Source organism: Arctopsyche grandis, chromosome 8 (assembly GCF_051622035.1).
Source record: "Arctopsyche grandis isolate Sample6627 chromosome 8, ASM5162203v2, whole genome shotgun sequence".
NCBI lineage: Eukaryota > Metazoa > Arthropoda > Insecta > Trichoptera > Hydropsychidae > Arctopsyche > Arctopsyche grandis.
In genome coordinates, this window is record NC_135362.1 from 3889724 (window position 1) to 3961812 (window position 72089).

Below are 72089 nucleotides of genomic sequence, written 5' to 3' on the forward strand. Positions count from 1 at the left end.
TATATGTACACATACTAGGCGAGGTGACATATCGATGGGCTCGAAATGTGTATGTTGTTCGTGTCAATTAACGTGCGAGTAATATTTTTAGAATTAAATTAACATATTCAATGAGTTCAATGCCAATTTTACAGTTGTATCAATTTACTTAAGAATATGTATAAGAGTTGTGAAAGAATTTTTGGAATTGTGATCTTTTTACTAACCTCTTCTTATTTGCCTTTGTGAATGACATTTGAAAGTAAAATTTAATTGAAAATTGAAAAAAGTAATGCGAAAAGGCCAGTTATAAGCCATTTAGATTTTTAAATTAAAAAATTAATCATTTCAAATTAACGAGAACTTTTTTTTCTCTGAAGTTGCTATTTTTTTATTCTTTGATTGGTTTCAAGTATTGTTTTAGTTTAACCGGCCAATAACTACTTTTTGGAAGGGGCTGCAGTGTTTCCTTTACTTTGTTTTATTAAACTTGACAGTGTCGAGTCCATCAGGTTTGTCGCCTTCCCAAGTATTTTATTTTAGCGTACTATACAGATCAAAAAAATATCAATTATAAATACATAATTATTAAATATTTTAACATTAAACACGATATCTATGGTTAAACATTGTACAGAAATATTTTAAGCATTATACAAAGCAAATACGATTAACATCCACATAGATATCAATGAATACGTTTACAGCATTTATACAAATCGGCGAAAAATCGAGATGCTGAATAACTGAACTTTTTATGAGAGCTATGGACAGGGATGCCAATTTTGCAGGAACTGTTTCAATGAAAGTAAGATAAATTGGCAAACTCTGATAGGAAACGATAGAACTGGAGTCATAAACCAAGGTCTGGCCAGCAGCAACCAGTGGGAATCGAACCCGTGACCACTTAGTTTGAAAGCATTATTTATTTATTTAACGTTTTTGACCCTTGTGGCATTACAGGAAGAACCTAATGCGCCACAATGGCCTACATAATAAAATAAGAGGGAGAAAACAAAAAATAAAATAAAAAATTAATAGATAAAACAAAAAGCAAAAGCAAAAAATTACAATTACAATTATATGCAAACCACTAGTCCTCACTGTAGTGTATAAAGTGTTAGTGATAGACCCGATGAAAATTTTAATCGGTGTATAAAATTACTTACATACCTACCTACATATAAACAATAGAATTTTCAGTAGATGGCGCTGAATGCTCGTGACATATGTACAGCTTTTTTCTTGATTCTACCACCCAACCTTTACATACACATACATATGTCAATCAGTGGTTAATTAAATAAAATCAAATTAATGGTAAATTCAATATTAATTAAATCAATGGTCGATAAATATGTGAATATATACTCGTACATACATATACGCGTACATGTTTGATATGAATAGCAGAACCCATGAAGTCGGGTTTGCGAATCTTGGTCTAGAAACCGTTCACACGTAAGATTTGTTGCCGTCTATCCCGGTATTTTTAAGCCCGCTTTAAAGGATTTTGACTGGATTTGGATTTTGAAAGGAATTTGACCCTTAAAGCCTTCAACATGAGGCCACCCCCCCCCCCCCCCCCCCAACGAATACAGTCCAAGAGACCCTTTCGTCGGAGAACGAGACGGTTGTTCATGAATATTTTCAAAATTGAATGAATTTTCCATCTTTGAAAACGCATTAAAAACTTTTTGAAAAAATGGGAAAAAGCTGTGCGAAAGAGATACCATCAATTTCAACGAACGTTCCACAAACATGCTGGATTACTACCTGAGCTTGAAGCCGAGGATGCGTTCTATTCTATTAGATTGGTTAAATGAGGTTTGTTCTTGTGATTTTGCGCTGAATTGTCGTCTGCTGAGTTCTTGGGGTGCCATTTGGTTACTGTCACCGCATCGAAAAATGGAAAATGTTCGTTTACCATGAATACAGATGAAAAGCGGGTAGTATATTTATCAGTGGCGTGTAGTAAAATTCTCTCTCCCCCCATCGTACAGCCTCACTTAATTTGCGCGAGCAGGATACAAGAGGAACAGGCTTTTCCTTCCATATTTGATAAAGTTCAACTTAAATTTATTAAATCCTTACGCTACCTTTTTCCTACCTATACCCATTCTACTGTTTCCGACATTTTAAAAATCCTATCTTTTAACAATCTTTCTGTTCTTTTAACGACATACTGATGCTATATTCTTCTTTAAGCTTGTAGGCGGGGTACGATGTGTTGACCGTATCCCGGCCTAACGAAACACTGTTGTGTGGTTCAAAGATGGGGTCACCAATGTAGGCGGGGTAGCGATGTGTTGACAGCGCTGTTGGATGATCAGAAGGTTGCGTAGATCACGTCGGATTAGTACCAATGTAGGCGGGTTACATGTGTGTTGACCGTATCCCGGCCTAACGAAACACTGTTGTGCTAGTTTTATAAAGTTTTATTGTTTGCCTATGGTTGTACAAAGGTATGGTATTTGTGGGCAAAAGTATGTCGTTCAGCGGTCTCTGGATATGGTAGAGTGTCGCTGGCTCAGCATTCAGCTATGTACGGAAGGTCTCTGGATACGGCAGTGTGTTGCTGGCTCGTCCGGCTGGTTGATCTTCCAAGTCCGCGTAGTGTAGTGGTGGCTGGTCAGGAGCTGTATGTTGACTGGTCTGCTGCTGTGTGTCGACGCTTGCTGCTGTGGGTCGACTGGCGTTGTTTGGGTTGTACCTCCTTTTATAGTGTTTTTGGAATGCTTGGTGGAAGTGGTTATTGACGCGTACGAGAGGAATTTTGTTTTCGTCGAGGCGTCGAATTTTCTGGAATGCTTGATGGAAGTGGTTATTGACGCGTACGAGAGGAATTTTGTTTTCGTCGAGGCGTCGAATTTTCTGGAATGCTTGATGCTGTTCCGCTCGATGTATTTTAATGGTGGCGGCGTGTTTCGACCGTTTTGGTTCCACTCGACTGGTAGGGGCGTTCCGCCTGAGTTTAATATAACGACTGCAGGTGCATATCGTCTGGGTTTCGGGAATGTAGTTTGTTGTTGCGGAGTATTCTCGAAGGTTTCGATGACGATGACGACGACGAGATTCCTACAAGCTCATAAATGGTTTCCTTGATTGTTCTGATTTACAGAATATGGTTAATTTCAGAATCCCAGTTCGGTACTCTAGACACGTTGCACTCTTTTCACTTGATCCTTTCAATACTAATTCCCAAAAATATTCTTATCTGCAGCGCGTTTATCGTATGTGTTCAGACTATGTCTGATGATCGGCTTTCGTGGCTTTACGACCCACGATTTGGCCGATATATTTTTGTGCTGGCCACCCTGAGACAGCGGTTGGCACACAAACTGACAGTTGTCGATAGCGGTTTGGCGCGTTAACACCCCGGTGTTTACGGGGCCCACCTCGCCACCGAAATCACCAGCTAGAGGCTGGTGAGGGTTGTGACGATACTTGGAGACCAGCTCCAGTATCCGTCCGGTGTGCACCAGAGGAAACTTGGTCTGTCTTCGTCCAGAAGGCAGACAACTGAGCTACGCGTGGCTAACCTCAAAAGGCACGCGTGGTTACTTTGTTATTCCCCCCCCCCCCCCTGCTTATTCTCTGTATTTATATATATATATATATATAAAATACAGTCACCATACAAACAGAATTACAACCTGTTATCATTATTATATAATTTCCCGCCTTTGTCCTGTATCACACTCCCTTACGCACACTGTACGAGAGAGAGAGAGAGAGATAGACATCAGCAGAGACCAGACCACCGACGACGAAGGAAGGCACCGTGAGGAAACCAGTCCCGCCCAAGCTTACCACTAGCTATCTCAAGAAACCGACTTCGGGGGTGCTCTCGAGTTGAACATCCCTGGAGTCTGTACATTTGGTCCTTCGAAAGAGCCGGATTTCTTCAGAGCTGGTCTTCCAACGTCGTCTAATCTAGGTTGGTCGTAATTAGCATTTTTCTGTTGTTGTTGTGATTTATGGTCGCCATTTTGTTTCTTTTCCCGTGTCCATTGTTTATTTTTTGTCGTGTCCAAAATGGAAGCACTTCGGAATACGCGGAAAAGCATTCGCGCTCGGTTAACGAGAAATGCGAACCATTTGGAGGGGGATCTGAGTATTTCCATGCTCAAAATCAGACTCGAGATAATTAAACCTCTGTTGTCTGATTTCGAATCGGTCCAAGCTCAGATTGACGAGCTGGACGAAGCGGAGGCTCGGGCCTCCGAGTCCGTCATTGACGAGTTCGAGACGGAATACTTAATCGCCCTCGAACGATGTATGGAAATGCTCAGGTTGCGGGAGCTGCAACTGAGCGCGTCGCCGGTAGGTGGCGCTGCCGTCACGATTTCCGCTGTATCGCAATCAAATTCGGCAATAAAATTGCCCCGTTTGGAGTTGCCCACCTTCGAAGGCAACGTCCAAAATTGGCCCCTTTTCTCACAACGCTTCTTGGTCGCTATGGCCGGCGAAACTTCTCAACTCGCCCGTTTCCAATACTTGTTGGCAGTCCTAAAAGGAGAACCCAATCGCGTAGTCAGTGGCTTAGAGTTATCTGATGATTCCTTCTCCCGCGCTTGGTCCATTCTGGAGCAGCGCTACAACAATAAAAAAATTGTTGTTCAGTCCCACATTCGCGCAATATTGGACGCGGAACAAATTGCGTCCAATAGTTACGCAAGTTTGCATCGCTGCATAGACGATTTTAACATGCACGTCCGTGCACTGGCCAACTTAGGCGTTCCGGTCGACACTTGGGACGACATTTTGGTCATGTGCATCACTAGGAAGCTCGATCGATACACGGTTCGACAATGGGAGCTTCAAGCGCCAAAACATGAGGAGTGCACATTCCACAAACTCATCGAATTTCTGACGCTTCAGTGCCAATCGATGGCAAATGCCGACTTCGTCTTAAAAGGCGAGTCGAATCCTCGACCAAGAACCATTACGAATCCGAAGGCAGCAGTTCTGCATGTGAGGAGGGAACGCCCCTCCTGCATCAGTTGCAGCGGAAGTCATTCTCTGCTAGCCTGTCCATCATTCCGCCAAATGAGCGGTGATGAGCGTAGGTCGAACGCCATAAAACGTCGACTATGTCTCAACTGCTTGAGACCAGGGCACATAGTTCACGCGTGCCAAACAAAGCAGAGATGCTTCAAATGCGGTCATGCCCATCACACCATGTTGCATGACTCAACTCCATACCAAACTTCGCCTTCAAATAAGGCCAAACATTATCGGAGCCCCAAGAAATCAGAGAACGCCAAACCCGTAAAATCATCGTTGGTTTTACACTCGGTGAGACGCGTATCGCCTTCTCACGCCCGAACTGTCCTGTTATCCACCGTGGAAGTACAAGTTCGCGGCGGAGATGGGCGTTCGCACAAGGTTCGAGCATTGTTAGATAACGGCTCCGAACTCAACCTCATCTCTGAAGACTTAAGAAGGCGACTCGCCTTAAAGTCGAAAAGGATGGACGTCAACCTGGTAGGAATAGGTTCAAATAGGACGTCCATTACTAGTGGCGCGGTAATTCGAATTCTACCGCGCATCCCCAATCAGGGCTCCAGTGTTGATCTCGATTGCGCAATCATGCCCGAGATCGCGAATCAACTTCCATCGCGCAACGTGTCCGAGATTCGGAGCCATTTGCCGCTTCATCTCCCCCTTGCCGATCCGTCATTCGATATTCCCGGTACAGTGGATATGGTGATAGGCAGCGACGCCTATCATGCGATGTTACGCAATGGCAAACGTACCATTTTAGTTCCCTCCAAGTCACGCGGTGACAGAGGAGGACGCATCGCGATGATGAATACAGCTTTCGGCTGGATATTGGGCGGCTCTCTAGAAGCGCCCACAGTTTCAAGCGATTCTCGGAATTGCCATCACACAACGGGTCGTGATCCGTTATCTTGTTTTGGCGCGAGACGTCCAGTCAAGACAGTTACGCGTCCCCTGGACGAATCGCGTATTTCCGCGGTACGAAGATCCCGCTTGCCGAAGCGCAATGTACCCGCGCCCTTTAACCCTCACATCTTTCGACCTTCCCAACCCAGCTCCCATAACTCCTGGCCAGTTCCTAGTTGGCGCACCACTAGTTGCGCAACAGCAGGAGGATCTGGTCGATCAGCCCGGAGCGAGGGTGCTACCACACCAGCACATGCAGCAGCGGCCCCAGGCAGACAGGGGCACAGGAGTAGGTCCTACTACTCATCCATCAGCAACACCAAGCGAGCAGTCCGGCGAGTAGCTCGACTGCCAGTCGAGCAGCACTCAGTGAATTTGTGCAACGGTGTGGCGAACGTTCAAAACGTCCCACATTAAAGTTGGAGTCTTTAATTTGTGTTGTGATTTAGTTAAATGTGTTTCCATTTAGTTTTTTTTTTGGCTCTTGTTTGTTGATTGGTGTTGGTAATGGAGCTATCAATGCATACGGGACATGTAACGGCTTAACAATATTGTTACCTAGCACTGGTGTTGGTTTTTTGTTTGTTTGTTTGGTTGTTTGTTTACCTTGTTAGTTGTTTCTTGCGGGCTTAGTCAGCTGTTAATGTACAGCGGGACGATTGACGGTGGACGAACCTTTGTTTTGATTACTGATTGTGTATTGTTTATGTCTTTTTTGTTGTGTTCTTTTGTTATCTCATTTGTCATGCTTCATTAGTCTCTTGATTAATTCATTTGTTTTGGAATCCGATCCTCTGGATTCCAACGGGGGGAGTATGTTCAGACTATGTCTGATGATCGGCTTTCGTGGCTTTACGACCCACGATTTGGCCGATATATTTTTGTGCTGGCCACCCTGAGACAGCGGTTGGCACACAAACTGACTGTACAGACTCCAGGGATGTTCAACTCGAGAGCACCCCGGAAGTCGGTTTTGTGAGATAGCTAGTGGTAAGCTTGGGCGGGGCTGGTTTCCTCAAGGTGCCTTCCTTCGTCGTCGGTGGTCTGGTCTCTGCTGATGTCGGCTGCTCTGCTATGTCCCTTTCTCCTTCGTAATGTGCGTGGGATGCGTGATGTGGAAAAAGGGGGGAAATTGTATAATAATGAAAACAGGTTGTAATTCTGTTTGTATGGTGACTGTATTTTATATATATATATATATATATATATATACAGAGATCAAGCAGAGGGGACAGGGGGGAGGGAGTAACAAAGTAACCACGCGTGCCTTTTGAGGTTGGCCACGCGTAGCTCAGTTGTCTGCCTTCTGGACGAAGACAGACCAAGCTTCCTCTGGTGCACACCGGACGGATACTGGAGCTGGTCTCCAAGTATCGTCACAACCCTCACCAGCCTCTAGCTGGTGATTTCGGTGGCGAGGTGGGCCCCGTAAAAACGGGGTGTTTACGCGCCAAACCGCTATTGACAACTGTCAGTTTGTGTGCCAACCGCTGTCTCAGGGTGGCCAGCACAAAAATATATCGGCCAAATCGTGGGTCGTAAAGCCACGAAAGCCGATCATCAGACATAGTCTGAACACTGACAGTTGTCGATAGCGGTTTGGCGCGTTAACACCCCGGTGTTTACGGGGCCCACCTCGCCACCGAAATCACCAGCTAGAGGCTGGTGAGGGTTGTGACGATACTTGGAGACCAGCTCCAGTATCCGTCCGGTGTGCACCAGAGGAAACTTGGTCTGTCTTCGTCCAGAAGGCAGACAACTGAGCTACGCGTGGCTAACCTCAAAAGGCACGCGTGGTTACTTTGTTATTCCCCCCCCCCCCTGCTTATTCTCTGTATTTATATATATATAAAATACAGTCACCATACAAACATAATTACAACCTGTTATCATTATTATATAATTTCCCGCCTTTGTCCTGTATCACACTCCCTTACGCACACTGTACGAGAGAGAGAGAGAGAGATAGACATCAGCAGAGACCAGACCACCGACGACGAAGGAAGGCACCGTGAGGAAACCAGTCCCGCCCAAGTTTACCACTAGCTATCTCAAGAAACCGATTTCGGGGGTGCTCTCGAGTTGAACATCCCTGGAGTCTGTACAGTATGTTTAACGGGGAGCTGAATGAGGTTGATCTATTTGGTATTTCCCTACATCAATTCAGGTCTAACATCAAGAGAATCTTGACCGATTGATTCATTTCTACTCCTATTCTATTTTATAACCTTTTTCCAATATTTCCAATATTTTTATACTTTAGTTTAGTTATTTATTTATTTTATTCTAAACAGATTATGTAATGTAATGTAACAGTTATGTAATGTGCTATTTAATCATGTTATAGCTTTCATTCTTTTCCTTTTCCTTTTCATTTGTTTATTTTGTATTTACCTTTTTCATTTGTTTTATATTTGTAAATATCAATTACTTCTTATATTATATTTTATAACCTTTTTCCAATATTTTAATACTATAGTTTAATTATGCAATGTTCTATTTTGTTATGTTATAGCCTTTATTCTTTTCGTTTTCATTTGTTTTCCTTATATTTATCTTTTTCATTTTTTTTATAATCTTTGTAAAAATCTGTTATTGGACTCGGATGTTACACATATTATATATTTACTATTTGTTTTTTATATATATCTACATCCTGTTGTCTGTTGATTTTTCAATAAATAAAATAAAATAAAATATCCTGCCCGTGCACATTAAGCAAGGCTGTACGACAAAAAGAGAGATAATTTCACCGCATGCCACTGATATATATTATATAAACATAGTACCGCTTACCATGCATACATTATTTTCGATCTTTCCACTTAGAATCTTTCGATCTTTGTTTTTTCGATCATTCGACTTCAGATGCCGCGATGTAGACCCCGTTTAAACACATGAACACACGAGTCTTGCACCAAACAATGACGGCTCGAATCGAAGCCATCCACACGGAGTGGAATTTCGATCGAAAGAATGCAGATCGAAATAAAGCATGATTCATGAGGTCGATTTTAGGCCGCGATAATGGCCAGAAGCGGAGGGTCGTTACGGCCGTTGTGCGTCGTGCTTGTGGTTTGCGTCGTCAGTCTCGGGCCGCGCGTCGTCGCGGACGTTGGGCCGTCCGAGCGACGGCTGTCGGCGCTGCGGGGATCGGCCTTGTCGCCATTTGTCATCGCTCATCGCTCATCGGGTCGCTTGTCATTCGCCATTTGCCACTCGTCACTCGCCACTCGCCACTCGCCATGAGCGCTTATTCGGACGACCAGAGCGAAGACGGCGAGCTGGCGCGAAGCCCGCCCCCGCTCCACCAGGACTTTAGGTATCCTCTCGTTCGCTAACATTCGCTCTCTCTTTCTCTCTCACGTGTCGCTCTCCCCCTCACCCACCCACCCACCCCTCCTGTCAACCGCCAGTCGAGGCTTGACCTGATTAATCGGTGACCTCTGCAACCCTGACCGCTGACCGCTGACCGCTGACCGCTGACCGCGCCCTTACAACTGTCATCCCCCTCCTCCCCACTTCCGGTTGTCAAGAGTTGGCTCCTTCGACGTGTGTCATTTTCGATTTCCATTTCCATTTTGTATTCTTCTCCCCTTTTCCTCGTTCGTATAGCGCTGTCTCTTTCCGTCGAACGCGTGCGTTGGAGGGAGACAAAACATACATAACCTACAATTTCGTTTCCATAATACTGGCGACCCGATTCCATCTCCCACCAATTACATCACACGCTCCAAATCTAACGTTCAATCAACGAACGTACTCTATTCATCAGATAGATAAGACGGGGATCTTGTATACTTGTTTAATCAAATGTAATGTGAGGTCGCATCATGCTCGTAGGCTCCCAGTATATAGTCGACGTAGTTAATTTTCAGTTTCATTTGAAGCAGCATGATATGGATTCGTTCTCAGAGATCCAACCGTGAACTATGAAGCATTGTGGAATATGTATATTAGGTTGATGCATAAGGTTGATGCATGACACATTTCCCTATGGTGGTGTTGGTATATTGTACAAAAAAACTTTTACAGTCACCCAAATTGACCTTCATAATCCGAGATTACTTTGCATTAAAATTCAGCAAGGTGATATTGAATTGTTAATTATTAATGTATATATGCCGACGGCAAAACCAGAAAACTTTGAAGATTTTACTACTTGCTTGGGCATTGTTAATGCCGCTATCGAAGATCATAGTCGCTCGAATTTTATTGTCATGGGTGATTTTAATGCTCATCCTGGCTCTTTATTTTGGAACGAACTACTATCCTTCTGTGAAGAAAATCATTTGAGGATTCATGATTATGCGTGTCTTCCATCTGATACATTTACATATGTTAGTGACGCACACGGCTCCTTACGGTGGTTGGATCACTGTATCACATCTGAAGGAATTTTAGGATCCATTCAAGATTTTAAAGTCCACACTGACGTAGTATGGTCAGATCATCGTCCGCTTTTTGTTATAATTGCTTCGAATGGTCTGAATCGTTCGAGACCATATCACAATTATCGTCATCGCGACATTGCAACTTGGATGCCACGCAACCCTTCCGACATAATTGCATATTCACTAGAAGTAATTAACTCTTTGGATCGTATTGTATGTGATAATAATCTTCAAAATTGCAATTTGAGAAAATGCACTGATACTGAGCATAGGACTTCCATTAATTACCTCTATCATTCGATTGTAGATGTGTTGAGAAATGCCGCTTCGACATCATTTTCTTCACCAACGCATCAGTATAATGATAAGAGGTTTAAGGTGGTTCCTGATTGGAACGATCAGGTAGCGGCACGCTACCTAGATTCGAGGAACTCATTTATAGAATGGGTCGCAGCGGGCCGCCCTTCTACAGGAGAAATTGCCGACCGACGTCGTCATGCTAGGCATGTTTTTAAAATTGCACTGAAGGTATGTCAACGCAACGCTAATCAAAGTATTATGGACAAGATAGCCCTATATCATAGAAATAAAGAATTCAAGCAATTTTGGAATGCTACAAATGCTATTTTAGCAGTAAACAGTACTATCCCGGTACATATTAATGGAATCTACAACCATCGGAGTATTGCCAATATGTTTAGCAAGCATTTCAAAGAGTCGGATTTGATGGGCAGGGCTGATATGGTTATGTCTATCTCAGAAGATTCGTTTTTCGTCATAACTGGCGAAGAAGTTGAAACTGCGTTAAGGTCAATGTCTGGAGGGAAAGCAACTGGTTGGGACAGCATTAGTACGGATCATGTTCTGCATAGTGGTAAGAATTTCTTCATCATATTAGCAAGGCTTTTCAATGTGATGATTTTGCATGAACATGTACCTGAAGAGTTTTCAAGGACGACTATTGTTCCTGTCCTCAAGTCATCAAAGCTTGATGCTTCAGTCATTGACAGCTATCGTCCTATTGCTCTAGCCACCATTTTATCTAAAATTCTAGAGAAGATATTGAGTTGCAGATTAAGTGGCTACCTTTTGTCAGCTGATGAGCAGTTTGGATTCAAGAAGCACTCGTCGACGGACATGGCCATCTACACTTTAAAACAGGTAGTGGATTTTTATACATCGCGAAAAACTTCCGTATACGCCTGTTTTCTAGACTTATCCAAGGCCTTCGATCGAGTGGATCATGATCTACTTTGGTCCAAACTTTTAAAAAGGGGAGCTCCAAGTCAAATCGTGAGGTTTTTAGCATCCTGGCACCGGAATCAGTTCAGCCATGTACGCTGGGGGAATTCATACTCTGATCCCGCTTCTTTGAAGTGCGGGGTTAGACAGGGTGGGTCAATGTCTCCTGGCTTATTCAACCTTTACATGGATGAACTTTCACATCGCCTTCGACAGACTGGAGTTGGTTGCCACATAGGAGGAATATGCAGTAACCACATCAGCTATGCGGATGACATGGTGATCTTGGCGCCTTCTCCGTCAGCTCTGAATCGCCTCCTGGAAGTTTGCTCGAGTTATGCTGCAGAACATAATATGCGGTATAATACGAGTAAATCCATGGTATTGATTTTCCGATACGGTCGAGGTCCTCATTTCGTCCCCAACATTATTTTAGATGGGCGTAATCTTGAAACTGTTAGGGAAGTCAAGTATCTGGGACACTTGCTGACGGAGGATCTATCTGATGACCGTGACATCGAAAGACAAAGAAGAGCCATTTGTGTAAGGGCAAATATGCTGGCTAGACGATTTTTCCACTCCAGTGTAGAGGTTAAGAGACAATTATTTATGTCCTTTTGTACTAGCCTCTATACTGGTGAATTATGGACCAGATACAAGCGGGAGACGATGAGGAAGATAAAGGTACAATACAACAACTGTTACCGTGCTCTTTTCGGGTTACCTAGGAGCTGTAGCGCGTCGCAAATGTTTGTAGAAGGGCATGTGCCTCATTTTGAAGCCATTCTCAGGATGAGAGCGGCCTCTCTACGTCTTCGTATATTTTTATCGCCTAATTGTCTTCTTGCTGCTGCATCTTCTCATTTGCATTCTTCATTGTATGTTCGATGGATGGAACTGCTACACCGACCGCCTTGAATAGACATAAAATTATTATTATTTATTATTATTAGACTTATTTATTATTATTTATTTATTATAATTATTATTATTATTATTTATTATTATTATTATTTATTATCAGTAATATTTATATATTTACTTATGTATTTATTTATTTATTTTTTGTTAACTATTTTTCAATACTTTTATTTTATTTTTTTTTTTTTATTATCTATATATTATTTATATGGGCGTTGGGGATTGCACTATTCTCCTCATCGTCTGGAATAAAAAACTATTATTATTATTATTATTATTATTATTATAAGTAACGTAGTATTTTTTATATAGATTATGACATATTTTTTTAGCATCTGTGCTTAATGTTGCCTTTGTATTATGTAGAGGAGGGTCTGTTTCAACATTTTTTTCAGTCTATCGTCAGCCGTCGAGGTATAAAATGTCGCCAATATTCGCCACAATGCAACAGTGGCAACCAAAGACATGTGTGCCGTGTACGGCAGAGGTGCTATCACAAACAGTCAACGGTGGTTTGCTAAATTCTAAATGCTTTGTGTTTGGTGGGATATGAAAGGCGTTATTTATTCCGAGTTGTTGCAGGCTAACCAAACGATCAATGCTGAGAAATATTGTGAACAGCTGCAAAAATTAAACTTGGAACTGGTTAAAAAACGACCCCCATCGACTAATCGCAATCGCAAGGTTGTCGTCTTTCATCATGACAAGAGTGTTTTAACCTTTCCACCGCGTACGACTACTATACATGTCCTAGCGTACATGCCCTCAGCGCGCGAGACACGCATAGATGTCCTGGAAGTTCCAACCTGTATAAGGGCCGTCTATTGTGTTAAAATTTTATAACTTGGTTGAAAATATTACTAAATGTATACTTTACCAAATTCAATAAATGGCAGTAGTCAAAAAAAAATATATATATAGGTTGTAAAATTCAAAAAAATACAACCTATATTTATAGCCGAAAACGCGATAGCAAAAAACAGCCGCATACAAGGCATGTTCGCTAAATTTGGTGACGCGGGCAAAGGGTTAAAGCATCCACCTTGCTCTCCTGACTTCTGCCCCTTCTGATTTTCACTTATTTTTATGTCTACAAAATTATTTAAATGGAAAAAAATTCAATACAACAGCACTAGACACGTTCTTTACATCGAAAGCCGAAAGTTTTTATTCAAATGGGATTAAAAAAAGTTGACGGAAAGATGGGAGGCAGTTATCGGCAATAATGGGAATTATATAATTGATTAATTTAATAAAGTTTTTCTTAAAAAAATACGACGTTACTTATGCATATATATATTGGAGGACTTGACATTAACATTAGCACTAGAGCAGTACTGTGGCTTCTCCGGCGGCTCGATTAAAATTTTTACTTGTATCGGCTGTGTTCATGTAGATATTATCAATTACAAATATTAACACTTTGAATGCTGACCAATCTCGATTGGCGTTTTGCTAACAATTCCATGGGCTTGAAATACGCCAATGGCCGTTTTTTTTTTTGTGTGTAAAAAATAAACAAGAATACTACCCGCTAAGCATAGAAGTAGAATGCATAGAATCTCGCTCTCAGCCTCCAAATATGTTGATACAAAAACTACTTTGTTTGCTCAGTTCTCAGTTTTTTTTCTCACTCTTTTGTCTCTCTTCTGACTTTCCGTCTCTCTCTTCGATGGCTCGCCTTTAGACGATACTTTTGTTAGCAATGACCATTCTATGCATTCTACTTCTATGCCGCTAAGCCTTTCCAGGTAACATTGAAAAAAATGGGTTGAACATGGGTCGTGTAATCCGTGTCAATGTTTATAAAGACTGGTTTACACCAGGATTTCTGTATTTATAACCGTAGCAGAAATTCCCTAATGGAAATCCCTAACTGCAGAGTATTTTAGATTGTGGCTTAGCATTTAGATTGTGAGCATTACATTTGAACAATAATGACGAAGACGGAACTAGTTTTTGAAGAATACATTCATTAATAGACATCTTTGTTTATTTTGTATTGTTGCAAGATATATTAGAGAGTGTAAACACACCTTTGCAAAGCTCGAAATCCTCGGCGGTAGTTATCTACGGTTTGTTTGGATTAGCTACAATTTTTTATACCTGCTTTCTAAATAATTCTGGTTGAAAATGTTGGTGAATAAAAAAGACGCCAACACTCGAAAGGGTTAAAGCTTGAATAAATTGAAGATTTTTTTTGCAGTGATGTTATTGTATGTTTATATCGCAGTGAAATTATATTTCGAGTGAAAATATATTTTCATTGACGTTTCAGTGAAATCATAACCAGTTACATTTTCAGGGTTGGTTTTATTCATTTAAGATTAAATTGTTAAGTTTGGTATTGTTGCGTAAGGGTGGGTGGCGGATCCAAGTAAAAGGCCAACAGTCGTATCACAGCATTAATTGATGATTATGGAGATACACGCACTGGCAGTGCTCAGTCCAGAATGACATGATATCGCCTACGTACCGCCTTATGAAGGGTAGATCTCTGAGGACGTCTAATCTGTTTACCTACTGTATAGTCACGTATTCGGATATGTATTCCCACGGTATGAGAAGTGCAATCATTGTTTCCTGCACTTAGCTTGTCGCTAATCCTTAAAACCACTTACCCCGGTCACACGGTCTAATCCGATCGCAATTACTCGGCGGCTCTGTTTAGTATATGTTACAGTATTATGTAGGGGTTGGCCATATTCATTTAAGATTGGGTTAGGGTTAAATTTATTGAGTTAAACGTTGTAAATTCGTTGTTTGATACATTTTCACTGCTTGAATTATATTATAAAATATATTTTCACTTGACATATGCCTTCACTGTAACTTATATATGTCATCAATTTGATTCTAATATGGAATTTCAATCTTATCCAATGGTACAGTTGGATCTAAATCGATTATATATTTATCGATTGATAAAAAAGTCAATCTCGACAGGGTAATTTATCTTATAATTTTTTTTTTTTTAATGTTTTTAGTTTATCCGAAGACGAGCCGGACACTGGTGATTCTTTAGATATAAAGCCACCTCAGGCGAAGCTACGAGCCGATAGAGTCAAAGATGAACGGCGATCGAGACACTCCAAACCGGAACGTCGCAAAGAGCATACGCGCTCTCATAAAAAGCACCTGTATAGGTTACTTTTAATTGAAATTATTCTAATTGTTGTCTTTTGTGTGTGTTTTATCTATATTGTTGTTTTTTGTTGGTCATTGCAGGGATAGAGAACAGTTAGAGTTGCGTAGTAGACGTGAACCCGAAATTACAAAACATTCTGATCGTGAACTCTTTCACAACAAAGAATACTATAAGGAGCGAGAGAATGTCAGAGAGAAGGAAGTCTACAGAGAGAAAGAACCGTATCGGGGTAGAGATCACTATAGAGATAAAGACTATAAGGAGAAGGAAATATATAGGGAGGGTGATCCGTATAGAGAGAAGGAGGTTTACAGGGAGAAGGAATCGTACAGAATAAAGGAGCCGTATAGGGAAAAAGATCACCATAAAGAAAAAGACAGTTTTAGGGATAAAGAATTTTATAAAGAGTCGTACAGAGAGAAAGATCCGTACAGAGAGAAGGAAATGGTACGCGAGAAAGAATTGTATTTGATGAGGGAAAAGGAGCGCGTTTCGCGACACGGAGAAGGCGATCGTTCCAAGTCGCACCGACACGTCGAGGCCGACAGAAAAGCCATGTCCAGGGAAGATTCGAGGTTGAGACACGGCGACGATAGCAATAGGTTAAAAGATTCGAATTTACGGTACGTCGAGAAGGAGAATAGGGAGAAACAGACCGGCGACAAAGAATTGGAAGATTTGAGATCGCGCCTGCTCAGCAAACGGCAAACTAAAGAGCAGCAACAGGTGTCTAGAAAGCAGCGGGACGACAAGAGCGACGGCAGCCTCGAACGGGAGATGACACACTCCTCGCGACTGCCCGAGTTAGATAAATCTCAATTGGAACGGAGAGAGAAACTGTTAAAAACTGGTAATAAACATAATAACGATTTTTTAGAATATTTTTAACATTATGAAATTTTAAAATTTTGAAGTCGTTCTTGCAGAGAGAGAGATGTCACACCGTAAGAAAACGTCGCGGGCAGCACTGGCAGCTCGGAGAGAGAGACTCAAAGAAGACGGAGCCAAACGGTCGTGCCCTTCGTCGCCCTCGCAACATAAAAAACGCCGTCGCCATTCTCGGCCGGCTTCCCCCTCACCGTTGACGCCGTTAGACGACGTTGTGATGGTTTCCGATGCCAGTGATTTAGAAGTTAAGAGCGATATTTCCCAACATTCTAACAATACGGAAGAAGGTAGCGTTGATTATTTTTTTAGATTGTTATTTATATGTATATCGTTGCAGTCATTTTAAATTTTGTCTAATGTATTTATATATAGGTACTGCTACTTCTTCCGAATCGTCTACGGGAACGAGTGCCGAAGAAACGGAGACGGAGGAAGAGGAAGAGGAAGAGGAAGAGGAGGATAATAATACCGAAAAAAAGGACGATGATAGTCATAAAAGTAAACCAATTACGCTTAGAGACGAGGAAAAGGATGAGGAAGGCCGAAGGTCTACGGATCCTCCTTCGATTCACCGCCTCGAAGCTTCTCCGGCTTCCATTCATTCTGCTACTCCAAAGCATAGGTTTGTATTACAGTTTCAAAATATTCAACGGGTAGATCAATGTTTTTTCCATATTTAACTCTTTGAATGCTAAACGACAATATATTGTTGTTTATGAAAACAGCGATAATTGCTAATAATGTTCTTTGTTGGTCGTATTTGTGTACTTTTTTGTGAGCCAGTGGCATGAAACTTTTAAATATATTAAGATATAGTACCTGCAAATAGCCACAACCTTATATAAAATATATACGTATTCCATAAATAAATTAATAATACCAACAATTTACGTACATTTTATGTAAGTCTATAATATGTAGACCGGTTGAGGTCTTTATTGTTTAACTGAAGATGGATGTCTTTTATCACACATTTGCTTATGGCGTTGTTGTAGCCGAAACTTATTAAATATTAAAATTATAGGTCTAGATCACGCTCGAGATCCAATTCATTCTCACCACCACCCATAGACGAAAACGGAGCTGCCGACGAGCTCTTAATGGAAGAGCCTAGCTCTCCAGTCGCAAAAACCCCCGAGGAAAAGATCGACTTACCCCCGTATTATCCTGCTCTACAGGTTCGTATCAGATGTTATGTATATATATATATATATATACATATGTAAACTGGCGTTGTTGTAATGTGATCTGTGTTTATTTTAGGCGTTGGAACAGTCGGACGGGATATAGATGTGATGTTTTGCGTTGTTTGATTCCAGGGTTGCCGGTCCGTGGAGGAGTTTCAGTGCCTCAACAGGATAGAGGAAGGCACGTTCGGTGTCGTTTATAGAGCGCGGGACAAAACGACCGACGAGATAGTGGCACTGAAACGCCTCAAGATGGAGAAGGAGAAGGAGGGCTTTCCGATCACGTCGCTGCGCGAGATCAACACCCTGCTCAAGGTGACACATCTCTATTATCCTCATCAAATACGTACCAATCGACAGGTGTTCAGTGTCCCCGGGGTACTCCGGTGCCGCTCGCATACTCTCGTTCTCACGACTCGTACGCACCATTATTGCCACACTCTCTCTCTCTCTCTCTCTCTGCGGTTTTGTTTGTTTTGGTTTTAAGTTATTGCGTTCGGAGTGGAACGGATCGTTGCGAGTACACTGCACACTTGGCGTGCGCCGAAGCCGCTTATTAATTTTATTATGTATTTTTATTCTACAGGCCCGGCACCTCTTCTGCAAGAGAATTGTGATTGACCTCTGAACCGATATCAAGGTTAACCAATCTACTTCTCAGAGCAAAGGGCGGGGCCACTCGTTTAAATTGAGATATATTTAGTTATTGACCCGTGCGCTCGCTTTTTTTCGCCCCACCCCCCCCGTTTTAAGAAAACGCTCTCTCGATGATCAATCATATTCCCGTTCATTGTTCTCTAACAATTTTTTTCGATTCGATTCAGAATTGTGCTTTTATGAAGCTCTGTTGACTATTTTTTTTTTTTAACTTGCTTACTGTTTCCGGATATATATATATATATATATATGTGTATTTTTGAACTCGACGATGTGGCCCGATACTACTAACTCATGCTTACACGGTAGAGTTGTAGTGCTGAGTGGATTTGTATTGTTATTATATTAATATATATATGTATATATGTGTATTAAACGCCCGATTGTGGTTCGTCGCTGTCGCAAGATGTCATACAACCTACTGTAGTGTGTTTGGATTTTGATTTCATTCTTCGTATCCACGCTAAGAATGTGGATGATGATGATGATGTATATATCTATTGTCAATTTTTGAAATTCAATTTTTAAGACGCATTTTTATTATTTTATTGAATTTGAATATGTATGGCATCCTTGGAACACAAAAGGTCACATGTTATGTCGTCGTATTGTATCATCTCTATTATGATTGTATTTTGGGATAAAATTTAGAAGCCTTAAATTTGTGTTTTTATATAAATAGAAAAATTTTTGTAAAAAATTATAATGCATTTTTTGATACTTCAAGGTATTCTGAATGGATAATTATTAATATATTCTTATATTTCCCCATGATTTTATTACGGGTTTGCCCTGAGCGACATCTATGGTGTTAAACTTGTACATATATCTATATAAATTTATAACTTGTAATATAAACCGATTAAACATGGCTAATCTAATAGTAATCATGTTATTAAATTTATTTGAATAGTTTTATTTTATTTAAATTTATTTGAATATTCATTTGTATTGTTATTAAATTTAACGTAACAGGTTCTACCACCCAAACCTTACATATAAATTAGATAAATCAGATTCAAGTAGTGGGTGACATAGTGGGTAGGATGGTTTTTGCCAATTTGATGGAGCAACTGTTTCGACAATGAAATTAGATCATTTTGTAAACTCTGATAGGAAACGATCAACTTGGAGTCACAAATATCGAAGTCTGACCAGCAGCACTACAGATTATACTCTGGATAAATTCTTTCAAAAGTGATTAACCTTAACGCAATGACCCAGCTATGCTGCTGGCTCATTAAAGACTAAAATATATCGTATCTTTGCTCTGTGGGTTCAAAAATGGGTTTATTTTCTATTTTAATAAAAAAAATTATTGTATTATGCTATTTATGGATCGTCAATGATTGTCGAGTTACTAATTTGTGTTCCGAGGATCCCATATTTTGATGTGTTCATATCTGCAAGTTTTATGTTGAATTATATTGATATATTAATAGTTACATCAATTATTTTCAAGTGCTTGTAATGTGCAATCAAAATTGATTTTGAAATTCGACTGGAAAATTATCGATTTGGATCTGTGAATGAATTATATATATATATTGAATTGTTAATTTATATAAAGTAATGCTTTTGAACCTTCTTTGTCACGTCTCGCAATGATCTAAGATCATTCTATAACGTTATGATTTTGTATTCAAATGTTTAGAAAATGAATTGTTTCACATAATGCATTTTATTTTCATTAATATGCTATGTATTGATAAAGTTGTTGAATTGAAAACAAAGAAAAAATCATGTCGTCTCGATTTTGCAACTACATATATGAAAAAAAAAAAATGTGCATGGATTTTCAATTTGTATTTTCTTGTCATTTCAGAGACATTTTTTTCAGGTGATTTAAAATCCGACCACAGTTCTACGCGTGATCAGTGTTTGTGTGCAAAAGTGCGTTGTGATTATTAATATTATATCATCTATGATTTAATTTATTTTTAAGTTATCAGAGAGTGCAACAGAGAAGGATTCAAAAGTATTATTTGCCGTTGAAATTAATTGAAATTATTTTTATTCTATTGATATTCTAACATATAATATGTGCGCAGGTAAAGTATCGACTATTCAATATCTGGGACAGTTGTATAGGTAATATATATATATATTGGTCATTGACGATTAGAGGTCGGCGTTGGCTTATCACTTGTGTCGTGTCTTTGAAACGATCCCGAATTGGCATCTGTGATATACGGACGGAAGGAAGGCGCTCACCGGTTCAGTGTTTAATGTAAAGTGTGCTTTATTGTTTTAGGGCCAACATCCTAATATTGTGACGGTGCGGGAGATCGTCGTCGGCTCGAACATGGACAAAATATTCATTGTCATGGATTACGTGGAGCACGACCTCAAAGGTTTGATGGAGACGATGCGCAGCCGAAAGCAAGTGTTTCTTCCAGGTAGAGCCTACTCTTGTATACGCTTATTTTTTCTGTATTTGTTGTTTATTAATACTCCCCCCCCCCAGAGTGGATTACGCTGCAGTGGTTCTAGTTATTAATTTGTCTTTTCAATTCAAAGGTGAAGTTAAGTGTCTTATGCAGCAGTTGCTTCTGGCCGTTGATCATCTGCATGATAATTGGATTTTACATCGCGATCTTAAGACTAGTAATTTACTGTTGTCTCACAAAGGAATTCTTAAGGTATTTTTGAGTTATTCATGTAGAGAGGACGTTGCGCAGCCGACTGACACATTTCAGAAGCTTTTTTTTTTGTTTGTTTGTTCCTAGTTGTTGGCTACATATTGAGTGAAACATATATGTATAATAACTTGTCTTTTAATTTTTCAGTAAGACAGAAACGTGAAAGATGTTTAAATCGTTAGGATCATTGCATCGGTTGTCATATATTGTGTGTGAAGTGGAAATTGAAGTATTTATATCACTCTTCTTCATTCCTGATAACTAGGCAGAAGGCCGATAATTATGCAATCTGTATTAGCCAGGAATATAAAACTGGGATGTGATGGACCGCATATATGTATGGTATAACTTTTGAAATCTTGAACGGAACTGCTCATTTAGCATTTCGCCTACTGCCCAGTTATACATAATTTATTATAGTTTTTATTTTTTATATATATATATGTATATTAGGAAGGCTTAACAGGTAGATGCGCGTAAATATCGATAAACAATTTTACGGAGACATCTAAGGATAAATCAGCAAATTCGAAATGGTGAAAACTCGAATTTTGCGAGAAATGGGACAAGGTTGTCAATTTGTTGGAGCCGTTTCAATGAAATCAGATAAACTGGCAAATTATGATAGGAAGCGATTCAACTGGAGTTGTATATCCAAGGTCTGGCCAGCAGCACTGGGCTAGGTATTAAAACGGTGACTCAGTTTAAAGCTTTACACACTTACCACTGATGTATGCTGCTATTTAGTAGTCTAGTGTTTTTTTTCCAAAAAGAGAAAAGTGGTACCGGAACTTGCTTCTTGTTCAGCTTTTTATTAAAGAAAATTATATTCAAATATTTAAGTCCCAATTAAATTAATGAATAAAAAGTCGTTTTTGTGCGTTAAATTACAAAAAAATTTATTTGAGGAATATACGAAGGTCAGAAAACAAAATTCGATAATTAAACATACATACACGTTCACACACTATAATTATTATACTCATTAAATATCAAGAAAATAAAAGTCAAAATAAAATAATTAAATATTGTTTTAAAAAAAAATACGACTTCCGGTTTACGAATTCTGACGAAATGATTATAAAACTTCATCTATCGTTACTATGTACATAGATAAAGTAAAAAACTGCACTAGTCACATACATACATATAATTGAGAACAATGTAGAGGTCTTTGAGTATTCGTAACAGTGAAGCTCGATATACAATGAGGTCGCAGACGTCCTTGGATAAGCTTGGAAGGTGAGCTGAATGGACGATGGAACGAAATCAGCAATTACACCGCCGATGCTTCGAATGTTGCTTTCCGTATCTTAACTATAACAGAAAAATTATTTTGAAATGTGGCAGTTGGCTTGGCGTCGTACTCTATTTTTTTTTTACTTAATTTTTAATGTTAGACTAGTGTTGACTTTTTGTTTTATTATATTTCCAGGTAGGAGATTTCGGATTGGCCAGAGAATATGGATCTCCGTTGAAATCTTACACTCCGATCGTAGTAACTTTATGGTATCGTGCACCCGAACTGCTACTAGGCGCTCGTCAATATTCGACTCCCATCGATATATGGTCTGTCGGTTGTATATTCGCCGAGTTCCTCACGATGAACGCCCTCTTCCCCGGAAAGAGCGAAGTAGACCAATTGAATAGGATATTTAAGGTAATTGGACAACTGTACATTGATTGCGTTGAAGATTGTCGTCGATTTTAATTATTGGTTTGTTTTGGTAAAGGAATTGGGGACACCGAACGAGTCTGTTTGGCCTGGTTGGAGCTCGTTGTCTGGAGCTCGTGCCACGTGGGCCGATCAACCCGGTGGCGGTCTCCGTACTCGTATGGGATCAACCTTGAGCGAGACCGGATTGACGTTGCTGAACGCTCTGTTAACGTACGATCCTCAGCAGCGATCTACAGCTCGTCAAGCTCTATGCGATAATTATTTCAAAGTAAGTTGTCATTGAAAATGATCAAATCGACAGTGTTTTGTATGCTAGTATATATGTATAATGTTGCATTATTTTTTTCAGGAGCAACCGTTGGCTATAGATCCTGCTATGTTTCCGACTTGGCCTGCAAAATCTGAAAGCGGCAGACGTCACCAACACAGTCCGAAACCTCCGTCAGGTGGCGATCAATACAAACTCCTCAAAGAGGACGATCAAGCCGCGTTCGGGTTTCATATGGGGCAACCGGCGCCCGCCATGGCTACGTATTTGCCTCCATCCAGTGGTTTCAAACTTAAGTTTTAAATGAGAATGTCACAAAGTGAGCGAGTGTGTCCGTCTTTAGAATTATTGTAAATAAATTTATGGGAAGTAAATGACGAAATGGCACTTTTATTCATTGGTGCTTTCTGTTTTGTTTGGTTACTTTTCACCGGGTTGACTCACATTTTTGATCTAACATGATGTTGTGTATGCATAATATATTTGAAGTTCTAAATAATATTTTGTGATATATGAACTTGTTGTTTGTTTGAAGGATTAATCACTTGTCGCATTAAAAACTTATTTAAAGTAATAAATTTGGATGTGTGTCAATAAATCTTTACTTGCTATGAAGTTCGCTACATTATTATTTTTAAAACTATATATTTACTAATATAACAAAGCACATGAATAAACGTCCAAAAAAAGTGAACGGAATCGACTTATTCCAATATTAAAATTTTTGTTAGAAATGTGTATTTTTTGAAATAGTACAACATTAGTTATATTTAATAATAATAAAAAAAAAAAACATGGTAAAGAATCACCTGATCTTAATATTATTTTATAGATTTATTTTATTTTTAATTTTTTCTTTTACATTATTAGTTTATTTCTTTTTTTATTATATGTAGTTATTGTTATCATGTACAGATCATTGTTGTAACCAATTTATTAATAGATGTGATCAATCAAAAATGTCATGTTCCTAAACAATATTCGCGCAATTTTGAATATCTTTCATGTGACGATTAAAATGTCAATTCTGGTAATTTTAAACACTTCGAGGTTAAATTTTCAACGAATATTTGATCACAATTGTTCTCACAATACACAGTGTAAATAATATTTATTATGTATACTTATGAATATATTTTTATATATATTTAAAACAAAATAAAAACACTAGCCATGATTGAAATATGTAATTATTACAATGTAAGTGTTTGTAAGATGTTATTTTTCTTATGAAGGATAATTAATTAAAAAGAATTTAAATATTGAACAGTTTTTATTATTTTTTTATTGCATCTCAACAGTGGTATTATAACCAGACATTTTGATAAACAATCGATAAATACATTTTCAAAAATATCATATAAAAAGAGAAACAATTGATAAATATATTTTCAAAGATATATAAAAGGAAAAACAATCGATAAACTTTATAATATTCAAACATCAAAATTCAAAATGGCGACTTTGAGCTTTGTTTTCCATGTAAGCTTTTTCGAAATAATCATGTGTCGACAAGCTGAAGCGAGGTATACTTGAGTAGGATTTTACATCTAAATTTATAATGATGACGACATATTCAGTTTGGGGATGTGTGTTGTCAAATGCCGTGATCAGCGTCCAACGTCGGACATACTCTTCGGCAGTGCCAGCAGTGAATTGATGATCTCTGAGTTTCTCTTGTTTGTCATCAGCGGTGAGATTCCGTTGTTTTCGTTCAAGTAGTTCTGGAGTAAATTGTATAGTTCTGCGGCGTACTGAAAAGTGAGCTAGGTTGTTAATCAACGTTTTATCTGATGAGCTAATCTGAGGTAAGCTTTGTGATGTTGTGTTTTTACTTCTTTGTCCAGATATCTGTCGGACCAGTCGACTGATGGTGCTCCGGTCGTCTTTTGGCCGCCATCCAACAGGAGGAATATAAATAAGAAATTGCTCAGGATTGCCCACATTCTGTGAAAGTGAAGTATTGAATGTGCTTTAATATTTGGTAATTTATAATTTTCTAAATAGAGTAATGAATGGTACATAGGTATTGTAATTAAATGAATGTGGAATATTTGTCAGATGTCGGAAGTTTAGTAATCATATACAATATGGTTCGGTGATTACTGGTCACAAATTACTCGTCACAAAGTCACTAAAATCTTTATAACGGAACATCTGGCAGCCGAAAAGTCTATCATACTAACGATAACTATCATAGTAACGAGAACTTGAGTGCCAAATATTGTGTATCCGCGATTTTCATGGCAAAAATTGTCTTTGTGACCACCCCAATGTGACGAATAGTCCAATTACCATACAATATATAGAGAGATGTAATAAGAATAGAGGGGCCCTTACGAGTAAATAATTGTTGTCAATTTTACGCGGTACGTCTTTATAAATACGCTACATCGCACGGAAACTTCTAAAAATGTATCCCATATTGTTTATTGTGTGGTATTTGAATGTATTGTGCAATTTTTACCGATGCTTGCTCATCTTGCGAGTAATATAAACAAACAGAGAAGTTTTTATTGGACATACGTCGTGCATCAAGCGTCAAATACGACTGATGCTAAAATTATTTAGATCTGTCCGTGGACAGAATGTCACTTGACAACAATATAGCACCTAAAGCCACTTCTATTATTATTACATTTCTCTGACAATATATGTATATAGCCAGCAGCATAGCTCGTTTGTTAAGCTTCTGCTTAGCATCATGAGGTGCCGGGTTCGATCCCAGGGCCGGGGCTCGAGTGAAAATGAATTTTTCAGAGTATGCTGCTGGTTAGACCTGGATTTGTGACTCCAGGTTGATCGTTTCCCATCAGAGTTTGCCAATTTTCTCTGATTTCATTGTTGAAACGGTTCCCGGTAAAAATTGGCCAAAAATCCTTCCTATATATACAATATGTCACCAATAATTTGTATTTGATTAATGTGCAATAAATAAGTTTGTGTACGATTTGATAGATGTCTCATTGATTTGCGAGTTTTTCAGTGTCTCGTAATTCAGTTACTTACATATAAAATGAATAAAAAATGCTGCAATATTTGTAATTGGCCAGGAAGGCGCATTGGGGTTGCCTGTAATGCCTTCCTGGTATGTGTTGTCATAAAATAAATAAATAAATGTATAATCGGTGACCATCACCCCATCGAAAGGTCGAAAAATCGAAAATGTTCGTTTACCATGAATGCATATGAAAAGCGGGTAGTATATATTTATCAGTGGCATGCGGTAAAACTCTCTCTCCCCCCGTCGTACAGCCTCACTTAATTTGCGCGAGCAGGATACAAGAGGAACAGGCTTTTCCTCCCGTGTCCTGCCCGCGCACACTAAGCAAGGCTGTACGACAAAAAGAGAGATGATTTCACTGCATGCCATACATATATTATATATACATAGTACCGTTTACCGTGCATTACTTTGCTTTCCGACACATAATATACCCATAATATCGCTATTCTTTGTGTCTGTGTGTGTGTCTATGTAAGATAACGCCCGCTGAACTACGTATAATCGTTTCGATTCGATATACATATGTAAGCCACAGCTGAATCAGAATGTACGAATATAATAACAATAGAAAAAACTTCTATGTATACTGTTTGTTACTAATGTTTCCTGTAGCCACTTAATTGCACCGGTGCGCGCTCCTTTGTATTTAAGGCTATGGCTTGAAATTAATTATGGTTTCTTCACAGCGACATTTAAAAATATCCTGTTATACTAATGAAATTGAAAAATGTCAATATTTTTCGGTAGGTAGTTTGTGATATATTCAAGAGGTAATGTCATTGTAAATAGGTTTTTGAGCTTTTTTCCTATTATACTGTACACTAACATTAGAATAATATAATACTATGATAACTAACAAAATTAAATTAAAATTGTAAAATAGAAAATGATCAGTAGATCAGTAGCTGTTAAAATAGATATAAGATGTATTGTGAACATAATTTAGTAATAATAAAAAGCATTTAAAAAAATCGATTCTGAACTAAGAAGAAGTTAGTAAAAAAAATAAAATCATGTAATATGAAGGGTTGGCACTAAAAAAATAATAAAATAATCGAATCGGTTTATTTATTTATTTATTTATAGTAGTTTATATACAAACGCGTGGCGATTAAGTGGCCAGGCAAGTCTCTGATCATTCAACGCCATCTATTGAAAATCTATTTAATTAATTAATTTTCTATTGGCGTTTTATATTGTTTATATGAAGGTAGGTAGGTAGTTTATACCATTCTTTTTTCATATTAAATATAAATATTAAATTAAATATATTTAAAAGGTATTTGAAAAAAATACGACCGCGTGCGGATCGAACACAGGACCAACACATGTCTTTTAATTTGTTTGTAATTAATAGCTTAATATGCCATAAGCCATGCGATGATATTTCATCGGGCACAACACTAGTATTGAATAAGTTCATAATAATGTATGGCAATATTCAATCAAAAGATTTATGATACAAATTTTCAGCGAATTGAAGTAAACTACTAAACAAAGGTTAAACGAAATAATAATATTAAATAATGATTTGAGGAAAGAAGGTCATATAATATATGAAAATAGAAATAAACTGTGAAAGTAAAAGAAGTAAAAAATAAAAAAAAAGTTTTTTTTATCACAATCACTTATTTCACTATTATAATAACTAGACTTTGTAACTATGTATGTATGTATGTATGTAAGGTTTGTTGGTACATCGAAAACAAATCAAAGTTTCTATAACGACCATATCGAATTTGTATATAAAATTATTATTTTGAATAAAAACAATAATTTTATTTTACTACCGCCATCTATGTTTAAAACTAATAAAAAAACGATGGATAAACGTCAACGACTATTTTTGCACCATCCATTTATTTATATATTGATGACCAAAATGAGCAATATGGCAAAGTATGAAAACGATCGGATAAGAGGCAAACTTTTTCCTGAATTGTAATCGTAAGTGAAACGTATGTTTACTATTAAATTGTTTTGCCATGAAGCCGGGTAAAAACACTAGTATATTATATTATCATGGTTAATATTTTATTTTGAACATAAAGATGTCTCTATCATACCTTCAGGATAGACAGAAATATAATTATTATATATAATATGAAGAAGTATTTATTTGATTTAAATAATGTGAAGAAATGATTAATTTGGTTGCATAATCGTTAAAAGAAAAAGAAATTAAAATCGACTGATTTAAATTTTAAATTTTATCACAACTGTTGAAGTGTTGTGTGACATATTGATTTGTATTTTGTAATTGACACCTTTGTAATTTTATAATTATAGAAAGAGTTATGACATCAAATCGATTTGATGAGACTTTTGAAATGTGAAATAGTACTTTGACTGGTGAAGGAATAGTAAATGAATCGCACCTTTTAGATATTAAAGGTGATTTAGCTCCGGGGATATATCCTGTACTAGTGGATGACCGATGCGTACTGTGACTCTCCCCATCTTCAACATCCCCTTTTATCCAACCCTTGTTTGTTTTGAATATCGTCAACGGGACGTGTCCCGTCGTATCCTCGCAACGATTCGTGGGCGTGCAATGAGGGTCGACTTAAATGCAATAAAACTTATTTCTAATACACATTTATTATAATCTGTACAAATGCAATTTGTATTATATTCACAACGTGTTGTTTTGATGAAGACTATATACCACTTTTTCAGGAGTAGGTCGTCAGTTCCTATCACCTGTTCATATATTTCAGAACAAAAATTGGCATATACATATGTATGTACATACATACATACATATATGCTCCGTTTCTTTTTGTCCTTTTTAATACAAAAATCATAGGAAACTTTTTCATTTGAAAGAACATTTTGAAAGAATGGTTTGATATACATAGGTTTTTCATTGCAAATTGACCCTTTTTAATTTCAAATTGACATTGAAAAGTGGTCGTTTTGAAATGAAAAAGGGTCATTTGGAATGAAAAACCGGTGCTACTTTAGTATGCGGTCTACCTTAGCATGCGATCTACATTTGAATCGCAGTCGACTATTTTTTTTTTTATTTGTATCGTAGCAACGATCAGTTTATTATAATTTTTGTTTTTTCCTGCCGCCCCATAATGTTGTCGAAGCATTTCTATCAAAATATCGTCAGCAGCGAAGAAAATACCGACCCTAACAACCTAATCTTAAATTAATAGGGCCAACCCTAACTTAACCTAACCTAACCTGACCCTTAAATAAATAGGTGTTGGCTGCTAAGATATTTTTTTTAAAGTTTTATTTCATCTATATATATTGCGTATGAAGTGAAACGACGGAATTGTTAAGGCACGACTGTTTAATGTGATGGGCGGGAAGGAAGTAAAGTAGCAACAGAACAACATGGCCGAGCTGGTCCCAGCTCGCAGGATGGTGAACGAAACTCGATCATGTCGTAGAGTCGCCTCAAATATTTTCACAAAAAACATATCTTAGCAGCCTATTTATTTAAGGGCCAGGTTAGGTTAGGTTAAGTTAGGGTTGGCCCTATTCATTTAAGATTAGGTTGTTAGGGTCGGTATTATTCAGTCTCACTGTCACACGCGAGAACTGAGACAGTGAGACCGCATATTAAAGTAAAAACGTAAAGGGAGATCGCATACTAAAATAGATGTGTGAAGGTAGACCGCATACTAAAGTGGCATCGAAAAACCTGTATAAAGATTTGAAACAATTGATTCTATTACCTTTTCTATGTACATAGTAACAATAGATGAAGTTTTGTGTTCATGCGAAAATTCGAACTCGAGATTTGACTGATTCGAACTCAGAATCGATCACTGATCATGTTTTTATGATCTAGAAAAAATGTGTGTGTGTGTCTGTGTATTTTGGAGATTTTTTGAACACCGTTAGTCCTATCGGACTGAAACTTAGTATCGGTTACTGAAATTCTTATCGATACGATGTAATGTTTTTCTCAGAAAATTTTTAGTTTATTGTACTGAAATTTCATATCTAGAAGTTTAAGCTCAATACCAAGCTATGTATAAAATTTGAAAAGCATCCGTCAACCGGAAGTGGCAGTTTACTCTTGTTCGATTTTTCTACCACTATTTTTTTCAACCGTTTAAACATGTGTGCTCTTCACGAAAAAAATCAGTATAATTCTTGTATCAATGCGATGAAAATAAAAAAAATCACCTAATTTAATAAACCGGAAGTGGAATTTTTTCCTGTTAGAAAAGTCAAAAATATTGTGACCACGATTCTTTCCACACCCCTGAACGTATCAAGCTGGAAATTTATATTTGTATTTTTTATGCACTAACTTAGAGCTGATAAGGTTTTGGTCACAACTCGTAAACTGGGAGAAGTGTTTTTTTTTTTTTTTTAATATTTCATTTTTTTATTTTGACTTTTTAAATTATTTTTATTTTCTTAATATTTAACGAGTATAACAATTATAGTGATTTTAAGTAATGTTTGAACAAAATCAGACAACCGGAAGTAGAACTTTTGTCTTGTGTAAGTTACCCTACATTTGCGCTCAATTTGTATCGAAATTGCTCTCATAACCGGTACGTGTGAACGTGTATGTACATGTTTAATGATCGAATTTTGTTTTGTAACCTTCTTATATTCCTCCAAATACATAGATAAAGTCATGGGTTGGTCACATCCGATTTTTTTTCCTCTTTTCAAGTAAGGGAAAAACTATTGGGTATCTTCTCGCAGTGTGATTATTTGCCACACTTTGTTTTGATATTATGTACAGTTTAATTTTATAAAATGGGATAAAACAAATCAGAGGCGCTCACTTTGAAGGCACGCAATCAATTCCGTTTGTTTGAACCCGAGATAAAATTGAAACTTATATAAAATTGAGTATTTATAGCGATTGCTCACGCACAATTTTTATTGTCCCACATTAAGGTATATAGGTATATAGGAAGTAGTAAGCATACTATTAGATGAAGTAAGTAAGACGCTGCAGAAGGCGACGACACTTGTCTGTCGTCGCAACGTATCATCGCCTACAGGCAGGCACGTCTCGTTCAGCTGAAAAGAACTGAAATTGTATTCAACAACCTGCAAATGAAGTGTTGTCAACCCACAGACCCGCTCCTACGCTTTTTATTCGCATTTTTTCAATACATGTAAGGCGAACCCGTCTACATTAAAAATGGTGATTTTTACTTTCATCGCACCATTTTTCCTATTAATTATCGAATTCGTTCGGCTAAAAACGATTAGCTGCACATCGTACTCGCACAGTATGATTATAATAATATGAAAAAATGATCTTGTCGGCCATTTTATGACTTGTTAATAAAATGGCGACACGCAGCTCGCTTACGACCGAGCTACGTGTCGACAAACACAATATTGGAGGCATTAAATCTCCAATTTCACTCGGATGATTCACACCCTCGTTTTCTTCGCGTACTTTAACCCTTTGAATGCTGACCAACGCTGATCGGCGTTTTGCCAACATGTTCATGGGCATGATAAACGCCAACAGGCGTTGTATTTTGAGCATGTACAAAGTAAAGAAGAATACTACCGTGTAATCCGTGTCAATGTGTCGTGTAATCCGTGTCAATGTTTATAAAGACTGGTCGACACCGGAGTTTCTGAATTTATAACCATAGCAGAATTTCTCGATGGAAATCCCTAACTGCTGAGTATTTTAGATTGTGGCTTGGCATTTAAATTGTGAGCATTCCATTTTAACAACAATGAAGAAGATGGAAATAATTTTGGGAAAATACATTCATTAATAGACTTCTTTTGTTTATTTTATTTTATTTTATTTTATTCAATCAATCAAAGTACACTCGTCATTACAGATCGCTCCAATGCGATGAGTGTGCATACACATTAAGAAATTATATATATTTTTAATACATAATTCGAAACCATACATCAAATATACGGCCAGATATTTTTATTTTACATACATATACATATATACGGCCGCAAAGACCATTGAACTAATATGAACAATTAATTAAGTACAGAATTAATCCATTGAGACATCTATGGATTTTAGATTTTGTGCACAATTATTACAATTTATACACAGAAAAAATACAGATGATTATTGAGACGTCTATATATTGTGTATAATTTTTATATATTACACAAAATAGTACATAAGATTTTTTGTGACAACAGGAAAGGATTTATTTGCCAATTTGAGGAACCGTTTCAACAATGATCAGATAAAATTGTCATACTTTGATAGAGAAACGATCGATTTGGAGTCACGAAATCCCCAAATTTAACCAGCAGTTTTGGCGGATCGAACCAGTGATCGCACGGTGCTTAACATATACGCTACCATTAAGCCAAACTGCTGGCTAATGGTAGCGTATATTTATAGTGTTGCAATTTATATTAGAGAGTCTAAACACACATTTACAAAATTCGAAATCCTCGGCGGTTGTTATCTACATAGGGTTTGTTTGGATCAGCTACAATTTTTATAACATACCTCCTTTACGTTTCATTTACGATTACAATTCAGGAAAAAGTTTGCCTCTTATCCGATCGTTTTCATACTTTGCCATATTGCTCATTTTGGTCATAAATATAAGTAAATGGATCCTCCGCCATTACAATGGTGCAAACATATCGTGTAAGACGCGTTTGAAATTTGAATTTCTGAAAATTGCCTGACGTCTATCCAGTTCTTAGTTATAAACATACATAGATGGCGGTAGTAAAATAAAACTATTGGTATTTTTATTCAAAATAATAATTTTTTACCTGCTTTCTATTGGATTTATAAATAATTCTAGTCGGAAAGTTGACGAAATTTTCAGCGTGGCGAGCATTCAACAGAAAAAACGTCAATACTCAAAGGGTAAAGGGTTTAAATGTGCATTGGCTCGAAGTGTTGAAGCGCAATGGTCTACGATTCGACTGAATTGAGTTAAAAATGACCACTGATACGAAAGCCATGTGAAACGTAAAGGAGGTATGTAAAATAAAAATAAAGGAACTTTGGTGTAAAGCCTGTTAACAAGAATGAATTATGAAAATTTATCATTTATATATTCTGTCCCTCTGATTTATTTGTAATCTTTAAAAACCCCGCCCCAAATAATCAGGTCTGGACTTATTCTGTATGGACGTGATATTATGGTCGCAATATTTATTGCTTTGTCCACGAGTCTCTATTGTGTATTATTTAAGTTTTAATGTCGTCGTTCTTTTGTTTTGTTTTGCGGTTTTTCCGTTGCGATTGTGCGGTCGAGTTGTCTGTGTACAAACTTTGTGGCGATAGGATATGTTATGTAAGTGAAAAAGAAATAGATTGAATAATACAAAATACGTTTGAGGCGGTCACATCGATTTCATGTCACCGACAGATATGTCCGACTAGAAGTGGCATTGAAATAAATAAATATGTGTACATAATTGTATACCGCACATTAAAATTAATATTGTGTGTGTATTTAGACCTATAATAAGAATACGGTGCGTAATCGTTATTTTTTATGTAAAACATTTGGATATCAAGTGAACGAAAATGGGATGGTTGATTGACAAGGAAGAAAAACGGTATTTTCCGACCGGATGTTTGTATAATGTACATACTATAAATAAAACTGAAACGACGCAATGATAAAGATTTGGATCGTATATTAAGAAACATCAAGAATCGTTTCAATCCCACCTTGATCTTAATAATTAGGGTGATAACACTGAGCAACAAAAAAAATCTTTAACCAATATTTTTGACTTCGTTTTGACTTTTAAAATTAAGTTTTTTAAAACAATAAAAAATCACAATCAATAGAAAAAACATCTGACTATTGATTCCAATACTCACTTTGAGCAAAACAATACTAGATTTTGAGTTAAAGACCGCAAAAGCCAAAAAAGTGTATAGATCGTGCATTTTTTTAAACGCTCATATCTTGTAAGCGATCACCAACCAACAAAAATCATTATCATATTCAAATTCAGTGGGTCAAACTTAGTAAAGATTGGTTAGTCTCCGCTCTGGTAACTCAAAAACGTGATTTTTTGTTGCTCAGTGTAATTAATTGAACTTTAATTTTGACCATAATCACTTTCATAAAAATAATGTACAAATATATCGCACGAAAAACTAATTCAACTTTGGGTTTTATACTTTATTTTATTTATATTACCAATTATTCTACATATTACTGTTCGAGTTTACCAATTATGTACACCGTTCCCTAGACCATCATTTATCTGTTCATGGGATTTATACCGATTTCAAGAAAGTCTTTGATAAATGAAATAATTTTTTTTTATAAAAGAAAATGTTCGCATATGGTTTTCATGACAGATTGGTCCAATTTTTTAGATCATATCTTCTGGAGCGTCAACAGTTTGTAGTCTTGGGTACTGCTCGCTCCCGTGTCTATATCGCTGGCTCAGGAGTTCCACAAGGCTCTAACCTCGGGCCCTTGTTATTAAATTTATTTGTCAATGATATTGGTAATAAATTGGTTAATTGTCGTTTCTCACTATACGCTGATGATCTAAAGCTCTATTTGAGTCTCGATTCTGAACGCTCTTGTGAGCTTTTACAAGAGGATCTTAATGCTCTTCATGATTGGTCGTTAACCAACCGTTTGCCTCTTAATGTCTCCAAGTGCAAGGTGATGTGTTACTCCAGATCTAGATCTATCCCGATCGTACCTTTCTCTTTACTGAACTGGATTGATTTTACTTTTGATCTTGGGGTTACATTTCAGAGTGACCTAAATTTCTCTGATCATATTGACTCTGTGTGTTGCTCTGCCTCAAGAATGCTTGGGTTTGTTTTTCGTAATTCTCGACACTTCCATAATCCCACTGTTTTGAGGTTGTTGTATGTACAATGCTCTAGTTAGGAGTATCTTGGAATACGCCTCTATGATCTGGAATCCTTCCACCAAATCTCTATCTATCAAACTTGAACTTATCCAAAGACGCTCTCTTCGACTGCTTTATAAGGAGCAATATGGGATTTACCCATATTTATTTTCTTCCCAATTCGTCATGGGTATGGTTGGATACACTTCTCTTGAACACAGGAGGAGTTTTGCCCTCATCTTGTTTTCCATATTTAGAGGCTTTATCTCCTGTCCGTCTATCCTGGCCGAGTTGAGCCTTCATACTCTGGAGAGTGTGATATGGACCCGCCATTGTTCCCCTTTTCACACTCCTCTGGCTAGAACTGTGGCTTATATGTAGTACATAATTCTCTCATTCCTCGTGGCCTCCGTTTCTTAAATTCACTGGATGGTGCCATTGACATTTGTCACATCTCTCGTCATTTTCTGCACCACTTCTTAAGTTACGGAAGTCGCAACCAATTAGAACGGTTGAGTTGGTCAGTTAAGAACTATTTAAGAATTTATTTTTTCATATTTATTTATTTTTCTTTCCTTCTATTTATTTTACTTGTATTTCGTGTACCCTTTCTTAATATTTTTAGCACACTCGTCACTTTGAAGCAATATGTTAGACGAGTGTGCTTGATTAATTGAGGTCTTATATAAAAAAAAAAAAAAAAAAAATATATATATATATATATATTTTTTTTTTTTTGAAATCATATTCAAATGGTGGTGACAGTGGATAGGGTGGTTTTTGGCGATTTGATGGATTAACCGCTTCCATGCCGGGTTCAGCTAGTATATTTTAAATATGAGTTAATCGAAAACATTTATTTTTTTATTTATATATATTTTAGCTATCAAGCTAATTTAAAAATACATCTTTATTATTATACTTAACTCTAAAATTTATAATTAACTTATATGTACTGTCCCTCACAGAGGTGTCTCTTCGCACCTCGCAGGAATGCATCCATGTTTTTAGCAGACCTGACGCACTCAGGGAGGGCATTATACATGAGCACACCCCTGTGAAAAACACCCCCAGCCGTCTTATTCTCTCTTACTCTACTTACAACTAGTTTGTCCTTATTTCTAGTATAAAAACTATGTTTATCTCTATTCCTTATTATATAATCATCAAAATACTTAGGTAATAACTTATGATCTAACTTATAAACAAAAGACAATGTACTAATATTTAGACTAATTCTAATACTCATCCATCCTAATTCATCTAACATACTTCCAATACTCTTAAATCTACTCACATTCAAAATACCTCTCATAGCTTTATTTTGTGTTTTTTGCATTTTTCCTAAATCTTGGCCACTAAACAAATTGAGCTCAGTGGCACAATAAACCACATGTGGCAAGACAATTGAATTAAACACTAAAATTTTACTTTTTTTACTTAAAATATTTCTTAATCTACATAATATACCAACTTTTCTAGCGATTTTTTTTATTATAAAGTCAGCGTGCATTTTAAAATTTAGTCCCGAGTCTATGTATACACCTAAGTATTTTATATTTTCAACTTTTTCAATTAACTTATCATCAATTCTAATTTCATTCAATATATTTTTATTTTTACCATTCAACCACATCATTTTTGTTTTATTCACATTCAACAACTATTGCCTAAAAAGCACCACCAAGGATCGACACTGTTTACAAACCAATCAAAATGCTTCTTTGTATGTAGAAATTCATCAAAATGAAATACTGGATACTTTTATGACTTGAAAAGATAACGGAATGCCATACAGTTCCATCCCGCCTGAATTTGAACATTTCGCAAAAAAAAAAAACCAGAACGGCACACATTCAATTTTTGTCCGATGCATAATTATCATTGTCGTAAAACTTCCTATAAAAAACGGCATTTGTCTGAATTTCATTAAACAACACACACTTAAAACAAGTTTATAATATATTACAAATCAAAGGTCAATGTCTTTAATACCATCACAATAAAATCAGTTTCAATAGATACGATCAAAGCAATCGCCAATGACAAACGTGTACATTTTACTTCCAGATTGGAGCATATTTCTCAGGGAAGATGCTACTCACACTCGTTGGAGACACTGGAAACTCATGGGTGGTACGTGTATTATGCAATATATATATATTTTTTTTTTTAAATTGATGTTTCTCAATTAGTTACGGTGAGTTCCGAGAAGTCGGTATGCAAAGCGACCGATGCTCGGTGGGGTCTTTTGCGCTTCAGCTACGCCCGATTTCATTTGGTAATAATATTTGCCGATTGTAAAAAAGTTGCGAATCGAGTTTCGGGCTTGAAGACTTGAATTTGTGGTGCCAGCGACCCCCGTCAGGACCAAGGGCGGTGACCCTCGAAACTCCAGGGACCACCGAACGACCATGCCAACTTGTCCTCGAGCCAAAAAGAAGATGACGAAGATCACTGCTCAATACATTGTATGGGTGCGTCCACAGTGTGTTGGGAAAAGCGCGGGAAATTCGCATTGTGTTGGGTTGGGCTTTCGGGGGTTGATCGGTTTGGAAAGTTTTCGGTAAAAAATAAAAGGTGGTGTTGAATTCGGTTGGTGTGTATATACATACATATGTACATATAGTTAGTACACGTCAATCATAATTTAATGTAGTACATATGTACATGTGTATATATTTTTTGTGTTTCTGTAAGTCTTTTATTGTAGCTTGTTTTTTTTGTCTATTCCGAGTGCTGATTTTCCTTATTGATATTCTTATTGAGGAATTCATTAGCGTTAATACTTTCGATTGTGTGGTTGCGAGATCTATCCCTGTCTTTGTTGCTGGCCTGACCTTTGATATGTGACTTCAAGGTCGATCGTTTCCTTCGATGACTTTGATGTACTTCATTAACCCTTTGAGTGTTGACGTCTTTTCTGTTGAAAGCCCGCCCGCGTAATGTTTGTTATTTATTGTCTAGGAAGGCGCATTGGTGTCTACCTGTTAAGCCTTCCTGGTATATATGTATATCTATGTAAAATAAAGTAAAATCTGACAGAGCGTTCAAAGTGAAATTGTCGAGGCTAATTAGCAGATTCTTGACAGAATCACTAATAACCATACTAACACACTTGTGAAGAGTCTCCGTGATTACAACAAAATGTCTATACTAGGGATCCCAAATCCGAATATTCGGATATTTTTTATACGAAATTATTTCTTTATTATAAACTAGTGGTTTTACCCGGCTTCGCTCGGTGTTTGTAATATAACGACGCCCCCGGCGCCCACCGGAGCCTTCGCCTCCCTAAGGCTGCGCCCTCGGCGCCTTCGCCCCCGGGGACTTTGAATCGAAAAAATCGAATCGTTTTTGATGACGTCACGGATTAACGATTTTTTTTATTACGAACCAACAATACATACAAAGTCTCGAAACTATACATTAGATCTACAGCACATTTAGTTCTTAATGTATAAATAAATGTTACATTTAGTTCATTTATTTATGAAATAAATGTACATTAAGTTCATAAATAAATGTTCGTTTGTGTGTACGTTTTTCCGCGATGAAAATCCGCATCTTTCAGTATAGGATATCCAAATATTATGTATGTACTATCATATCAAGGAATTGTAAATAGGTTTTTGAGCTCTTTTTCCTATTATGCTGTACATTATTAACATTAGAATAATATAATTTGCCAACAAAATTAAATAGGTGCCAGATATCCCATACTATGTATTCGAATACTCACCTTTCCAAGCTCCAAATAATACAAAATAAATCCCTAAAATTATTTTATAATACACCCATATATACTAACTTGAAAAAACTGCATGACATAAATAATATTCCATTTTTTACGGACATTACTAACAAACTAACCAGTAGATTCTATGACAGAATCACTAATAACCATACTAACACACTTGTGAAGAGTCTCGGTGATTACAACAAAATGTCTATACCCTTCAGGTATAACACACAGATTACCTAAACACAATCTGCTTTAGGTCATCGACTAAAGAGAGTCTTTAATTAATATTATGTATTAGATGTATTATGAGCATTTATAAGGATTTTAAATAGGTTTTTGGGCTATTTTTCCTATTATGATGTACATTAACATTAGAATAATATTATATTATGATTACTAACCAAATTAAATTAAAATTGTAAAATAGAAAATGATCAGTAGATCAGTAGCTATTAAAATAGATATAAGATGTATTGGGAACATAATTTCGTAATAATAAAAAGCATTTAAAAATCAATAATACAAATTGTCTAAATTATTACCTAAATAAAATCTTCTTTAGATCATCGACTTTTAATTAATATAATGTATTAGATGTATTATGAGCATTTATAAGAATTGTAAATAGGTTTTTGAGCTCTTTTTCCTATTATGCTGTACTAAATTAACATTAGAATAATATAATACTATGATTACTAACCAAAATTAATTAAAATTATAAAATGGAAAATGATCAGTTGATCGGTAGCTATTAAAATAGATATAATATGTATTGTGAACATAATTTAGTAATGATAAAAAGCATTTATAAATCAATAGATCAAATTGTCGAGGAAAATTCGCGCCCGTCTGTCGGAAAAACCGCCTCGAGCGCAACGCCCGCTTTTCCGGCCGAGCTTCCGCGGCCGCGACTCGCGCCGAATACCCACCAAAACAGAGCAAAAAGCAAACGAAACAATAAAAGCAAGAAGAAGAAGAGGAATAAAAGTAAATGTGCACATCGCCGGTGGCTTCGTCAGCGACCTTGCCTTTCAAGTACGTCTTCTATTCTAATTAAAAATGGTCGCCCGTCCGACAAGCAACATTTGACCGAATGTCGGCTATTTTCGATTCGCAGCCGGTCGGTCGGTCGCTTCTCGCTATTATATTCCACCCGTCCTGTTTATCTGGTTTACCGACTGATCTGGTTTTTTGGCGATTGTGTTGTTACAATACACGTATGTAATAGATCGCTATGCCTAGAATGTACGATACATACGTACATACCTGCATCTTGTTACCCGAGATGGTCTCGAAGCTCATCGCAAGGACACTCGTCCGGTGTAATTTAATGTAGTTCGGTGGTTAGTTTGGTTTCGGTTAGGTTTTCATTCGTATAAACTGGGTCTACGACCTTTGAATAGTGGTGAAAAAAAAAAAACGAAAACGAGTTCAAAAGCTTCGAATCGAACGTTCAAGTTCAAGAATGGTTTAATTGACTCGATCCGTTCGACTAGTTGAACTTGAACGTTATTGAACTGGAAAAGAAAGAGTGGATCGATTTGCGTGCTAAACATGTCCGATGGCATTCTGAGATGATTTACATATGGATTGTGGATTGATTTACATATATATATGAATGTAGTTGGCTTACGGCGAAAGTCCATTAAGTGACGAAAAAAATTTCATCAATTTTGTGGCATAGGTGCATAGTTGAAGAGGGGTATTGGAGCTTTAGCTCTTCCTTTTAGAATGAATCCATTTTTTTCATTAGTTTTTGATTAAAATCTTGCCTTCCGGAGAGGGGAGGGGGAGGGGGGGGAGAAATTATTAAAATATTATATACGGCTAGCCAAGTTTTCCGTCAGTTATTAATTACACTGTTCGATAAATGACGACATTTTTCGTGGTTTGAAAATTCTATTGATAACTGGCTTACCCCGATAAAATAAATGAATTTTTGTTATTAATCCACAAGAATAGTAGAAATATGATTTTTCTACGTGGAATTTTATTTAATTCTCATATAAAAACAGTTTAATATATTATCCCTATTGAATCAATTCAGATTCGTGTAAATACGAGTAAATAATAGTAGCGAGTTTTTAGCTCGCAATTTTACCGATTTAAAATTCGGCACACTTCCAATTAACCCCTTTAAACGAAAAAAAAAAATAGTGTGGCCAGAAAACTATCCCAATAAATATTATCAGTGGGAAAAAATCCCAATTGAAAATACGTACTTTTGACTTTTGATTTGAACTGGACGACTACTTAGAGAGATTTGAAAGCTGAAAAGTACTACAAATGAAAGATAAAATACTCGACAATTATCATTTTGAACAGAAAATTGACAGATTTTGAGACATCGACCGAACCACACCAAGATATAGAAAAATTGCGTGATTTAAAAAACACATATATCTCCGAATCGCGAGCTAATCAACATTTTTTATTACCAGATTCGTGTTTACTGAGCATAGATCTACATATAAGAAAAGCCATATCTCGTCTCTGAACCATTTTTCGTGTCGAACAGTTAGTCTGTTACTATATACATATGTATTATTAGCGGTAAGCATATAATACTGTTGCGTAAGGGTGGGTGGAGGATCCAAGTAAAAGGCCAACAGTCGTATCACAGCATTTATTGATGATTCAGGAGATACACGTATTGCCAGTGTTCAGTCCAGAATGAATTATATCGCCTACGTACCGCCTTATAAAGGGTAGATCTCTCAGAACGCCTAATCTGTTTACCTGTTGTATAGTCACGTATTCGGATATGTATTTCCAAGACATTGGGTCTTCCCGTACCGATTCTGAGAAATAACTAATAACGGTCATTGTTTAGCCTAAATGCACTTAGAGTCCAGATATAATCTTTGGAAGTAAGTGCATGCATTTAGTTAATCCGATAACAGATATCCGTTGGTCTAAGTACAATTCGCTCAATCCACGGCGTACGTAACAATACTTTGAACAAAGTGGTCACGGGCTAAATTCCCGCTGGTTTCTGCTGGCCAGGTATTGGATTTGTGACTCCAGGTCGATCGTTTCCTATCAGCGTTTGCCAATTACCATTGAAACGGCTCCAACAACATTTGGCAACCGTTACCATCAATTTCTCGCAAAATTTTGAGTTTTTTAGTATCAAACAGCAGCGTGGAATAATGGTTAGTATATAACGCTTTCGAGCAGGGCACTCACGGCTCGATTCCCGATAGTAGCTGCTCGATTCCCACTAGTAGACTCCAGGTCGATCATTTCCTATCAGTTTGCTAATTGTGATTTTCATTTCCTGTAAAATTGAAATAAAGTTAACTTGTCTTCAGACAAATCTCTATAGTATAAAATGGTTAAGGACGTGTTTTTTTTATACATAGTTTTGCACATGTAAAAAAACGCTACCATGCATAATGTTTTACACGGCACCCAGTCCAAAAATCACCCCCTGGAGTGTTTTTGGTGATATTTTATCCTTGTTTTGACATAAGTTTGACAGTGATCGATAACGGTGATTCCCATATTTGAGGAAATGTAGGAGAAACTTAAGAAATAGTAAGATCGTACGAATTAATAGTGACGTGAAGATACACCTTTCACAGCCGGAGTTTATCTAGGCATACCATGCCGCACTTTTGAGTGTGTTCTTAACATAAGAGAGACATTTGCAGACAATTTTGTATGCCGGGGTGAGTGTTTCAAGGCGCACTATTTTACCTATCACTTTGGCTTAATTTGACATTCGAAAAAATATAAAATTACAATAAGAAGAAGAATATGCGATTCCTATTGATCAGATAAGATATTCCGATCATTTGGAATCGAGTATTTTGATTTGAAGTCAAAGCAAAGCCTTTCGACGAATGGGAATTGAGATTTAGAGTTTGCCCACTGCTGATATTATTGAGGTGGAATATAGCTCTGATAAATGCCAAATTATTGAGCGATTAGATTTGATCTTTCTTTGCATTCAATCGGTACATATATATTTTATGAAGAAAAAAAAACTATTAAGAGTCTCTCGTTGCAAGATATGTATTTATTGCGTCTATTGTGCTACGAGATGACAGTCGGTTGCGCGTAAGATCGGAATGCTAATTAAAATATGCCGCCACTTATTGCGATCGGTCGGTTATTGTTATCTTCAATGTGTATCCCATCGTAGAGAACCGGTCCGAATTGTGATCTCGTTTTTATTTTTTCAATTTTATATTTCTTTCGAATGTAAAACTGGCGCTCGAGATAGCGATCGCCATTAAATATGCGATAATTATCAAAGGCCTGTTTAGTAGATTTATTGGTTCGAATACGTATATCATACATGTATGTATATATGTATATAGTTATTCGTCGGGTGAATTGTGTGACTATCGAATTCGGTTTTAATCCCGGCCTGCAATGTGTTAATTCGCGCGTGACTTTTCCCGGACGATTAGGTTTATATTGTAGTAAGATTGCTCTTACGAAGCGTACATAAACTAAGTATGAGGACTAGTCGTAAACGTTTAACGACTGTCGTTTTATTGATGCTCAATTTATTTATTTATTTATTTATTTACGTGCGAGGATAATTATTTTCGATGTTAAATTGGTGTAATTGGGTTATAAATCAAACGCAGCTTATGTACGTGGATTATGTATATGTAATGTAGGTTATATATGTATGTATTAATCATACATTTGTATTCATTATGAAAATTTTAGATTATAGATACATATGTTGAATACGTTTTAAATTATATACATATGTATTTACATATATTTAGTGATGTTTATTATAGGTAGATTAAAAATCGTGACATGTTTGCTTCTTTGCATTTTCTTTAATATGAATGAAGTAAACAAATGAAATGGATTTTATTTATTTTTAAAAATCAAATAAAAGTTTCGATATTAGTTTTTTAGTTTGGAAAATTTTCCATAGATGTCACACATCTATGAAGAAAGTTAATAGGAATTTTCACATTGAATTTCAGTGTCATGTTTACATATTTTTGAATCGTTTTATATATATATTTTGTTTCCGAGTAGTGAAATAGTAGTGATTAATTAAATAACATTTTAAATAGTTTCGTAGTTTATATGTATATTATAATTTTTCAATTATTGCTGTGTAATTTTACGTAGAACGAAGAATTCTGACTTTGATTTTATTCAATTTTATTATTGCTATAAACTTATTTAATGTGAAAAAATTATGGGATGAACAATTTTGGTATTTATTATATTATTATAAAAAAATAAAAAACAATTCTATTTAAAACTTCTCCGATTTTTAACGACTGATTTCGTCTTCACGGGACTTCCTCAATAAAACCAGCATTTGTATTGTAATACAGTCAAATTTCGACAAATTAAAATTAATTAAGAACCCAAACGATGGATACTATATATAAAAAAAAGTTGCCATTTAATTGCCAAAAATTTGCTAAAAAGTATTTCTTAACAGTTTAAAGTCACAATCAGGTATAATTGGTATTTTTTCCGAAAGACATATGTATAATATTATTACGATAAAATCTTTATTTGTAGATTAGTGTTTGTTAAATGAATATTTGATAAATTTGATAAAAAATAATAGACCTTTTGATTTTGATTCTTAGAAGAAAGAAAATAAATCGCATTGAAGTTGGCAGATCTTATATCTACACTTATGTACATATATCTACCTACACACTTATACAGCTTAGATTCTACACACAATAATAAGTTGAATTCAATCGTGAACTAATACATATGTATTCTAGTTTGGGATATTTTACCGAGAAGAAAACATCCGAGTCGCTGATTTATAAAGAGAGATTTTGAGACTTATGATTAGATTGTCATCAGATCAACTTACTATTATTGTCAGTATCAAGTATCATTGCAAGACATAATTTTGGTTCCAAGTGTATATCGATTTTGATCACGAAACACATTCATGTTAATAGTTAAAGATATACCGTCATATTCCGAGAACGCGTCATCATTTGGTTTGTCATTTTCCACAAAAGAATATCAGATCTTCCTGTCGCGAATTTTACGCGACGGCGAAGATTAGCTTCGCGTTTTAAAAATGTCCAATTTATGTAGTCGTCCTGTGCACGCCCTTAAGGTGTGTTTTCGAAATACAAAAGGTCCGAAATTCGAACCGTAATTGGTAATAAGAAGGGACCGGTTCATGCGATATTTATGTAGCGGGTTCCCGAAACCCCTTCGCTCTCGGGTCAAGTGTTATCTTTTGTGTGTGATAATTTTGGGAAGTCACATAAAAATTATATTATTATTACTTTGGAATTCGCACGACTTGTTTGCAGTTTTGAAACTAATAAAGGTGGTGTATAAATTGGTGTGTGTGTGTGTCTGTGTGTGTACCTACCTGAAGTCAGAAAGCAAATTTAATTAGTTGTGTTTCGATCGTTTGTTCAATTGCTCGGTGTTTTTGTGTACCACTTACATATGTACATATTATAATATATAAAAATTTTCGTGTTTTTGCGTATGCAAATTGATTATTGTGTTCATTGTTTATGTGTCAACATTATTGCAGCAGCGCGGGGTTGTCTTAACATTTCACGGTCGCGTTATTATTTCATTGCCACTTGCTTAGATAAAATGGGTCGTTCTCGCTATCCGAATGGCGTTTTTCATTTCATTTATTTATAAATTCGATTTAAATAAAGTGTTTCAGTATTAAATATGTCGCATATTTAACCGGCAGCGTGGACTAGTGGTCGGCTTATTGTGCCTTCGAGCGGAGGTTGCCAATTTGTTGGAACCGCTTCAATGAAAATCAGATAAATCAGCAAACTCTGATAGGAAACGATCGACCTGGAGACACAAATCCAAGGTCTGGCCAACAGAAACCAGTGGAGTTTGAAACCGTGACCACTTTGTTTAAAGCGTTATATGCTTACCACTATTCGATTCTGCTGGTTAAATGTTTTTTCGACAGCACATCTCCTAAATTTGGCTCTGCATCACGGCATCGAAATTTGAAAGATCGAAAAAGCTTAAGTTCTTAAGTCGAAAGATCGAAAATAGTGTATACATCGTAAATGGTACTATAATATATATCAGTGGTATGCGGTGAAATTATCTCTCTTTTTGTCGTACAGACTTGTTTAATGTGCGCGCGCAGGATACGGGAGGAAAAGCCTGTTCCTCTTTTAACCTGCTCGCGCAAATTAAGTGAGGTTGTACGACGGGGGGAGAGAGAATTTTACCGCACGACACTGATATATGTATATACTAACCGTTTTTCATATGTATGCATGGTAAACGATCATTTTCGATTTTTTGATTGTCCGTTGACGGTCATCCATAAAATATAACATAAGGAATGTCTTGCACCTACAGCCAGTTCCAATAAATAAGAACCAACTGCCGATACAAAACATCCCCGTGAGGCCCAAATGGAAGAGATTAAATTGGTGAGCGCAGACTACCAGATAAATGGGTTAGAGTAATATCCGACAATTTACGCTCACTCAGGTGGAAAATATCACATTCAGTCTCGGCAGCAACGATTTCATTAAGAAGTTGAATAGCTCTTGGAAAGAGCATTTATTGATTTTTGATTTTTTTTGTTGATTTTTGATTGATTGATTGATTTTTTTTTATATTTTAAATTCTGTGAATGTGTGTGTGTGAGTTGGCGTTTGCTGTTTAGGTGAGTGTATGTATTTGTGGTTATGTGTGTGTTTGTGTGTGTGTTTGTGTTATGCACGCATAATCATGCGTAAATGTATGTTTACTTGAGGTGTGCGTGCATTCGCACGGCACATTTCAGGTATTGTTTCCTAACGCATGCGCGCTTTATGTGTTCATGCATTGTTGTTAATTTTGTACTTGGTTATGTACAGTGTGGTTTTTTTATTAGCACAGTGATGTGCGGTTGTTCTTGTGCGATATTCATGAACAACCGTCTCGTTCTCCGACGAAAGGGTCTCTTGGACTGTATTCGTTGGGGGGGTGGTGGCCTCATGTTGAGGGCTTCAAGGGTCAAATTCCGTGACCTTTAAAGCGGGCTTAGAAATAGCTCTTGGATTGGAATAGGAGCCATTCGAAAAAGAACTGTGCAGGCAGGAGGTACATACAACCATCAAATGATGATGTCTAACACGCACATACATAATTGTTAGGGAGATAAAGTCCCAACTGTTCCAGCAACAACGGTCTTGACGTACTACCATGTAGTAGCTGGAGAACGAAACGAATTAATGAGAAGTTTCTCCGACGTTCAAGGGAAATATACCCAATAGGAGCCATTCGAAAAAGAACTGTGCAGGCAAGAGGTACATACAACCATCAAATAATGATGTCAACCACGCACATACATAATTATTAGGGAGATAAAGTCCCAACTGTTCCAGCAACAACAGTCTTGACGTACTACCACGTAGTAGCTGGATAACGAAACGAATTAATGAGAAGTTTCTCCGACGTTCAAGGGAATTATACCCAAGCATGCCCAAAAGGAAAGGAGTAGGGTAGAGATATGGGTAATACCCATATTCTTTCCTATAAATGAAACGAAGAAATGCTTTTTGCACTTTCTCAATCATCAGAGAGTAGTTTGCTTCATGCGGATTCCACACAATCGCTTTATACTCTAGCTTACTTCTAACAAGCGAGTTGAAAAGCAAGCTAGAAAACAAGCGATTGGAGAACTATAACTATGGATATCACTATTTCTTATTGTATAATCCTTAAAATACGTAGGTAATAACTTATGATCTAACTTATGATAAACAAAAGACAGTGTACTAAGATTTAAATTCTTTCTAATACTCATCCATCCCAATTCATCTCACGTAGTTCTAATACTTTTTAATCTACCAACATTCAAAATATCTCTCATAGCTTTATTAAGTAATTTTTCTATTTTTCTTAAATCTAAATCTTGGTCGTAGGTAGAGTATAGAAAAAGAAGACAGCTGGTGGTGTCTTTGACAGGGGTGTGTGCTCATGTACAATGCCCTCCCTGAGTGTGACAGGTCTTCTTAGACAATGGATGCATTCTTGCGAGGTGCAAGGAAACACCTCTGTGAGTGACAGTGCATATAAATTTAGTATATATACAATCTTAGAGTTAAGCAATTAAGAATGTATTTGGGTACAAATATAAATAACAATAACAATAGTGATGCGTTGGTGCAAAAATTGTCGAGTGAAAATTTCATCGTTTGCACAGCGTGGACAGATATGTATGCAGATGAGAAGCGAACGCCGAAGAAACAACTTTTCGAATATATGTACATATAATCTACATGTAGTTTATTTGGAAATCAGAATCGAATGACACCTAAATATCAAGATCAAATCAGGCGTTCCAAAATTGCACAGGAACAAAAAGGATTCTCACGCCGATGAGGCGATTATGCGATTGATTGAATCAATCTGCAATCAATCAATCGTAGCTACTTTTCGGAGAATGCATCGATATCAAAGGGTTAATTTATGTATTTCGCATATAGACAAATTCGAATGCGTGTGTAGATGCTTAATTTGCATAGGGGAATAAAGATTTTTTTTGTTGTTGTTGTTTTTGTTGTCGTTTTCGTTTCGGTGCTTGCTGACTTTAAAGAACACTTCGGCGGATAATCTGTACCGGTTATGTGTATTAACGAATTCGCGTTATTAGATTGCAGATAATATAAGATATAAATAAATCGGTGATTTAATACGAAAATTATATAACGAGAGAGGAGATTCGTGTTCAATTTTTTGTTCATTTTTTTTCATACGTATTCATACGAGTTATTTTACGTGTAATACTGTTTTTATAGGGAAAATATATTATTTTCCCCGGTTTATCATAGGGTGCCAAAATAGCCCTATTTTCAGACTAATTAGGTAATTATCACGACATTATATGCGGATGCCCATCACTAAGGGCGGTTTCAGACTAGCGTTTTTTTCTGCGCGTATACGGTCGTTTCGGCATACGCGCTTACACGCGCGCTTCAAAAAACCGGACGCGCGTACACGGGCTTATTCCGGCGTTTTCGCTAAAACCGGTAGTGGTGATTTAGTATCAACATGGATAATACGAGCTTATAAGCGCGTCTACGCTCGTACGAGTTGCGCGTATGGAAAACGACGCGCCTATACGCGCCTACATGCACTTGAAAAAACGAGATTATACGCGCGTATAAAACGCTAGTCTGTAACCGCCCTAAAACATTTCGCCGTGCGAATAAAAATAATGCTCCCCTCTAAAATAGCTCAATAAATAAAATAGGCAAATCAAACGTCAAATGGGTAGTAACAAAATAAAAATAAAATTTGACAAAAATAAATACCAACCCTAACTTAATCTAACCTAACCTAATCCTCAAATTTAATTTCGAAAGAGACTTTGTAAGTTTGTATTTTGGTTGGGAACATCGTAAGCAACACAAAGTTTCTATAACCAAATGGGGACGGGGGGCGGGGGGCACCCCGGGACTTTTGATTATTCTGGTTATATATACGGGGATTCTGGTTGCATATAATTTATAAAGAAACTTTGCATGTAAGAAACATTGGTTGGGCACTTCGTAAACAAGTCAAAATTTCTATGACGAGTTTTTTTCGATTCAAATAAATTTAATAAAAAAACAAATTAATATTACTTTTAGATTCGCCATGTTTAAGCTGTTTATATTATAAATACCGAGCGAAGCCGATTAAAACAACTAGAAATATATTTTATAATTAATAGAATTTAATTACAAACAATGCAGCATTTTATTATTACATAAATCACTGTATTTCCAGGAGCCGAAGAACACGAAATTCCAATTAATTAATTAATAACATAATTAATCCATTGAGACATCTATGAATTTAGATTTTGTACATAATTTTTACAAATTGTACATACAATAAATACAGAAGATTTGTGACAACAGGCAAGATGATTTTTTTACAATTTTGAGGAACCGTTTCAACAATGATCAGATTAAATTGGCAAACTCTGATAAGAAACGATCGATTTGTAGTCACGAAAACCCCCAAATCTAACCAGCAGTACAGCGGATCGAAACCACTGATCACTTGGTGCTAAACACACTACCATTGAGTCATACTGCTGGCATATATATGTATATATATAATTTCTTGATGTTTATAATACACTCGTCGCATTGGAGCGATCTGTAATGACTAAAGAGCGGACCAACTTTGCGCAGTTCATTGTTTATGCTTTGTTCATTTTTATGATGAACCTTTTTTATGCTCTCTAGCTTTGTAGTTTGCCCTGTTTCCTGGAAGAAACACGCTTCCGGCCCCACCTCTAGTAATGACGAGTATATATTGATTGATTGAATAAAAAAAAAATAAAAAAAATGTACAAAAATAATTTAAGCACATGTGTCGTCTTGGGGTAATCTTAATGTAGGGTCGCCTAGTTTATTTTTTATTTATTTTTTACATACATATATATCAGGAAGGCCTTACAGGTAACCCCAATGCGCCTTCCTGGTCAATTACAAACACTGCAGCATTTTTTTTTATTATACAAGTCGCTGAATTACGAGACACTGAAATACTCGCAAATTAACGAGACATCTATGAATGGTACATACATTTTATTGTACATTAATCAATCTCAAATAGTGGTGACATACGTAGTAGGTAGGAAGGATATTTAGCCAATTTTACCGGGAACCGTTTCAGCAATGAAATCAGAGAAAATTTGCAAACTCTGATAGGAAACGATCGACCTGGAGTCACAAATATCCAGGTGTGACCAGCAGCACTACAGATATACTCGGAAAAATTCTTTTCAATCGAGGTCAGCTCATGGGATCGAATGCTGCTGGCTAATGTATGTATGTATGTTATAAAATAAAATAAAATTTGCAGAAATTGTCACGTTTGCTTTGGCTCATCACTCAAGTCATTGGCAGTTTTACGTATGTACTTAGGAATAGTCTTAATAGCCCTAACTGTTTCGATATCTAAGCAAGCTAATAGATAATTCCAGCATTCACAGACGAATATAATTTGCATTATCGAAATTGGTGCAAGGCGATAAACGAGTAAACGAGCATCAGCTGCGACTCATTACGAAGCGATTAGGAAGTGTCGTTAGAGTCTGGAGAAGATCGGTTCGATGATGATCATCGGAGTATGCGTTCAATTAGGAGCTCATCGAGCAGGTGTGGTTGCGGGGGTGTCAACAACCTCGCGACGAACAACACATATGAATGTGGACGATAACGAACGCCGAATATCAACATTATTACATACAATGGAATCCAGACGACAAACCTAGCCCAGCTGTCGCGAGACAAATACGTATATAAATCAGTCGAGACGCGATAAATTAACGCGCATAACCCTTCGGCGACGAGTCGGCCATTTTTATAATTGAATGCGACGCGCGTCCGAATTGCGAATTTGAATTATGGTCGCCCGAATGCCTCTCGTGTTTGTTGCAGTTTTTGCTAATGGAATTTTTATGATGCATGTTCATGAGCCTTGGTGTAATTAATTATTATACTGTAGCATAAGTGTAATCGGATCAAGCCGAGTGACATCCCCGCTATTTCTCAATATCCAGACGAGCGTGAGACGGCGCATCCCTGACACTGTGCGACCGTTATAATTGGTTTCGAGGATTATCTCCAGGCTAAGTGCAAGTAGGCTAAACAACGGACACCGCCGAATTGGCTTAGTAACGGCACCCGGTCCCATCTCAGAACTGACAGCACGATTTATTTATTTATTAATAGTTTTGGGCCATTGTGGCATTACAGGAAGAACCTAATGCGCCACAATGGCCTACATTTAACAAAGATAATACAAGTAAAAAAACAGAAAATTAGAAAGCAGAATAAAAAAATAATAAAAAGTAACAAAAGGAAAATAATAATACAAATAAAATAGTACATAAAATGTACAAAGGAGACAGAAAAAGTAAAATAAATCAACAAAATATGAATAAAAAATAAAATCACAGCGAGGCCCAAATGGAAGAGAGTAGATTGATTCCACTCATACATCACATTCATATTAAGAAAGTAATGATGAGCGCAGGTTACCAGATAAATATGTTAAAATAACATCCGATAATCTATGCTCCCCAAGGTGGAAAATATCACATTCAGGGACGGCAGCAACGATTTCATTGAGAAGTCGAATAGCTCTTGGAATAGGAGCCATTCGAAAAAGAAGTGTGCGAGCAGCAGGTACAACCATCAAATGATGATGTCTACCACGCACATAATTATTAGGGACATAAAGTCTCAACTGTTCCAGCAACAACGGGCATGACGTATTACCACGCAATAGCTGGAGAACGAAACGAATTAACGAGAAGTTTCTCCGAAGTTCAAGGGGATTATACCCAAGCATGCCCAAAAGGAAAGGAGTAGGATAGAGATATGGGTAGTGCCCATACTCTTTCTTATAAAGAAAACGAAGAAATGCTTTTTGCACTTTTTCGATAATAAGAGAGTAGTTTACTTCATGCGGATTCCACACAATCGCATTATACTCTAGCTTACTTCTACAAGCGAGTTGAAAAGATAGCGAGAAGACAAGGGGTTGGAGAATAATCTAGCATATCTCAAGACAAATAACGTGGGACTGAGTGCCTAAACAATAGGGAAATAACCGGACGTCGAAGATGCAGTGAGCGACCTGCCCTTTATAAGTCGATATCAAGGCATTCTGGATGGAGCACGATCAGTGCGTGTATCTCTTTAATCACCAATAAATGCCGTGAAGCAACTTTGGCCTTTTATTTGGACCCTCCACCCACCCCTACGCAACAATACAATAGTGTTGTGTCCGTTGAAATTTTAACGGGTGGTCTCGGAAACAAATTGATACATGATTTAAAGTAAAGTTACAATACGAATAGTAATAATCAATCGAAATCGGAACTAAAAGAGAAATCAGGAATCGGAACTGAAACAGCGATCGGGAACTGGAACTGAAACAGTAATCGGTATCCGGAACTGAAACAGTAATCGGATCTAAAACAGTAGTCTAGGTTGCCGCCCTTAGACTGCCGCCCCAAAGCTGCCGCCCCTAGGCTGCTGCAAATCGAAATCGAAACGGGTGGTTTCGGAAAGGAATTGTCACACGAATTAAAATAATTTAATATGTTATATATAAATATAATGTAGGGTAATCTATAGGCGCGCGCACGTACGTATCATATAATAATAGCTTACTTCAATGTTAGCTAATTCTCGCATGTACGTGAAATATCAAAGCGATCCAAAGATTGGAAGTGGTTCAAATTCAGATGACAAATTTTTGACGGTCATGAATTTCCTGGAACTAGAAGAGTGAAGCTAATAATAATCTTGTAAAAAATAAATTTATCGCGGAAAATTCAGTTAATTGGTTGCAGTCCTGCTAAATTGTTCATTTTTCAACTTCTCAATTATTTCTTCTTAAACGACTGCTATAGAGGTTATGCGTGAAATGAAGGTAGTTTGAATGTCGTGTTTTACTGTAAACAAAATACAAAATACAGGCGTGATTCAATATTTGAAAAAAAACTTGATAACTGGCTTACCTCGATAAAATAAACGAATTTTTGTTATTAATCCACAAGAATAGTCGAAATATGATTTTTCTAAGTGGAATTTTATTTAATTCTCATATAGGACAATTTAATATATTATCCCTATTGAATCAATTCAGATTCGTGTAAATTCGAGTAAATAATAGTAGCGAGTTTTTAGCTCGCAATTTTACCGATTTAAAATTCGGCACACTTCCAATTAACCCCTTTAAACGAAAACAAAAAATAGTGTGGCCAGAAAACTATCCCAATAAATATGTTTCAATAGAAAATACTCAATATATAATAGTATTAACAGTGGGAAAAAATCCCAAGTGAAAATACGTAATTTTGACTTTTGATTTGAACTGGACTACTACTTAGAGAGATTTGAAAGCTGAAAAGTACTACAAATGAAATATAAAATACTCGACTATAGATTACAATATTCATTTTGAACAGGGAATTTACAGATTTTGAGACATCGACCGAACAACACCAAGATATAGAAAAATCGCGCGATTTAAAAAACACATATATCTCCGAATCTCGAGCCAATCAACATTTTTTATTACCAGATTCGTGTTCACTGAGCATAGATCTATAATAAAAGTCATATCTCGTCTTTGAACAAAAAAAAAAAGTCAGTGTATTTAAACGGGGTGGTTTTAGGAAGGAATTGATACGTTAGTTGAAATTTAAGCATTTGTGGATAGCATATGACATACATACATACATATAAAATATTATGAAATGTTGGCAATGTGCTTTGATAGAATACGAAAACAGAAACAAAACTGTATATTGATGATTCATTTTATCGAAATTGTAAAATTAACACCTTTGGGCTCTAATGACGTGATATATCGTGTCTATGTATTATGAGTAGGTTCTTTTGGATTCAATGAATAGTTTCTTGAACGATTTTGTATTATTTAAAAAGTAATTAAACTTTTATCGTTTCTATACAATCAATGGAATGCAAATTTCGCATAGCGAATGCGTGTTAATTGATATTATATTTTTCGACAATTTTTTGCTAATATTAATTATGAAATTATATGTAAGTAAATATATACATAATTTAATTAATTAATTAGCATTATTTTTCCGATCTGACTTGCTTTATATATAGTGAATTTTCCGGAATTTTCCCATTACCTACATATATATATAGCATATAAACATTCCAATTAGCATATATTCATAGCATATAAACATTCCAATTAGCACGCACATACGAAAAAAGGCTTCACCGCCGAAAAAAAGGACCCAATCGTTAAAGGATCGGAATTCGATGTCACATTGAAAAAGTGACGACCCGAGAGTAACTTACCCCCTAATTTGTGACGCGGCAATGGCCTCGTCGTGCCATTTCAAGGTCGGGCACTTCCAATCCAGAGCTTTTTCTATCATCGACTATGGAAACACTGTCAAATAGAGAACAATGGCGGATAACGGTAGCTGTCATAGGGCGTTTAAAAAGCCACTTTCCATTGTGAGCGAAACGAGATCTGGACAAATATTTAATTTGAACGGGCATTGTCTCCGACACCTGACTATTGACTCACGGGTCACATTCACAGTTAAAATTTTATTCATATTTTCGCGTCCATTGTGCTTTTCGGTATGAACCTTTTTGAAATGTAGTTTATTTGTGGTAAACATTTTTGTATTGCGGTTTGTTTCACAATTATGTGCTTGAGACTGGTTTTGTATCGTAGAATATGTAGGACTCTTGGGCAGTGAATCATTCTGAAAAGCTTGAATTCAATTTCTCAATTCTTCGAAATTTAATGCCGTGTATATATGTATATATATATATATATATATATATATATATATATATATATATATATATATATATATATATATATATATATATATATACATATACATATATGCCAGCAGTATGGCTCAATGGTAGTGTGTTTAGCACCAAGTGATCAGTGGTTTCGATCCGCTGTACTGCTGGTTAGATTTGGGGGTATTTGCGACTCCAAATCGATCGTTTATTATCAGAGTTTGCCAATTTTATCTGATCATTGTTGAAACGGTTCCTCAAAATTGGAAAAAAATCATCTTGCCTGTTTTTCTCAAATCTTCTGTATTTATTGTATGTACAATTTGTAAAAATTATGTACTAAATCTAAATGTATATATATATATATATATATATATTTTTTAATTAATAATGCACACTCGCCTAACAGATTGCTCCAAAGCGGTGAGTGTGTTAAACAGATTAAGACTCAAGAAATTATATATACATATATTAAATACATAATTATTATATAAATCGAAATAATACCTGACATCTATGGTCAGACATTACAAACATCGTATACATTACGACCGATAACATTTTTCATGTAACAATACTAATTTTTATATTCAATAAACATCCATAGAGGCATCTTTGGAGAGAAATCTGGCAAAACCAGAGATATAACAATAACTTGAGGTTTGCAATAGAAAATTGGAGAGGGAAAGCCAATTTTACAGGAACCGTTTCAATGAAAATCAGAAAAATTGTCTTTATAAGGAGGTACTTATATAACTTGTCTTTTATAAGGAGGTACACACGGTAGATCGAGTATTCTGGAGTGAGCGGTGATCTCGTGTGGACCTCCCGAATCGTTGAATAAATGCTGTGAAGCGACTTTGGTCTTTCATTTAGATCCTGAACCTACCCCTACGCATCAATATTATTGAACCTAAAAAATAAACAATATTTCATTTCATCATATACTAGTGGTTTTACCCGGCTTCGCTCGGTCTTTGTAATATAAACCGCTTAAACATGACTAATCTTATATTAAACATTTTTTTGAGCCTCATGGGGCGCAGCCCCATGGGGCTCAAAAGGGGGCGCCCAGCCTCATGGGGCGCAGCCCCATGGGGCTCAAAAGGGGGCGCAGCCCCATGGGGCTCAAAAGGGGGCGCAGCCCCATGGGGCTCAAAAGGGGGCGCCCAGCCTCATGGGGCGCAGCCCCATGGGGCTCAAAAGGGGGCGCAGCCCCATGGGGCTCAAAAGGAGGCGCCACAAGGGGCGCAGCCCCGTGGGGCCCCGTGGGGCCCCGTGGGGCCCCGAAGGGGGCCCGGGGGGCCCAGCCTCATGGGGCGCAGCCCCATGGGGCTCAAAAGGGGGCGCCACAAGGGACGCAGCCCCGTGGGGCCCCGAAGGGGGCCCGGGGGGCCCAGCCTCATGGGGCGCAGCCCCATGGGGCTCAAAAGGGGGCGCCACAAGGGGCGCAGCCCCGTGGGGCCCCGGGGGGGCCCAGCCTCATGGGGCGCAGCCCCATGGGGCTCAAAAGGGGGCGCCACATGGGGCGCAGCCCCGTGGGGCCCCGAAGGGGGCCCGGGGGGCCCAGCCTCATGGGGCGCAGCCCCATGGGGCTCAAAAGGGGGCGCCACAAGGGGCGCAAGCCCTAATAGGCATTAACTAAGGGGGGCGAAGCCCTAGACGGCAATTAATCATGGGGGCGCGGAGGGGCGAAGCCCTAAAAGGCAACTGATCATGGAAGCGAAGCCTTAGACGGCATTTAATCGTGGGGGCGCGGAGGGGCGAAGCCCTAAAAGGCATTAACTAAGGGGGGCGAAGCCCTAAACGGCAATTAATCTTGGGGGCGCGGGAGGCGAAGCCCTAAAAGGCATTAACTAAGGGGGGCGAAGCCCTAGACGGCTTTGAATCATGGGGGCGCGGAGGGGCGAAGCCCTAAAAGGCAACTGATCATGGGGGCGAAGCCCTAAACGGCAATTGCTCATGGGGCGTGGAGGGGCGAAGCCCTAGAAGGCAAAGGCTCAGGGGGGTGCCGAGGGCGAAGCCCTAGAAGGCAAAAAAAAAAAATTTGATTTTTTTTTTTGATTTTTTTAAATTGAAGCCCTAAAAGGCATTAACTAGGGGGGGCGAAGCCCTAGACGGCATTTAATCATGGGGGTGCGGAGGGGCGAAGCCCTAAAAGGCATTAACTAAGGGGGGCGAAGCCCGAAACGGCAATTAATCTTGGGGGCGCGGGGGGCGAAGCCCTAAAAGGCATTAACTAAGGGGGGCGAAGCCCTAGACGGCTTTGAATCATGGGGGCGCGGAGGGGCGAAGCCCTAAAAGGCAACTGATCATGGGGGCGAAGCCCTAAACGGCAATTGCTCATGGGGCGTGGAGGGGCGAAGCCCTAGAAGGCAAAGGCTCAGGGGGGTGCCGAGGGCGAAGCCCTAGAAGGCAAAAAAAAAAATTTGATGAATTTGAAAAAAAAAATGATGAATTTGAAAAAAAAAATGATTTTTTTTTTTGATTTTTTTAAATTTTTTTTTTGATTTTTTTTTTATTTTTTTTTTGATTTTTTTTTTATTTTTTTTTAATTTTTTTTTTATTTTTTTTTTAAATTTTAAATTTTTTTTTTTTTTTTTAATTAAATTAGCTTAGTCATGTTTAAGCGGTTTATATTATAAACACTGAGCGAAGCCGGGTAATACAGCTAGTTAGATATAAAACCGAAATGGAGTATGTTATTCGTTTCTGATCGTCTCTCTTCAAAGTCGTTTCTGATTGGCTGGATTGGTCAAAGACGTTTCTGATTGGTCGGTCATTAAATATTATTAATATTTTTTATTCAAATAAATTTAATAAAAAAACAAATTAATATTTTTTTCATGGTTCGACGTATTCTCACTATTAGACTGCATTTCCATTGCATGTTACTTTTATTATATCCACGGAAGAGATCGTCAAAAGTGAAGCCACTAGTATTTCATAAAATAAAAAATATGAAATTTTTAGTTAGCAAACAACAGTAGGAACACGATTGCTGTTTACAAGCATAAATAATTAGTTCTATTAGACAAAACCACGTTCTATTATAGTTCACCAGGCTGTAGGATGACACTTCATCACCCCATCTCGACCATTACAAATTTAAAACGTCCAATGTTCTATTTTCTATACGAAATGCTATTGTCTATATGAAATGGCGGTGAAAGTGATAGCATGTACATTTTTCCCAAGTGTCTTCCTATGTACAGCGGACCAAATGTACAGTACTATGCAAACAACTTATAAAATAGTACTGTAAATAGGTTTCTGGTAACTTCTTCTTATTATGCTGTACATTAACATCAGAATAATATAATACTACGATTTCTAACAAAATTAAATTAAAATCGTAAAATAGAAAATGATCAGTAGATCAGTAGCTATTAAAATAGATATTAATAAGATGTATTGTGAATATAATTTAGTAATAATAAAAAGCATTTAAAAATCAAAAGAATGTACTATATCACGCTACTCTAACTTATGTATGCATGAAGATAGGTTTTTGAAGGGTCTCTTGAGGGGTTTTTTTATGATTTTGATCCACCTGAGCAATGCCGGGCATTGCTCAGGTAACGCTGTTTAGTTTGAGTATATTATTTCATTGACTTGAGGAACCCTATTTTAAGGTTGACATTAAAGTAGAATCTACTGGTCAGTTTGTTAGTAATGTCTGTAAAAAACGGGATATTATTTATGTCATGCAGTTTTTTCAAGTTAGTATATATGGGTGTATTATAAAATAGTTTTAGGGATTTATTTTGTATTATTTGGAGCTTGGAAAGGCGAGTATTCGAATACATAGTATGGGATATCTTGCACCTATTTAATTTTGTTAGCAATCATAGTATTATATTATTCTAATGCTAATAATGTACAGCATAATAGGAAAAAGAGTTCAAAAACCTATTTACAATTCTTTGAGATAGTACATACATATTGTGAACATAATATATGTTTAAGTGGCATATTTGCAGGTTTTCGCACGATTTTTATGTATCAAATTAAGTCCCATATGATTGTAAACAACAATTCTGCAAATAGTCGGATATATGTAATATCAGAACGAATCAGCAATTATTAATTACAAACATGTGCACCGATGCGAGCTGACATTTATCGAAGTTTTTTCCTGCAATTCCATATATGCACTATGTATGTAAGTTAGCTATCGATTTTCCAATCAACAGTCCGAAATTCTCGCAATTCAATCAGTGGTGAAGGGCAGCAAAGGGTTGCGTGCGCGAATGTGCATCGGGGAGGGAAGGGGGTGGTGGGAGGATTGCGAGGGGGGAGGGGGAGATGATCAGCAATGGTGATGATGTTGATGTGGCCGTTGTTGTGGCGGTTGGGGACCGGCCTGGCCCCGCTAAATGGCAACGATCCACCTTGAACTTGGCTGCTGTGGGCGCGACCAACAACCACCACCACGTGCGACATCATCATCATCAAGATCATCGTCGCTATCATCACCAGCCCAATTCCAAATTAGCCCGACTGAATGGCGACTACCCGTCTTTAGCGGAAAGTATCGATTTCAGACGCGGGCGATCGATAGCGTAGGAGATGCCTACATATTGCGTGTCACTGTGAAAAGGTCACTATGTGTAAAATGATGCCGATGATTTATACGCGACGTGAAGACGCTGAAAGTCTTGCGTTCGGTGCTCCTTTTGTGTTGACCGCTGCTGCACCTATCCGTTTTATATGTTTTTTTTTTTTGCTTTCATTCGGAATGCTGCTTTTATTACTGAAAAATTACTATAGTCGAATCGATCTAGCACTAACCATACTAACACACTTGCGAAGAGTCTCGGTTATTACAACAAAATGTCTATACCCATTTTTTTTCTAAGCCCGCTTTAAAGGTCACGGAATTTGACCCTTAAAGCCCTCAACATGAGGCCACCACCCCCCCGACGAATACAGTCCAAGAGACCCTTTCGTCGGAGAACGAGACGGTTGTTCATGAATATCGCACAAGAACAACCGCACACCACTGTTCTAATAAAAAAACCACACTGTACATAACCAAGTACAAAATTAACAACAACGCATGAACACATAAAGCGCGCATGCGGTAGGAAACAAAACCTGAGATGTGCCATGCGAATGCACGCACACCTCAAGTAAACATATATGTGCGCATGATTATGCGTGCATAAGCACGCACGCACACACACACACATATATACCATATATACAAACTTGAAAAAACTGCATGCCATAGATAATATTCCGTTTGTTACAGACATTACTAATAAACTAACCAGTAGATTCTATGACAGAATCGCTAATAACCATACTAACACACTTGTGAAGAGTCTCGGTGATTACAACAAAATGTCTATACCCTTCAGGTATAACACACAGATTACCTAAACAAAATCTGCTTAAGATCGTCAAATTTAGACAGTCTTTAATTAATATTATGTATTAGATGTATTATGAGCATTTATTAGAATTGTAAATAGGTTTTTGAGCTCTTTTTCCTATTATGCTGTACTAAATTAACGTTAGAATAATATAATATTATGATTACTAACAAAATTAAATTAAAATTATAAAATATAAAATGATCAGTAGATCAGTAGCTATTAAAATATATATATATATATAAGATATATATTCACATATTGGCTTAATGGTAGCGTATATGTTTAGCACCATGCGATCACTGGTTCGATCCGCCGAACCTGCTGGTTAGATTTGGGGCTTTGTGACTCCAAATCGATCGTTTCTCTATCAGACTTTGCCAATTTTATCTGATGATTGTTCCTCAAGTTGGCAAATAAATCCTTTCCTGTTGTCACAAAAAATCTTACGTATAATTTGTAAAAATTATGCACAAAATCTAAATCTATAGATGTCGCAATAATCATCTGTATTTATTCTGTGTATAAATTGGAATAATTGTACACAAAATCTAAAATTTATAGATGTCTTAATGGATTAATTCTGTATTTAATTAATTGTTAAAATTAATTCAATGGTCCTTGCGGCCGTATATATGTATGTAAAATAAAAATGTCTGGTCGTATATTTCATGTATGGTTTCGAATTATGTAATGATTATGTATTAAAAATATATATAATTTCTTAATGTGTATAGTACACTCGTTGCATTAGAGCGATCTGTAACGACGAGTGTACTTCAAGGTCTTGCCAGCAACACTGGGACAGGGAATGAACCCATGACCCCTCAGTTGAAAGCATGACATGATAACCACTGAGCTACAAATGTTGCTGGTATACGATGCAGTAGACAGATATTAATTGCAAACCGCAAGCATATGTATAACTTGCAACAATTAACAAATTTGATCCAGCTTAATATGCAAAAGAGAGAGGGGATGCCAATTTCATTGGAACTGTCACAAAAATTAAGCCAGATAAATTGGAAAAATATAGCAGGAGACGGTCGATCTGGATTTAATAACCATTTAAATATTGCCAGCAAAAATAAATCGAATATTTGTTCCTGTTGGGATTTGTACCCATAACCTTTCTGTTGATAAACAAACATTTAACCTGTAACCTGTAGGTTGTTTCTGTTATTGATTTTGAATAGCTTTATTTAAAGCAATAAAGTTTTAAAGAGTAAAGAGTCACAGCTCCCCGTAGTGATGGTGACATTGTAAAAATTTTAAATAATACATTTTTATTTTTTTCAATTTTCGTACAAATGCATAGCAATTATATTAATATCATACACAGTTTTCCCCAATGAGTCAAAAAGAATACATTCAAATTAAATAAATCATCATCATTACTCATCAGTGCAATGTAAAGCCGATCTTTCCAATATTCTGTATTTCCCTATTGAATTACTCGTATTTTTATTTTTATTTCCAACATATACAAGGAAGGCATTACAGGTAACCCAACTGCGCTTTCCTGGCCAATTACAAACATTGCAGCATTTTTTTTTATAATAAAAGTTGCTGAATTACGAGACACTGAAAAACTTACAAACTAACGAGACATCTATGTATTGTACATAAATTTTATTGTACATTAATCAATCTCAAATAGTGGTGACATAGTAGATAGGAAGGATATTTAGCCAATTTTACCGGGAACCGTTTCAGCAATGAAATCAGAGAAAATCGGCAAACTCCGATAGAAAACAATCGACGTGGAGTTACAAATATCCAGGTATGACCAGCAGCACTACAGATATACTCTGAAAAAATCTTTTCAATCGAGGTCGGCTCATGGGATCGAACCCGGCGCCTCTCGACGCTAAGCAGAAGCTTAACGACCGAGCTATGCTGCTTGCTATTGTTTTCAAACATCCCATCAAGATCAGCGCATTCGTTGCTCACTCTTTGATGACAGAATCATCAGCCATCAAAGCGGTAAGCTAACCAGACCTAATTGCATCAGTATATAACACCGCAAACGAATGAACCCTATAAATGTCAAAGTTAAAATCTAACAACCAGTTCGTTCACCCACGACACGAACCGATGACTCAACATCGTCAGCATCATCGGTGACCCACGACTAACTTTGACCTAGTGCCGACCGAGCTAGACAAAGATCGGGAAGATCCTCCAGCCGGGGCACCGAGGATAAATAATTCAAATAACATAAGGCCAATTCACACCGCGTGCAGATGCACAAAGACAAGAGAGGACACGACTCGATGAGTCACGTCATGATGATGAATAATTCAGTAGGGGATGAGCCCTTAACACGGGACACAATGGTCCGTGTTGGCGTTGAATTAGTCTTGCTCTTTGAAATCGTTCACCCTGATTTCGTTGTTGATTGTTGGGTTTCAGCTGATGCTTGTGTTTATGCCTTAACTGCTTCTGATTGCATTCCACTGTGGTTAAAGGTTCATTCATGTCCTTCCATTTGCGCTGTCGTTGATTGTAAGTAGTCGTTTATACTTGTATCAATATACAATATGTAAAGATATAAGTAGGACTTATGTGGGCTTAGTGATATTGTAATGTCATGTTTATACACTTTGCTCCATCTATTAGGACTATTAAGTGTAAAACGACTGCTCTTTTCAATACATTATTATTGTGTATTGAAAAATGCAATATTTACTTTTTTGAAGAGTTTTTTTTAATTGTTTTATAATAAGTACATACATACAAGTGTTTTGATGAAAGTTCTACATATTTTCATTTAGAGATGAAAGAGTAATTCATATTATGCATCTGTTATACATGTCATATATGGTGACCCGAATAAGCTACGCACGCCGCTGCCGCGCGGACAAACCCGCGCGTAGCAATGCCACGTTGACAATGCCGCGCAAAACAAAATGTCGAAATCAAATTAAATTGAATAAAACAGGAGCTCTTTTTAGGAGGTTCGAAGCCTTGAGGCTTTTCTCAGGATGAGAGCGGCCTCCCTACTTCGTCGAGTATTTTTTACATATATACCAGGAAAGCCTTACAGGTAACTCCAATGCGCCTTCCTGGCCAATTACAAACATTGCAGCATTTTTTTTTATTATAAAAGTCGCTCAATTACGAGACACTGGAAAACCCACAAATTAACGAGACATATATGAATTGTACATAATTTTTTTTGTACATTAATCAATCTCAAATAGTGGTGACATAGTAGGTAGGAAGGATATTTAGCCAATTTTACCGGGAACCGTTTCAACAATGAAATCAGAGAAAATTGGCAAACTCTGATAAAAAACGATCGACCTGTAGTCACAAATATCCAGGTCTGACTAGCAGCACTACAGATACATATACTCAGAAAAAATATTTTTCAATCGGGGTCAGCTCATGGGATCGAGTCTGGTGAATCTAATTGACTTCTTGATGCTGCTTCTTCTCATTTGCGCTCTTCCCTCTATACTTGGTGGATGGTTGAATTACTCAACAGAGGGTCTTAAATAGACATTAAATAAAATAGATAATTTAATAATAATTATTATTATTGATATCATTATTTTATTACTTAAATGGCCGATATGAATTTCACAAAGTCATTATTATAATTATTATAAAAGGGTAGGAGAAAAAAGTCTATTCGAAGACAAACTGAGGAGCAGTGGTGTGGTAGATTCGTTATTTTTAACTTTAAGCATCCAAATGCAACTATTTTAATGACTCAAAATGCAACTATTTAAAGGGCTAAACTACAATCGTCAGTTTTTGATAATGTTGCGCCCACATGAATCTGATGTCTAATTATGAGTATGTTTTAATTTTTATTGAATATAAAATATAATATATAGGAATTCACTTTTGTCCTGCGTGGTTATTGCAGCGCAGCATCGCTGTTCACAGCATTGTCAGCGCGACATTGTCGCTCGCGTCATTGCCGTTCGTGGCATTGTCGTTTGCGGAATTGATGTTCGCGGCATTGTCGTTTGTGGCATTGTCAATCGCGGAATTGTAATTCGCGGCATTGTCGGCGCGACATTGTCGCGCGCGGCTTTTTTGGGGTGCCGTCGTATATGTATAGGAACATAAGTACAAAAAATGATTTCGAAGAAGTTTCAAAGAAATATTTTACAGGCAATGGAAGTTCATAATTCATGGCCATGTATATATGTATGTACCTATATATTTATATGTTACGCCGAATCCATGAAATTGTCTATTACAAGCATTCGGCAAGAGAATTGCCGAATGCGTGAAAAATGCAAGCACGTTGCCCAGTTCACGGATTCCGTAAATTCTTTGCCGAATGCGTGAACTGGACAGCGTGTTATATTATAACCAAGTGTCAAAGTGACAGCTGAATAAGGATGTTTAATTTAGTTTAATTTACATATTATTATATGACTACATACATATGTTTCACTGTTAAAATATTGATCAAAATGTATAAAAATGGCATTAATTTATGTCATATGAGATGATCGAAACATATGTATGTAGTCATATTATACATAATAATATGTAAATTAAACTAAATTAAACATACTCATTCAGCTGTCACTTTGACACTTGTCCACGCTGTCCAGTTCTAAAAAACAACACCGGAGCGCTGCTGTCTATTTGCCGACTCCATGTTTTGAGCAGACAAATTCTTGCCGAATACACGCATTCGCCAAAAAATTTGCCAAATCCGTGAACTGGGCAACATGCTTGCATTTTTCACGCATTCGGCAAGGGAATTGCCGAATGCGTGTAATAGACAATTTCACGGATTCGGTGTAACATATATAAAGATTGCCTTTGAGTAAGATTTTATTTTCAATTAAAGTTAAAATCTTCAAATCTATAATGATATACAGGTGGTTTCAAAATATATACAGATTGTGTGTATAAAATTTATCAAAGAATGGATAAAATCTTTAAATACTGTTTTACTACAATTATTTACAAGGATGTTATTGTGATTTTCGATAACAATATTGTACAAGTGGTTTTATAAGTACATGAAGATATTATATAGGTTGTGAATATATTTGATAGTTTTCAAATAGAAGAAAACATTTTCAGAAAAGGTGAAATTTTTTAGCACCAATAATTGTCATACGACGAGCTAAGGAAAGGAAAATAATGCAAAAAATTCGAAGTTACAAAAATTCATAGAAAAAAAACACACGTATTTCTCAATTAATTGACACATTAATAGTTCATAGGAAAATAGTTAGTCGGGAAAAATCAAAGAACTGGAATAAATTCGTGGAATTCCGTCAAATGTTGTTCTACTTTAGTTTACAGCGTTTATTTACTACACATATACATTTTATTTTAAATTAATTGATTAATACAAGTTCTAATACAATTTTTCCGCTAAATAACACATATAACGATATTTGAGATGTAAAAATAATAGTCTTTTTAACCTATAGTATTCATCAAAATTCATACAAGTTTTTATATAATTAACATTAAAAAAAACCCAGTGGTTTTTTTAATAGAAATTCTCGGATGAAAGATGACCTTGACATTGACCAGTTGCCCAATAGTGTTTTGCCATTCATTTCTGAATACATTTCCGAACACGTATACATAAGTCAGAAAGTGCATTATTTATCTACAAAATTGTTCAGTTTATAATTAAAAAATGCAATAAACAACGCACAGACCACACACTCAAAAATGTGAACATAAAAATTTCACATGGAAATCAATAATTAAAATGCACGAAACGTCATCGAACGATCAAAATGTTTACACACTGCAAATCAATTAAGAAAATACACACGTACAAAATTAATCGCACATATAAACTTAATACGTATACGCATTTGATATGTGAAAAAAAATATTTACCGTTTCAGTAAAACCAGAAAATTTACCCTTTGACTTTTAAGAGATCGTTCACCTTCTCAAATATATTACACACAGATATATATAATTTTTTTCTTGATCACATTATATGATTTTGTGCGGTAAGCAGTTGATGAAGAGGACCTGTTTTTTATTTATATTTTTTTTTCATTCCGCGATAATATTCGAAACATGCAAAAATTCACATATTAAATCAATCATATCATAGTTCGATCGTAATGATCCGAAATTATCGCGGACGGACGTGCAATAAATTATATGTAAAATTTCAATAGCCTACGGTTTAATTACGCATTCAAAGGTCATTATCCACGCCGAACTTTTCCATAAATCGTGCTAAAAATGCATCGGCGAACCCGAAAGGGTTAACGAATCGAGAAATCAACTTCGAGTATTATCGAACCGTTCGAACTTTGTAAAACTCGTACCGATATATTACGATGTAACATTTGCATACTTCTCAATCAATTCGAATGTGACAATTAATTTAATTAATTAACTCAACGGTTGGGAAGCTGTTGATAATATTCAGCGAGTCGCGAAAATGACCGTGTGAAATAATTGATGACTTGATTGGGTTTAGCGTGATTTTTATCATCGATAATGGTTGATTAATGTATCGATTTGTTGTAAATTTGACGTTCGTTAAAGGATTTCACGGCAAATGAACTTGAGACAGGTGCACATAAGTCGAGTGCACACAAGGCGAGTGCACACAAGTTGAGTGCACAAATGCCAATCGAATACGAGACAAGTGCACATATAACAAACGAGCGCAAGACAAATTAAAATCGAACCTGTACACTCGCCTTTACAGATCGCTCCAAAGCGACGAGTGTACTAATACATATACAATACAATAATACAATTAATACAAGCATTTTTATACATTGCGAATTCATAAAAACATCATACACAGTGACGTCTATGGAGAAAATTTTGCCGCATTTTATTATAGAAATTGTTGAATCTCAAAACGCTGAATAACTTGTGATTGGAAAGTAGATGCCAATTTACAGGAACCGTTTCAATGAAAATCAAAAAAATGGGCAAACTCTGAAAGGAAACGATCGACCTGGAGTCGCAAATCAAGGTCCACTTGACTAACTTGACCACTTGACCAACCGTGACCACTCCGCTCGAAAGCACAATATACTAACCTCTAGTCCACGCTGCTGGTTAATCAAATGCATGCATATATGTACAACTGCATATGGTTGAAAATATCTTTGAAGAATGGCAATTTAAGATATGCGCTGTCGAAACCATATAATGCTTTGAACAAAGTGGTCACGGGTTCTAATTCCACTGGTTTCCGCTGGCCAGATCTTAGATTTGTGACTCAAGGTCGATTGTTTCCTATCAGAGTTTGCCAATTTATCTGATTTTCATTGAAACGGTTCCAATAAATTCACAACATTACCCATTTTTCAAATCGCAAATCCAGTTTTCAGCAACCTCGAATTTCGCTGAATTCTATAAAATGCTGCAAATTTACACATTTGACCATAAATATCTTTGTAGATTTTAATTGATATGTATTTGTTGAATTTCACTGAATTGTTTAAAAAAATGCTGTAAATTTACAAATTTTACCATAGATGCCTATGTGGATGTTACTTGATACGTATTTACTTTGTATAATAATACTTGTATCAAATGTACAATTTTTCTGGAAAGGAAGGCGCATTGGGGTTACCTGTTAGGCCTTTCTGGTATAAACTAAAAAATAATAAAACAAATATTCTGGAAGTGTAAATTTTCTTAGGGGGGTTTCATTAAAAGAACATTGTGGAAATGGTGTAACAAAATGCGCCGTTTCTTTTTATTTTTAGTTGTATTTTTTTGCATAAATACTCTCGCCCTGCACCGCTACTCTCATCCAATGTCAACCAACGTTGTTTCGTTTCCTTCATTCACGTCAACTTGTAGTTCCACTGATAGTCATCAAATACACTTTCAAAATTAATAAACGATTCTTATTTTATCATAACTGTGTTCTATCGGATTTTTCTTATACATTATACCCGTTTTTATATTTAATTTCTGGTTTATAGGCGTTGCGCGATTTTGTCGCCGAGCTTTATTGGTCTGCGCGACTTTGTCCCCGTGGTTTTAGTCCCGCGCGGCTTTTTGCAAGCTCAACGTTTGTAACATCGTTGTAAATGCGTCATTATATTGGTCTTTTAACGCTGTATATGTACTATATATTTTGCTGTCAATTCAAATAGCCGGCGTGAACTTTAAAAAATTATAATACTTAATTATGACAAGCGAAAGACGATCGACCGATCAAATAATAATATATTATTTGACCGCTCGAAAATATCGCATATTTTTCATCGAACACACCGCGAAATAAAAAGAACAAAAACGCATTAATTTACAAGTCAACGATCTCATAGATGATGGCGTTGTAAGAATTCGCGCGAAAAACATGGATAATTTTTAGCGGAATTAGCGACTGCACCACGTCGTGACATATTTACGAGTCGGAGCCGCTAAGTAAACAAAATGGCGATAAAAAAAAAACAAAACGATAAGACGAAGTGTGTTTTGATGTGTATTTATTTGTATATTGAATGTGAAAATGTGTCTCGGCCCACGGTTGAATATTCGCTCGATTTATGTGGATCTGCACGGCGCTAGAATGGCTTAATAAAATTCGGAAAATTACACTCGCTCTGTCCATAACTTTCTTAATGTGGATTGTTTAGCCTGAGATTGACGATGACTGTCTGACATTTGTTTTTTCAGGTGTAAAAATATTCTACGATCATGAAGTTCTATCATTGTGTCGTTTCCTATGTATGTATTTAAAAAAAGTTATGTATAACATTTATTGCTGTCTATTAAATCTCTACGAATTCATCGCGTTAAATGTATATTCATTATTATGAAATGTTGTTAAGTTGTATTGTTGTAAAGTTAACCAGCAGCGTGGACTAGTGGTTAGCATATTATGCTTTCGAGCGGAGTGGTCACGGTTCGATTCCCACTAGTAGCTGTTGGCTAGACTTTGGTTTGTGACTCCAGGTCAATTTTTCTGATTTTCATTGTAATGGTTCCTGTAAAATTAGCCACTCCTTTCCTATCTCTATTGCATATCTCAAGCTATTCAGCTTCTTGAAGGTTGTCGATTTGTACAATAAAAGGCTATTCTATTGATAATTGGCTTACCTCGATAAAATAAACGAATTTTTGTTATTAATCCACAAGAATAGTCGAAATATGATTTTTATAAGTGGAATTTCATTTAATTCTCATATAAAAACAGTTTAATATATTATCCCTATTGATTCAATTCAGATTCGTGTAAATTTGAGTAAATATTAGTACGAGATTTAAGCTCGCAATTTTACCGATTTAAAATTCAGCACACTTCCAATTAATCCTTTATTTAAACGAAAACAAAAAATAGTGTGGCCAGAACACTATCCCATTAAACATGTTTCAATAGAAAATATTCAATATAAAATAGTATTAACATTGGGAAAAAATCCCAAGTGAAAATACGTACTTTTGACTTTAGATTTGAACTGGACGACTACTTAGAGAGATTTGAAAGCTGAAAAGTACTACAAATGGAAGATAAAAAACCTCACTATAGATTCCAATATTCATTTTGAACAGGAAATTGACAGATTTTGAGACATCGACCGGACAATACCAAGATATAGAAAAGTCGCCCGATTTAAAAAACACATATATCTCCAAATCTCGAGCCAATCAACATTTTTTATTACCAGATTCGTGTTTACTGGGCATAGAGCTATAATAAAAGTCATATCTCGTCTCTGAACCAAAAAAAAGTCGTCATTTGTCGAACAGTGTTATCGTTAGATAAAACCAGAAAATTCACAGGAGATGGTTAACATGTACATACATATGTAGTTTATAATCATTTAGATAAATATACATTAAAAAATCACTCACAACCCCACACCTCGTAAACAAACGCTTAACCAGTGTGTGGTAGAACTAATCCACATGTTTATTATTATTCACGCATTATTGACATCTGCGTCTTCATGAATTTTGATTTTTGTACAAAACAAATCCTTATACAATTTAAAGGTAGTAAATAGTAGTATTATGCATTCAAAGTCGTGATCTTTTTACGACTTTTAATCTGATTTTTATTTCTTATAGAAATCTAACAGCTGTGGAATTAATACACATATAATAATAAGCTACTAATAATTATCTTTTTACTTAACCCTCCCTCACCGAAGTGGGTATTTAAGTGTCCCAATTTTTACGTTTTTCGTATTGACCATGTGGCTTTCAAAGCTATACGCCCTATATTTCTTGTATTGCTTGAATGAACTACAATATATTTATTTTAATAGATTTGGTATGATTTAGAAAAGGGGTACATCGTACAAAAAATACATTTATACATTTCTACGTTCCAAAGTAATGTTTTAAGGCGGTATCGATAAGTCTTGTTTTTGACTGTTCGCTTGCATATTCTTGTTGATCGATGAATCAATGTGAGAGAAAGAGACAGCTATATTTTCGTAAGCTATTGTTTTCGTCGCTTTTGGCGCGTGGCTATTGAGTCATGCAGTCGCCTATTGGCCTTACCTATGTGCTTTTGCGTTTTGATGTTTGTCGTTATTTTTTTAAAATAGTCAAAAACATGCTATAGGACTAAAACTTTTTTATGTTGATGTATAAAATGATTAATAAGATATATATTGAACCCATTTGTATTGAGAAAAGCTGTATTTTGATTAAAAAATACTGGGGTCTTACTCGACCCCGGTTTGGGACACTTGTTTGATCTCGACGCTCCGTCCTTCAAAGGTTAATATCAAAATTTTCCAATTTTTTTCGGCTTAGATTTCCTATATGTAAATTATAATTATAATTTAAGATTTTTGCATTTTTTCAATACATCCCATTATTTTACCATTAATATGCAATGGGAAGTATTGAAAATTAATGCACAGGTTTATATATATGTACATTACAGACAATGACGATATGGCGCAATATTGCTTGCATCGTATTGTCGAGTAAATTTTGTCATTATTGAAAATATACATGAATAGATCGTGTCGGCTACTGCAGCTGGGTCTACGCCACGTAAATATTAAGGAATCTATGAATGTGTCCATATAGAATGTTCTTAAGAATATTTTTCGTACTGATGTTTACGTGCATTTGTCGGTCTGCTGGATAAACAAACATTTACTCTTTCAATTGATTGATAAGTTCATAATTTTTTTAGTAGTCAATTAGCAGTTAGTTGAAATTTTTAGGTTATATATTTATGTTATCTGTATTCCTCAGTAAAGTATATTTTAACTAGTAGAACTATACCTTCGCCAATTCAGTCAGTAAAAGCTTCTTACACAAATCAACTTGAATGCTAGATAAAAGCACCAGTTGGAAGAAAGGTCTAAGGATTGCCGAATTAATGAAAAAGGGCATTCCATCTGCGAATCTGTAGTTGGACAAAATAAAAAAAATCGGTCTAGCATCATGTTGTAATTAAATATTCATACATTGAATAAGATGTAGAAATAGAAGTATGTAGATATAAAGTATTCAGAATATGAATTCCCTAAACTGCCAGTGAAATCATACTTCAGGGGGGCGCAGGTGGCGTAGCCCTAGACGGTAAAGGTTCAGGGGGGCGCAGGGGGCGTAGCCCTAGGCGGCGAAGGCTCAGGGGGGCGCAGACGCCGGGGACGTACATATAATTTTTTTTAAGAGACTTACTATATATGTTTGTTTGTTCGTGACAGTCAATTTAATAAAAAAAACAAATGAGTATTCAAATAAATTTATATAAAATAAAACTGTTCAAATAAATTTAATAAAATGTTTACTATGAGATTAGTCATGTTTAAGCGGTTTATATTACAAAGACCGAGCGAAGCCGGGTAAAACCACTAGTATATGATGAAATGAAATATTGTTTATTTTTTAGGTTCAATAATATTGATGTGTAGGGGTAGGTTCAGGATCTAAATGAAAGGCCAAAGTCGCTTCACAGCATTTATTCAAGAGATTCGGGAGGTCCACACGACTGAGGTCCACATGAGATTAGTCATGTTTAAGCGATTTATTTTACAAATACCGAGCGA

At 36.7% G+C, this 72089-nt stretch overlaps 2 protein-coding genes and 1 long non-coding RNA gene across 6 annotated transcripts; 2 read left to right on the plus strand and 1 right to left on the minus strand.

Annotated features, from left to right (window-relative positions):
* Nucleotides 1–8957: 8957 nt before the first annotated feature.
* On the plus strand, nucleotides 8958–24182 carry Pitslre (cyclin dependent kinase 11B pitslre). 4 transcript variants are annotated; one of them, XM_077435883.1, is made up of 12 exons: nucleotides 8958–9214; nucleotides 15437–15589; nucleotides 15678–16447; nucleotides 16512–16772; nucleotides 16858–17107; nucleotides 17510–17663; nucleotides 17805–17987; nucleotides 20584–20728; nucleotides 20850–20971; nucleotides 22407–22631; nucleotides 22705–22917; nucleotides 22999–24182. In XM_077435883.1, the coding sequence occupies exons 1-12, from the start codon at nucleotides 9138–9140 to the stop codon at nucleotides 23218–23220; spliced, it is 2775 nt and encodes a 924-aa protein (XP_077292009.1). In that variant the 5' UTR covers nucleotides 8958–9137; the 3' UTR covers nucleotides 23221–24182. The 4 variants fall into 4 exon arrangements, with proteins under 4 accessions (XP_077292009.1, XP_077292008.1, XP_077292011.1 ...); XM_077435882.1 differs by having other exon boundaries at nucleotides 8971–9214; nucleotides 15437–15595; XM_077435885.1 differs by having other exon boundaries at nucleotides 8971–9214; nucleotides 16524–16772.
* On the minus strand, nucleotides 24175–54358 carry Pdf (Pigment-dispersing factor). Its single transcript, XM_077435937.1, has 3 exons — nucleotides 54278–54358; nucleotides 24753–24864; nucleotides 24175–24671 (listed from the first exon to the last, which is right to left on the minus strand). The coding sequence occupies exons 1-3, from the start codon at nucleotides 54355–54357 to the stop codon at nucleotides 24528–24530; spliced, it is 336 nt and encodes a 111-aa protein (XP_077292063.1). The 5' UTR covers nucleotide 54358; the 3' UTR covers nucleotides 24175–24527.
* LOC143915331 (uncharacterized) lies at nucleotides 44834–49329 on the plus strand. Its single transcript, XR_013260901.1, has 3 exons — nucleotides 44834–45745; nucleotides 45839–47503; nucleotides 49138–49329. It is a non-coding gene; the product is annotated as an uncharacterized LOC143915331 (long non-coding RNA).
* Nucleotides 54359–72089: the final 17731 nt, after the last annotated feature.

What these genes read in the sequence shown, in the direction of transcription:
- Pitslre (XM_077435882.1), top strand. Translation starts at nt 9,138, where the DNA reads ATGAGCGCTTATTCGGACGACCAGAGCGAAGACGGCGAGCTGGCGCGA. An exon ending in CCGCTCCACCAGGACTTTAG is followed by an intron (nt 9,215 to 15,436) that starts GTATCCTCTCGT and finishes TAATGTTTTTAG; the next exon opens with TTTATCCGAAGACGAGCCGG. An exon ending in TTCTAACAATACGGAAGAAG is followed by an intron (nt 16,773 to 16,857) that starts GTAGCGTTGATT and finishes ATTTATATATAG; the next exon opens with GTACTGCTACTTCTTCCGAA.
- Pdf (XM_077435937.1), bottom strand. Translation starts at nt 54,357, where the DNA reads ATGATAGAAAAAGCTCTGGATTGGAAGTGCCCGACCTTGAAATGGCAC. An exon ending in GCCGCGTCACAAATTAGGGG is followed by an intron (nt 24,865 to 54,277) that starts GTAAGTTACTCT and finishes TCACTTTCACAG; the next exon opens with AATGTGGGCAATCCTGAGCA. An exon ending in ACAGATATCTGGACAAAGAA is followed by an intron (nt 24,672 to 24,752) that starts GTAAAAACACAA and finishes CTCACTTTTCAG; the next exon opens with TACGCCGCAGAACTATACAA.